At 32.1% G+C, this 68,552-nt stretch overlaps 4 protein-coding genes, 1 long non-coding RNA gene and 3 pseudogenes across 10 annotated transcripts; 3 read left to right on the top strand and 5 right to left on the bottom strand.

Annotated features, from left to right (window-relative positions):
• Nucleotides 1–1,147: 1,147 nt before the first annotated feature.
• LOC146926220 (uncharacterized) lies at nt 1,148–3,099 on the bottom strand. 2 transcript variants are annotated; one of them, XM_085758589.1, is made up of 4 exons: nt 2,926–3,099; nt 1,790–1,990; nt 1,645–1,703; nt 1,148–1,477 (listed from the first exon to the last, which is right to left on the bottom strand). In XM_085758589.1, exons 1-3 carry the CDS (start codon nt 3,034–3,036, stop codon nt 1,650–1,652), a joined length of 366 nt encoding a protein of 121 aa, XP_085614715.1. In that variant the 5' UTR covers nt 3,037–3,099; the 3' UTR covers nt 1,148–1,477; nt 1,645–1,649. The 2 variants fall into 2 exon arrangements, with proteins under 2 accessions (XP_085614715.1, XP_085614716.1); XM_085758590.1 differs by lacking the exon at nt 1,645–1,703.
• A 3,238-nt stretch (nt 3,100–6,337) lies between these two features.
• LOC146926219 (uncharacterized) lies at nt 6,338–8,265 on the bottom strand. The gene is made up of 2 exons (XM_085758588.1): nt 8,017–8,265; nt 6,338–6,736 (listed from the first exon to the last, which is right to left on the bottom strand). The coding sequence occupies exons 1-2, from the start codon at nt 8,125–8,127 to the stop codon at nt 6,503–6,505; spliced, it is 345 nt and encodes a 114-aa protein (XP_085614714.1). The 5' UTR covers nt 8,128–8,265; the 3' UTR covers nt 6,338–6,502.
• A 4,645-nt stretch (nt 8,266–12,910) lies between these two features.
• LOC146926217 (uncharacterized) lies at nt 12,911–22,132 on the top strand (annotated as a pseudogene). The gene is made up of 2 exons (XR_015008113.1): nt 12,911–13,259; nt 21,585–22,132. The product of XR_015008113.1 is annotated as an uncharacterized LOC146926217 (transcript).
• LOC146926218 (uncharacterized) lies at nt 19,711–21,159 on the bottom strand. Its single transcript, XM_085700358.1, has one exon. It carries the CDS (start codon nt 21,157–21,159, stop codon nt 20,230–20,232), a length of 930 nt encoding a protein of 309 aa, XP_085556484.1. The 3' UTR covers nt 19,711–20,229.
• Nucleotides 22,133–23,327: 1,195 nt separating the features above from the next.
• Nucleotides 23,328–25,417, bottom strand: LOC146926216 (uncharacterized). Of its 2 annotated transcripts, XR_015034050.1 has the most exons (4): nt 25,093–25,417; nt 24,572–24,615; nt 23,699–23,818; nt 23,328–23,531 (listed from the first exon to the last, which is right to left on the bottom strand). It is a non-coding gene; the product is annotated as an uncharacterized LOC146926216 (long non-coding RNA). The 2 variants fall into 2 exon arrangements; XR_015034049.1 differs by lacking the exon at nt 24,572–24,615.
• A 4,975-nt stretch (nt 25,418–30,392) lies between these two features.
• LOC146926215 (uncharacterized) lies at nt 30,393–36,219 on the bottom strand. Of its 2 annotated transcripts, XM_085758586.1 has the most exons (11): nt 35,464–35,501; nt 34,363–34,538; nt 33,508–33,692; nt 33,155–33,392; nt 32,815–33,065; nt 32,652–32,729; nt 31,956–32,121; nt 31,728–31,825; nt 31,477–31,553; nt 31,018–31,194; nt 30,393–30,618 (listed from the first exon to the last, which is right to left on the bottom strand). In XM_085758586.1, the coding sequence occupies exons 2-10, from the start codon at nt 34,535–34,537 to the stop codon at nt 31,023–31,025; spliced, it is 1,440 nt and encodes a 479-aa protein (XP_085614712.1). In that variant the 5' UTR covers nt 34,538; nt 35,464–35,501; the 3' UTR covers nt 30,393–30,618; nt 31,018–31,022. The 2 variants fall into 2 exon arrangements, with proteins under 2 accessions (XP_085614712.1, XP_085614713.1); XM_085758587.1 differs by having other exon boundaries at nt 34,363–36,219.
• Nucleotides 36,220–37,704: 1,485 nt separating this feature from the next.
• Nucleotides 37,705–38,572, top strand: LOC146926214 (dirigent protein 22 pseudogene; annotated as a pseudogene). The gene has a single exon (XR_015034048.1). The product of XR_015034048.1 is annotated as a dirigent protein 22 pseudogene (transcript).
• A 10,087-nt stretch (nt 38,573–48,659) lies between these two features.
• LOC146926213 (dirigent protein 22 pseudogene) lies at nt 48,660–49,553 on the top strand (annotated as a pseudogene).
• The last annotated feature ends 18,999 nt before the right edge of the window (nt 49,554–68,552 follow it).

The raw sequence follows: 68,552 nt of genomic DNA, 5'->3' as shown, positions 1-68,552 counted from the left end.
AAAAGTAATAAAATCTGGATGTAGAAATCAAATTTTGTGATAATTTTTTGCGGACGAACTTTTAGTAATGTTCTAAACATGTCTGCAAAAAATTGTTCAAAAATTTAAGAGTTTAAGCATAAATTAAACAAATTTGAGTTGAGTAGGGACTAATACTCAGTGCAGAAAAACAAAATTAGGGACTAAAAATGCTATTAAAATTAAGTAGGGACTAAACTTACAAGGTCGCTATTTTATAGGGACTAGAAACATAATTAACCCATTAAGTAAATGGTCCCTATAAATATGCAGAATTTTGTTTTTAGTCTCTACAAAATAAAATCACACTTTTTACTCCCTATAAAATTTTACATCAACGTTTTTAGTCCCTATAAAATTTTCCATCAGCATTTTTAGTCCCTATAAAAAATTTCCATCAGTATTTTTAGTCCCTAAAATGCTTAAGGAAAATGTCACAGGGACTGAAAAATTTACCTCTATAATTTGAAATTCTTTTTATTTTTGTCCTGCAACAACCCAGTAATTTGAATATCTTATCATGTGTGCGTTCGAACCCCAGAAGATCCATCAACGCGAATTTTGTTTTGATGACATGACAATTTTTTTTGCCTAAAGAAAAAACACTCGCAACTTTTTTTTGACTCAATTTTTTGTTTATATTATTAATTGAGGGGTGGAAAAAAAATTTGATATTTTTTCCTGTAGACCAAGTCCAAAAAAAGTGATTTAGAAATTACATTTTTTTTATGTCTTTTTACAGGTATGTTTAAGACATTAAAATAAGATCTCCCACGTAAAATTAGAATTTTACAAAATGTGACAGATTAATTGTGAATTTTTAAAATACAAAAAACTATAAAACCAAAACAACGAAAATCTCGACCTAAAATTAGAGAGGAATGATCGAAAAGTTTTGAGCTGATTCTTTTGTAGAAACCTCTATAAAAAAAAATAGATAGGAATGATCTACAAATTATTAGCATTTCGAGTGAGAGAATCAGGTACAAGGCCAGAACCATCCAAATGACATGACATTGAAAAACATTGCAAAACCACAATCGCAGTGCTACTGTGCACTACTCACAACTATGACAAAAACTAGACATTAATCTATCATAGAACAATTATTATTATTGCATAATACCAATAAGCAACAAGACAATGATTTCATTTAGGTATCAAGTTTAATTGATAATGCATCACCAATACAAATGTCCAGCTTAAATGGTGCCTGATAATATTAGTCCAAAAGAGCCATAAACCACACACAAACCTCACTTGTCCATACAATTGATCAAATTGATTTACTTGGCTCGCTTATGCTACCAAAAACCTCAAGTACTTATATTATGACATCAAATATAAAATAAAAGCAGAAGCGAAACCAAAACGAAGACTCCATCCAACGTTCAAAGGCACCATAATCAAACTGGCATAAAATTCAGAAAGTAGTTCCATTCCATCCAAAGTTGGAACCCTGCAAAACAATCAAAGCAGAAGTATCAGCAAAAGAAGCAGAAGCAACTATTTACTGTGCACAAAAGTAAACACTGGAAAAGGTGAGTTGATGTCAAGAAGATAAAATTACTAATTACATCTTAAAAGGGGCTAACTAACAGTTTTGAACAGTAAGGATTAATTTACATGATCTATTGCTGATGTAAAGCATGCAAACACTGTGCATATTCTTGACTCTGATGTGCCTAAACAAAAACGAGGAATGCAATAAGAAAAGAGTCCAGGGCAACGACCCTTCTTTTCAGGACAATTTAGAAACTTATACACTTGCCTTGGTGTCATAGAATTTCAAGAAGAATCGAGTTTTGGGAACAGACAACTTGGTTTCAAGAATTGCGGCGATTGCAGCACTAAGTTTCTTGTTCACATCAGGGTTAAGACCACCGATGGACACCAATTCTCCATAAGCTGCTGGCTGCTCAGTCCCACCAAAAGATATGGGTACTGATCCTTTGAGCACAATCATCACATACTGCAAACCAATAAAGGCCAGAAAATCATTGATTTAAAACACACTGAATATGTCAAAACTATAACATATTACGGAAAATCAAAGAATATAATAAAAGAGAAAATTAAACTACCAACACCAAAAAGCAATTAAACGTATGAATAACACCAAGTATAACATCAAATCTAAAGCATCCTTAAAATTCACTCAAGAAAGACACTAAACCACAAACACTAAAAAAAATAACTAACAGTGAAATTAAATGTAACATTCATTATAAAACACAGACCCAAAGACTGAGAGTTGGTGGAATTTTAGAGTAGTGCTAGCAACACTCTCTTTTCAACACTCTCCCAAACACCCACTTGTTTATTGGTTTAAATTAAGGTGGGTCTCACACTTTGGAAATGGGTTCCACTTAACGTAGTGGGGCATACATTAATTTTCTCCAATAAGAGTGAGTGTTAGAGAGTGTTGAAAAGAGAGTGTCCCTAGCATTCCTCGTAATTTTAAATATTCTGGTTATTTTTATCCCGCTGTACCATCTCTATTAGCATGTTAGACACCTCAACTTGTCGAATGTTTTAAAAATTTTGGACAACGTGCTAAAGACATGCCTTGTCTAAACCAGAAAGGAGCAACTACAGTACATAATGCACTGCCTTATGGGAAATCTCAGAAGTCATTGACTACACTTGTTCAGACAGTTAGACATAGGGAAATGTAGATTTGGAACTTGAAACAGTTATGACATTCCATTTCCAACAATCCATTTTGATGAACACAACAGACTAATTGCTTTCAAATTATACAATTTTCCGCAAACCATTCAAATAAATTAGGTTAAAACCATAGCAACCCCTTCAATATTCACAAATCATAGCAAAATTCAAAGTAATTGCAGTTATTTTTCGAGGTTGGAAACAAATCAGAGAGAAAGGGAGAGAGAGACGTACGGATTCGGGTTTACCGATGAGAGTAGCGACGGTGGAGGTGGCTTCAGAGAGGATGGAAGAGGTGTCGACACCTTCGAGGTTGACGTTGGTGGAGAGGTTGAGGCACGGCATCGTTTCGATATCTCTCTTCAAATCACTGACTGACTCGGTTGTAGCTACTTCTTTCTCTTACTCGCCACTGGTTGAAAATCCAAACCTCTTTTTATAACAACAACGAATCGTTTTCTATGTTATTTTTGCTTGGAAAATTATTTTTTAACAAAAATAAAAGATATTTTTTTTTTTTTTTTTTTTTGAAGAAAAAAATAAAAGATATTTATTCATTAGAATGGATAGATGAATAGAATATGGGAACAAAACCTTTCATAGTATCTTGGCTTAGTTAATGCTTTGGTCCCTTAACTTATTTTTGGATTTCAATTTGGTCCCCTAACTTTAAACTGTCTCAAATTGGTCCCCTAAATCTTACACCGTTTACTATTATGGTCATCTCCGTTAGTTTTTTTGTAAAAACTGTTAACATTTGCCACATGTCAGTTTTGATTGGTGATCAATGGTTGGATTTGAAAAGCACACATGGCATACTATAGACTCACAACATATGATAACTCCCTCTTCATCCTCTTCTTCACACCAACGCCACCATCTCCTTTTCTTCATCTTCTTCCATCATCCTCAAAAACAACTTCATCAATAAAATTTTAGAAAACACAGAAAATCAAAATCTCGTCATAAAAAAAAGGAACAACAACAGCAGCAAATTGAACAACAACACAGAAAATCCCATTGAAGAAAATAAAATAAAGAAGAACAACAGCAGCAGCGCAAATCTTAAACTTCTTTAACCAAATCCCTAAATCACTACATCACCACCATAAAAAAAACACTTAATCTCATCATAAAAAAAAGGAACAACAGCAGCAGCAAATTGAAGAAAATGAAGAAGAGTGACGTTTGGAACCCCTGTTCCTTTTTCCAAAATTCAAATCCAACAATCTCTCTTCCTTAATACCACATCATCAATCGAATATCCAGATCGTCTTTGAACCTTCATCGCCTTCAAACTCTATTGAATCACAATCTAAAGCTATAACAATAAAATTTCAAAGTGAATCGATGAATTGTGTTACTGTTCATCGCCTTTGTTCTCTCAGATTTTCAGATCCGTTCAATTACTCTTTTCAGGAATTTAGGGGGAAGTGAAAAGGATGAAAATTAGAAATTTGAAAAAATAATGAAGATTTGTTAATGTTACGATGAACATGGTTGTGATTGAGAAAGTTTTCCTATTGTGTTCCAAAATTGTGTTCCATGAAGTGGCTTTCACAGGTGAAGTTGAAATGACAAAGAGTATATTGAAGAAAGAAGAGGAAACAATGTCAGAGTAGTTTACGCCATTGTTACATATGAGAAACAAACTTGGAGAAACTCCTGTGTATAGAGCAGCTGCTCTTGGGAAGACAGATTTGATCAAGTGTTTTGTTGAAGAGTTAGGTGTGGATTTAAAGGATCATTTTCACAGGACTGGTGATAAGATGTCCATTCTTCACATTGCTATCATTGGCCAATTCTTTGGTTGTGATTGAACATTGTTAACGTTACGATGAACATGGTTGTTATTGAGAAAGTTTTCCTATTGTGTTCCAAAATTGTTTTGATACGCAAATACAATAAAGAATAAGTGTTTTCTAAAATTTTATTGATGAAGTTGTTTTTGAGGATGATGAAAAGATGATGAAAGAAGATGAAGAAAAGGAGATGGTGGCGTTGGTGTGAAGAAGAGGATGAAGAGGGAGTTATCATATGTTGTGAGTCCATGGTATGCCAAGTGTGCTTTTCAAATCCAACCATTGATCACCAATCAAAACTGACATGTGGCAAAGGTTAACAATTTTTACAAAAAAACTAACGGAGAGGACCATAATAGTAAACGGTGTAAGATTTAAGGGACCAATTTGAGACAGTTTAAAGTTAGGGGACCAAATTGAAATCCAAAAATAAGTTAAGGGACCAAAGCATTAATTAAGCCTATTTATTTATGCCTACAAATATTACTGTGTTCGAGTATATTCATACATCCACATTTACAAAGTTGACAACACTGGAGTCATTGATTGAATCAAATAAAAACCGCACTAAATTGAGAAATAAAAAATACACCACACAAAGATGAAAAATCAAAACAAACAACGACGAAATCACAAAAACAAACGAAAGAAAACTCAAAGTATATGGAAATCGTTTATGTAACTTAAAAAGAAGGAAAAACATTTCGGATGAGCGATTTTGAATCAAAATTGATCATAAATCATCCATGTTCGATAGATAATAAGAAGAAAGGTAGTGACAATTAGGGTTTCTGAATGAAAGAAGATAGAGAAAACATTTGTCCCTTAGAATATTTTTTAAAGGTTGGAGTATAAGTTATTTGAACAATCATTTTTGGGATCAAGACATTGCAACGTGAATGTCACATGACATTATCCAACCACAACGTGATATGTTTCTTTTTCTTTCTTCTCTCTTATTTGGCTTTTTTTTATTATTCTAAAATATGGTTGCCATGTGTCATATTGCGGTTGGGTAATATCAAGTGACATTCCCGTCACAATATCACAAGTGAAATAAATTTTTGAGACAGATCAAAGATATATAAAGATATATAATCACAATAAGAGTATGAAATAGTTGTCCTAAAAATTGGTTATGAGATTGCTTCAAAGAAACGAAAGCTTTCATATAAATGTGTCATTTTTAGAGGAGTTTGTGTCGTTCAGATTAGGGGAGAGGAAAAAGAAGGTTGTGGAATGAGTTCTAACATAAAAAAATGGTTTGATTGTTGGAAATTGTGGTGATACGAAGAGATCAAACTTTGGTGGTGCGAGAATGTGTGGATTGCGAATGATGAAGATATGAAGATGTTGGACAATGCTTCTTGATTTTTCTTGATTTTTTTATTTTAAATTAATTTTCACACAATTGTTTTTTAAAAATGTACATATTAGCTTAATTAGCTTAATGGGTCAAAACCAATGGAATGTTGGTCTTTTGCAAAAGGGGCAATAGTTGGGGTTTAAAAGTAGATTTTTGAAAGTGATATTGTTGGTGTTTAGTTCTAATGAAATGGTCCCTCAAATTGTTAGAATTTGACATCAAATTCGAAGAGAACAAAGTTTTAAAAGAATAAATCCTTTCTAACTTCGTCGGAGAAATGATATCTTTCGAAGAGGAGAAAACCAAAATGACAATCTTGTTATTTGCGTAACACCATAAAAGTTTTTCATTTTTTTAAGAAATTTTGTATTTTATCAGTGATGACAGCAAATAACCAAAGAGGACTGATTTTTAACAATATTTTGTATGATAGGCAAAATTCACAGAAGAATAATTATAGGACCAAATTAAAAACAAGTCAAAGTAAATGACAAAAAGGTCATTTTTATTTTATTCGGAAGCAAAAATCAAAGACATGAAACATATTATCGGTAGCAATACACTCCTTAAATGTCACTTATCAATTAGTAGTACTAGTATAGGACAATACTGTGACAAATCATGGACTAAATCAAAAGCATCACTACAGTTTGGAGCTATTTTCAATTTTGAGAACCATGATGTCAAAGACTTTGAGAAAAAATCTTGTTCTTGGTATAGAGAGGTTGGATTCCAATATTGTGCCAATGGTACTGATTAGATTCTTCTTCACTTCTGAATTAATGCCACCCATTGAAACTAGTTCACCATATGCAGCTGGTTCTTTGTTATTTTCAAACGATATTGGAACTGACCCCTTCAATAGAACCATCACAAACTGCAAAAATTACATTCACACATGTTGAAATTAATGCATTTCATGCCAACTCTAAGACTATCACATCGACATTCAAACACATTACACAACTTCTACCTCATAAATTTTTATACCATGCAATTTAGTTTTGGGTTATGTGGCATTGTTGTAGGATTCACCTTGAAATATCACTATGTATGTGATGATATAGCCTCTAATGATAAAAATTGATGGAAGAATTTTGACTGATGTGTTACAATTTCAAAATTGTATTTCTAAATTTGAAAATTCATAAATTATTTTAATTCATATTCACAGTTTTGAGTACCAATTTGGCTATTTACTTACTTCCACAAAATTCTTTGTGCGCAAAGTTAATAGGAAAATGTCATTGAATTTACCATGATAACTTCTATGTGCTGGACGGTACAACTTTCATAAAAATAAAAAAGAATTTCACTTGGAACAAAGTACAACATGGGTTTGTATGATGAAGATTTGAGTTTGTTTATGAATTTGATGAATTTTTTAAAGTTTTTTATGAGTTTTTTTTATTTTTTATTAATAAAAAAGAATAACAATGTTAACATTTTATAACATAAAAAATTAAATAAAAGACAAAAGTGTATATAAAATGAAGTTAAAGAACTAATCGTGTGATTTTCCCTAAAAATTGCATCAAAGAGCACTAAAATATTACAAACTGTCCTACTGACAGAAAAGCCTCCAACTAGTCTGCTGTCTTATTTGTACAACTTCTATGTATTAAACTTCCCATTGAAATTAGTTTATTTAACTTCCATTATATTTATACAATAAAAAAATATTTTGAAGAAAGATGTTGACTGAAGTTTTCTTAAAAATAGTCTAATACAAACAAAACCATTTGATTTTCAGAAATAAATAAAATAATTTTGTTATGTCAAATTTCACGTTAGTATTCGTTATTCGAGTGTGACAAGTTTTCTACAGAAAAGGCAGAGAGTAAAAGGGTGCAAACAGCAATAATGCTCAGTGACAAACCAAACAGAGAAGTGTACACTTCTGAACATTACATAGCAAACAAAAAGTAATTAATCAAACAATTTCATCCAATTATACCAGAAACCAATCAAACATTATGAATCAGTTAGGTTAGAAAAACAACATAATCTCATATCAAAAAATAAAGAAACACCATCATCAACAAAATCCAAAATTCATATTAATTTGTGTCAACCCTAAAAGGATTTTCACACAACCTTAAACCAAATTCCACAAGTTTTATTTGTAAAACACTCAAAATCAAAAGAGAGACATACCTTGTCTGGTTTTCCTATGATTGTGGAAACAGCAGTTCTAGCTTGATCAAAGATAGGATCGATGTTTTTTCCATCTAAATTAACGTTGGTAGAGATGTAAAGGCAAGGCATTTTTTCTTTCTTTCTTTCTAGGACTCTTCTTCTTGTTCTTATCACAATGCTTTATGAATAAATGTGACTATGTGAGTTAGCTAGCTTGGGAATATATACTACTAATGCAAATTCCATTTATTGCAATTTCAGCATGTGATGTGTGTAACTGTGTATGAATACAAAGCAAAGCTGGTTTTAATTGTTTCCACCACATGTTGGTAATGTATTGCCTGACTAGTACTCCTATTTTGAATACGAACATTTTTTTAAATAATTTTTTTATGGAGTATTAAATATATGCAAATTTTGATTAATTCTATTTTATTTAATCGTATCATTATAAAATCATTTTGGTCTTAGAAAAAGTACAAGAAACTTGTCAATTAATTTTAATTTTTAGTAACATCTTTTATTTTAATTTTTTTGTCTAAACATTTCTGTTTCTAAGGGAAAAAACTAGTTAAAGAAACTGATTCCGGATTAAAAAAAAAAAGACTATGATAATTTAGAATTCGGCGCAAAGGTACGCAAAATCTAAATAAGGATTGTTTCGGTTTCTTTTTCCGATAAGAGATAGAACTCTACTATAGTGACTCTTCCATATGCACAAACTCAAATAGGTTTTATTTGGGCATACAAAGATGATAAAAAAAAAATTGACAAGGAGATGATAAAATTTAGAAGAGAAAGCGTTTAATCACATACTTAATAGTATTTCTTTTTTAAATTTTATCTTTTATATGTATGTGTCCAAGTAAAATTTATTTAGGATTGTGACTATGTATGAGTTGGTGTTTTCATGGTTTAGGCTATTTGAGTCCGCTGTGAGACTAATTTTAAATTCACCAACAAAAACTTTGATTTTTTTTTTCAAATTTGTGCTAGAACTTGCAAATAGACGACTCCATAAATCGAACACATGTTCTCTTTATTTGTTTAATAAAGATATTTTCAAGAGTGCTATTATTTTCGAATCATAGAAAAGAAAAATATTTAGTTGACTTTGTCTATGACCGTGCTTGGACATGGACAACTCCATCCATCATAGAGTATTAAACTAATACTTTCTTTTTCATTTTCATGAAACTGAATCACATTGTTTTGTTGACTTTGTCCTATGGCGTTCTTCTATTCTGAAATTGAGGTATACGTTTGGTATTTTTTATTAATTAACTTCTGCCAGTGTTCCTCAAAACTAAGGGTTCATATATTTTTTAACATGTCAATTTTAATATTTTATTTATGGAACATGCAAATTTAATTTTTAATATACATAACATAAGAAAGATGGTGGAAGATAACTACAATCTATTTTTAATTTTAATACATGATTTCTTATGCACAAGTTATTACACTGTAACTTCAATATTTAGATTTAATTACTCTTGTATTTTATACTTAGCCATATGATTCTTAATGTTTTTTTTTAGACAAATGATGGCTAATGTGTCAATTTTGGATTCAATGAATATGTTCTTATACTCAAGGTGATGTACAAAATCCGGTATTTGTAGACATTTGAACCCACACCCCTTGTTTTGAATTTGAATTGTGTGCAGTTTGACAGAACCCACTCATCTACATATATACTATCGTTTAATCCGATTAGACCGTTTAAATTTCAATGTAGATTTCAATTATTATTTTAAATATAAAAATTGAAACCGTCTGGTCTTAATTGGATGGCTTAGATGTGACCGAATGTAGTTATGAAGTTTTTTTTTTTTTTGGTTACAAGTTACGAAGTTTTTACTACACAGCTCATATCTCCTTATTTTTTGGGACCTTTGTGTTAATCCCCAACATGCTTTATCACCTTGAGTTATGACTAGTAATATTTTGATGATAAAGATCCAGACTTTGAAAAAAGGATGCAGACTTTGATGTTAAAGAACCAGACTTTGAAAAAAGGATACATACTTTGACTAGATACATTTCTTTGTTATTATCATGTGCATTAAGTAATTGTTGAAAAAATCTGAGTAGTGCTTTTGGTTGACATTTTCATTATTCTGAATGTAAATTATTCAAATCGAACATGGCATATGCTTGTTCAAATCTAGCTATATGATTTGTTTATCATGATCACCCTCTTTCATTTTATAAGACACGGTTTTGGCTGGTGACAGAGAGATTACTATACTAAGTGATCTCGTTTGATTTTTAACAAATTGTTTATCTTTTTTTCTTCTCATAAAAAATAGTGACTATTAATTTATTTTATTCTACAAATACAAAATATACTGAGAGGTATAATAATATATCTAACCTAGTTCTATTGACCAGATCATTATTCCTGTAGAAAAAAAAGACCAGAACTTATCTCTGGTTTTCAAGATAAAAGAAATCACTTATTAGCAACAAAAAAAAGAATCACTTTTTTTTATAGTAAATAAAAGAAATCACTTACTTCAACTACTTTAAATTAATGTAACGAATAAATCTTTTCCTAAAAAAAAAATGTCACGAATAAATCTAAAAACTATTTATCAAATAACACTTGGTCTCTATGTTGATAGAGTCATTGCAGTACTCATATTTCACACTTATTCAACTTAAATGATAAAATTTTAGACAAGAGACTATTTGACTAAAAAAATAATAAAAATAACAATGCATGAGAGGCATCAAGTGAAATTAAACGGTGAAATCTTCTTTTCTTTTTTTTTCGAGTAGGTTAGTTGTTAGATTCATACACTTTAAGAATGAAAAATTGGAAAATATATTAACAGGGAAACTTTTAACATTAAAATAAACAAGTTTTCCATCTGCAGGAACTAGTGCAGCTAGATCAGGAACGCTATTTTGCAAGTGCATTCTTCATTCTAGCTAGTAATCAAACTTATATTTCTTCTTAATTACAGCATCAACAAACCTAATCCAAGTTTTTAATCAAGATCATTCTCTTTATTCAGCACGATTTTCGTTCATAAACACCATCAAGAGAATATTTTATTGTCTACTTTGGATGTTCTTTTGTGAAAACCTCCCGAACCCGATTTTGGATTCCATTTTCAAAACCGAACCAAACCACATGTAAATATATTTTAATACTTTTTTTTATAATAATTTGATATATTGCATCCTGAGTGCCATAGTGTGGTGAATCAAGTTTGTACTACTACCATTGTTGGTTGTCCTATGTTCATTCACAATTAGAAACTTAAGTTGTTGAAGGATAAATTAAAGACTTGGAACAAAGAAACTTTTGGTTATGTCCTACGAAGCACGGATACAGACACGACACTGACATGCCGACACCGCTAATAATTTGAGAAAATGACATAATTCAGTGTAATTACAAGTGTCAGTGTCATGTCGCTGGCGGACAGGACACGTGTCGGACACGACACGTGTCAGACATGACACGTGTCGGACACCTGAACACGCTTAATCCGAGGAGCGTCCGTACTTCATAGGTTATATCCATAATTAAGTCCGAGATTCTTATGTGATGTTGGATGAGATTCAGGAGAAGATTTGCCAGCTTGGTCATTTAGACATTTTTATGGAAAAAGAAAAATCTGCCAAATTGAATTTGGAAAATGTTGTTAAACTAGAAGAAATCTTCCAGGAAGAAAAATCTAGAGTGAAATGAAATTGTGATGGTGACAAAAATACTACTTATTTACACCTAATAAAAGGAATAAAGAATGCTTCTAACATTATCTCCTCTATCAGAATTGGTGACAACTTGATCTCTGACCCTGATGAAGTTGCTTGTTTTGTTGTGTAACATTTCACCTCTACTTTCAAAGATTTTTTAAAGAGGATTCATGCCTGCTATAATCACAAAGATCTTTTGCAAAGACTCTCTCTCAGATCATGCCTGCTATAACTTAAGTTCAACAAAGAGGATTCATTAAAGGATGACAAATCAATGATTGTGTAACGTGTTTGCTTAACTTCTAAAGCTATCAATGTAATGCATAATAAATATTTCGGAGGCAATCTTGTTGTGAAATTGGATATTGCCAATGCTTTGATACTTTTGACTAGAAGTTTGCAAGCTTATCTTTTCAACCTAATCTTTTGTAATTGGATCAACATTATTCTTGATTTTGCTAGGCTATCAATTTCTATTAATGGAAAGCAGCATGCATTCTTTTCTTGCAAAAGGGGCTTAGGCAAGGAGATCTTTTATCTACATTGCTATTTTGAATTGCAGGAAGTTATTAGTTAAAGTATTACAAAAATGGTCCGAGATGGAAAGCTTAACCTTATTCATGGCTTCCGGGTTAATCAGAGCCATGAATAAGGTTTCAATCCCTTTGACTGATAAAAAGGATAAACGATCTGGAAACTATCTCATGATGGAGATCTATCTTTCAAAGACTCCTAACTTTTTCACTGTCCAGTTGGTCATAACATTGGTTGGGCTATTCCAATATAAGACATTGCTATTCCACCCTTAAAAACTATGACTCGGTGGAGAATCTTGCACAACTATAGCTTCCTTATAATGATAACTTAATCAAAAGAGGATATCAACGTCCTTAAATGTGCAGTCTATGGCTCCAGTTCAAAATCCTCTTCTGATTTATTAGTAGAAAGATTCAAAATAGCAAAAACTATATAATTGACCGGTCAATATGTGCCCAAAATTAACAAAATATAACAATACTTCCGTTTCACTATATAAGGGTTTTTTCCTTCTAATTAGGCGTCAATTAGATTTTTCATGATTAAAATAGATAATAAACATTTAAAGAGATTCTTGTGTTGTGAATATCGTCCATTCCTTTTCCATATAAATATCCAACTACCAACAATCAGTAGATACCCCGGTCATTCTTTTCCTTCTTATTCTCCTTTCATCGTATCATTTTCTTGCATATGCAAAATGATTCTTCCTCTCTTTAAGTTTTCCAAACCTTACCTACCCATTCCCATGTTTTTTTCTTGGATGACACGTAATGTTTACATTCATATATCCATATAACACAATCCAAAATTTGATAGCCTGTTTAATTAACAAATTGAAAAAAATATATATGGAGAATTCAATAAGATTTGGGATGATGGTTGCTTTTGCTGTATCCGGAAGCATATGGTTTTATTGGCTCATCAAGTTCATAAACGTATATTATCTAATTTCATGAAGAAATTTGAGTTTGAAATATATCCACATGGCCAAAAAAAATTACACGGTATTATTTTCATTCTATTTGTTCACTTGAATTATGAATTTCTTGTTGGGGTATAACAGTGTTGAATGTGAAGTTGGTGAAGGTTTCTTTGTGATGAAGAAACAGAAAATAACAGAAACTGTTTTAGGGTTAGGGTTTGAGAGAGAAGAATAGAAAAAGATAATAGAATTGTGAAAAACTGACATTAATCATGAGGGTTACAATGTTTATATATACAAGAGTAACCTTGTGTTACTTGCTTATCAAGTAACTGTTTTATCTTGGTTTTCGGGTGTCAAACATTGATTAAGTTTGAACCTTTTAAACCGGTGATATCTTATTTTTTCTTGGGAAGGGAAAAAGTAAGCAAAACCCTTGAGAATCGAGGTCCGGGAGTTGTTTTCGCTACGGGAAGGTGTTAGGCACCCATAACGACTATAGTATCCTATAGGAACCGTCTTTAATTTCTATGCGCGCGCTTTACTTTTAAATGCTATTTGAAAAGTAATTATTAGGCCTAAAGGTATTCTAAGTGAAGAATTGGAGGGAGAAGAATGTGTTTGAATTTTTATTTTAGTTGAATTGAAGGAATTTTGTTCCTTGCCTACGTACCCGTTTAAGGGATCAAATCCACCGTAGTTCTCTTCCAGAAAAAATGTTTTTTTTTTGTTTTTGTTGGTTGATTTTAAGTTTGAAAATGGGATTTTGAAGAATGAGAGAGAGAGGCCTCAAGGGCATGAGATTGTAAAAAGTGAGGTAGAATTAGTTATTTTGCAAAAGGGTCTAAGTATGGTTAAGGTTCATTAAAATTTGATTAAGAAAATGAAAAAGGAAATTACAATGGGATTTTGATCCCAAGGTTTATTTTAAAAATGGTTTGAGTGAAGTTTGTTCATATTTTTTGGAAAATGATTTTTCTAAGTATAAAGCCTAAATATTCATCTAAACATACAATCCTAAACATACATCTAAACATGCATATTCTAGCTATATCTAAAGTGAGGTGTGTGCATGTGTCGGTGCTTGTGTCGGTGTACATTATTAGAGTCCATTGTCCTTTACATCATTGGCCTAGATACATTCTATGGTCTTGCAAGAATTAAAATTGCATAAGAAAAATATTACAAAGCCCTAACTTTACATTCTATTTGCTTGCCCATGAAATATAGAAAGAAAGAAAAAAGGGAAATGTGCAAAGTGAATATGCAAGATGCTATGAGATAGGAGACATGAAACAAAAGGAGTTAGTAGCACAAATGAAATAGAAACAACACACTAAAGGCATAGTAAAGTAAATGTAACTTGAAAATGAAGTAACAAGCAAAATTAACTAAAAATGATAAGAGAGACTTGACATTTTAACACAATTCTAAAGCAAGGTTAAAGGCCTAAATCCTCATGATATTAGAGAAGTTTTGAGTGACTTAGTTCAAGGAAACAAAAAAATATGAGGATTAAGGTCATTAACTATACCAAAGATCATGGAATTTTTCAAGTTCTTTATGCACTTTATTTCACAAGATACTTCACATTACTTCACAAACACAAGATTCACAAAGACTAACTCGAAAACAGCAAGTATACACCATACCTAAGAATCAAATTCACTCCAAAAATTTCAGACTCGAAGCCACATTTATGCACTAAAATCCAAGTTCACAATCACGTCACAAATCCACAAAAACTTAACAAAATGTGCACAAACCCACAAAACACAAACACATACGCCCTGTAGTAAATTTTAACATGTAATTGCATTCAAGAACAACTAGAAATAACAAGAAAAGTCTTAACAATTTTTTGGGAATTTTTTAGAGGGTTTTTGGTAAAGCAGTGGGTGTAAAAAGCACAAATGGCGTAGGAAAATAGCAAAAAACACAAGCAAAAAGAAAAATATGTACAAACAGAGGCCCAAGCCCACTGAGAAGCTTCAGGAGCCACTTGATTAATCATGTAACCAGGACAGAGGGGGAGCATGGTATCATGGTGGACTAGCATGCATGGAATCACAAGAGAATGCAGCTCTTAAAACATAAACACGCAAACAAACAAAAAAAACTCAAACACTCTTTCTTCTCCAATTTTCCGACGAGGATTCCGGCCAAGCCTCCAGTGCCGTCGCCAGAATCTTTCAACAAACACCTTCTCGGAAAAAACCTAACACATCCAACGCTCTCCTCTCCTCCTAGTCCTGATTTTCACACTAATTTTTCAGCAAAGTTTCAAAACTGAATTCTAATCCAAGATGCACAGATTCGAGATGATGAAAGAGGGAAAGGGAGGAAAAAGTACCGATCTGAAGCTTCTTCTTCTGTGTGCGTGTTTGATTTGTCCTGTTGAGAATTGTTGTTGTGAGCCTGTGTTCGAATTCTTCCCCTGCCGCGTCGCTCTTCTTCTGCGGTTTCGTCACGGTCGGAATTCGAATCGGACGCCGCTAGGATGTTGTGGTTCCCGCGTTCGAGCTCATACAATCGGAGTCCGTCGCCGTTGTTGCTGTTGCGTTTTTTCCTGCTGTTCCTCACGTTCAAGCTTCTTCCTCTTCTTTGATTTCGATTCTGGATTTGCTTTGCGATGTGCGGATTCTGCTTGGACCAGTTCAGCTACGTATGAACGTTGGAACGGGAAGAGATTGCTCGCGGATTGTGTGAATTAGCGAAACAAGAATCATGGAATTGATGAGCTTCTTGGTGGATTAGTGAAGGTGGATGATGGTGATGAATGTGAGGATGAAGGATTTGCGTGATTGGAGATGAATACGGTTTGAAGTTTTTTGATTATGAAGGTTATGGTGAATTTGGTGGTGAATGTTGATGATGATGGTGGTTAAGGAGGTTGTTGTGGTGGTGTTGTGGTTAAAGGTTAGAGGAGTTAGTTAGGGTTGTGATGGAGGTGGAGAGAGTTAGTTAAAGGTTGTTAGGGATGAAGGTGAGAGAAAAATGGGAGAGAAAAATAATTAAAATGATTTTTGGAATTTTGGGGATTTTTGTGTAAAAATCATTTGTTGAATGAGACTTTGACCTTGACTTGGACTTTTATAGGTGATGTGGTAAGCCTTGGACCAATTGGAGTGGGACATGTGGCACTAGACTTGTAACAAACTCTTGTGGACTAATAGCATTTGGACACGTGGCACTTGGACTTAACACAGCTAAAAAAGGATTAAAATGCAAATAACAAAAGTACGAGGACCAAAATGAAAATTAAACTAAAATTGAACTGAAAAAGTAAATTGAAAATTAACGTAAAGCGAGACGATTAAAAGCAACAAAGCAGATCAGAATTTTTATGTGAAATGACCAAAACGCCCCCCAGGGACTGAAACGACTCAAAATGACTCAGATGCAATTTTAAAATGGTTTTTTAACAAGGGATTAAAGCAAGAGTTTATACAAGCGAATTAAAAGACTCAGAGACAATTTTTAGAATTTAAACAGGACTTTAACACATGAAAAGATTAAAATGCCCCTAGGGGCTAAACCGACTCAAAATGACTTCAAACGCAATTTTTAAAATGGATTTTGACATGGAATTGAAATAGAAACTTACCCAGACTATTTGAAAGGACTCAAACAAATTTTTAAAAGACTGAAAGAAATTTTAACATGAGAAATGACTAAAATGCCCCTGTATATGAATTTTGTAGGTAACATTGAAATAAAATGCAGAGAAAGATGTAATTGATCAGAGACAAATCAAATGAAAGATAAGAAGAAATGAGTTGGTATTTTTAGGTCCAAAATTAGGGTGTAACAGTAACTAACAAACTGTAACTAAATCTAGCTAAACATAAGGAAATCTGTTATTACTTAATCACCAAGTAACAAAACCCTAACATGTGGGAAAGCATACAATAGTTTTGAATTACACACCAATACTCCTCCTTAATTCAAACTATCAAAGCAAAACACACCCAGCTCTCTTCTAAGCTTCAGAAACTGGGCTCTTTTCACAGGTTTGGTGAAGATGTCAGCAATTTGATTAAGTGTTGAGCAGTACTCAACATTGATCTTGCATCTGTTCACTTAGTCCCTCAAGTAGTGGAACCTGGTCTCTATGTGTTTGCTTTTACCATGTGCAATAGGGTTTTTAGCTAGATTTATTGCAGACTTGTTGTCAATCAGAAGCTTGATAGGTTGCTGAATGTTGATCATCAGATCCTCCAAAACATTCCTCAACCAGTTTGCTTGACAAGCTGCTGCAGAGCCTGCAACATATTCTGCCTCACAGCTAGAGAGAGCTACTATTGACTGCTTCTTTGAGGTCCATGATACAGGTGCTCCCTGCAACATGAATACAAAACCTGTAGTGCTCCTCCTATCTATCTTATCCCCACACCAGTCTGCATCAGAGTAGCCTGTCATGCTGAGCTGCTCAGTTTCATGTGCATTGGGGAATAAGATTCCATACTGCAAAGTACCATTTATGTATCTTAGAATCTTCTTAGCTGCTAAGAAATGAGTTTTACTAGGATTACTCATAAACCTACTGACAATTCCAACTGCATAGCTTATGTCTGGCCTGCTTTGACATAGGTATCTCAGTGAACCAATGAGACTTCTGAACATAGTTGGATCAACAGCTTCATCATCTTCTATTACTTCACTTCTAATGTTAGAATCTGTAGGAGTGATTGATGAATTGCAGTCTAACATATTGAATTTCTTCAATATCTCTGTAGCATACTTTGCTTGATGAAGTATCAATCCCTTTGAAGTTCTCAGAAACTCCATTCCCAGAAAGTAAGCAAGCTTTCCCAAATCTGTCATTTCAAACTCAGACTTCATGATAGATTTGAATTCTTCAATGTCTTTCATGTTGCTTCTAGTTACCAAAAGGTCATCCACATATAGACATATGATCAGTAACCTTGTTTCTGAGCTTCCTTTTACATAAACTCCATGTTCAACTATGCATTTCTTAAAGCCTTGATCAACAAAAAACTTATCAATTCTTTTGTTCCAGACTCTGGGTGCCTGATTCAAACCATATAAAGCCTTGTTTAGTTTGAACACCCTATCTTCTTTCCCTTTGATAATGAATCCTGGAGGTTGTGTAACATACACAGTCTCTTCTAATGTACCATTTAGAAAGGCTGATTTCACATCCAGGTGATATAGATGCCATGCTTTACTGGTTGCTACTGCTATCACCAACCTGATAGTTTCATGCCTAGCAACTGGTGAAAACACTTCAGTGTAATCAAGACCCTCCTTCTGTAGAAAACCTCTAGCTACAAGTCTGGCCTTGTGCTTTACCACTTTGCCTTCAGGGTCCAATTTCAGCTTGAAAACCCATTTAACATCTATTGCCTTATTTCCATCAGGCAGCTGGACCAAATCCCATGTCTGATTCTTCTCAATAGAATTCAGTTCATCCTGCATAGCTTTTTTCCAGTTTTCATCACTCAAAGCAGCTTTATAATCTACAGGTTCAATGTCTACAAACATTGCAAAGTGTACCAGTTCTCCATCTGGATTCACTTCATCATCACCAGTTACTTCACAATCCTATAGCCTTCTTGGGATTTGTCTGTTTCTCTGTGGTCTAGCTGTAGTGGTTGGCTCCTCATCAGGTACTTCTTCAATTACAACTTCTTCATCTGTAATGAGTTCATCAGGGTCCTTGTTACCTTCAATGACAACTTGCTTCTCAGATACACTGCATTTGTTTGAATTCCAATCCCAGAATTCATCCTCAAGCACTTTCATATCTCTACTTATCACAATTTTCTTAGAGTGTGGCTCAAGTAACCTGTATGCTCCAATGTTATAATATCCAACCAATATTATTGCTTCACTTTTATCCTCTAACTTCTTCCTTCTAGAGTCAGGAACATGCTTATAGCAGATTGAACCAAAAACCTTCAAGTGACTGATTGATGGTTTTCTTCCTGACCAAAGCTCTTCATGTACCTTATCCTTCATCTTCTTAGTAGGACACTTATTAAGAATATAAGCTGCAGTATTGACTGCTTCACCCCAGAATTCATGAGGAAGCTTCTTCTCCTTTAGCATACTTCTGGCCATATCAAGGAGACTTCTGTTTCTCCTTTCAGCAAGTCTATTATGTTGAGGAGTGTAGGGAGCTGTGACTTCATGAATGATGCCCTGATTTGAGCAATAGGATTCAAAATCTCTAGAGGTATACTCACCACCTCCATCAGTTCTTAGGATCTTCAGCTTCATACCACTCTGATTTTCAACTAACACCTTGAACTTCTTAAAAACTTCTAGAGTTTCACTCTTAAGTTTTATCAGATATAACCACAGTATCCTTGAATATTCATCCACAAATGTGATGAAATACCTATTTCCACTGTATGTAGGAGTTTCTATAGGTCCACATATATCTGAATGCACCACATTCAATACATGTTTTGCTCTCATTTTCAAATCAGACTTGAAAGCTGACCTAGAATGCTTTCCTACTAAACATATGTTGCATGACTTTTTAGGGATCTTCACACTTAGCTCCCCAATAACCATATTCTTAGTTTTCAGTAAACATAGACTCCTATAGTTCAAGTGTCCATACCTTCTATGCCAGAGTTCAGATTCTTCATCTTTCACTGAAGCTTTATAACAGATCTGCTCCTTATTCACTATGCTGGTTTTGAAGGTCCTGTTCTTTGTAAGCTTTGACTGCAGTATGAGCTTCTTCAATGGATTGTACAACTTTAAGGTTTCATCCTCCATAGTTACTGAATAACCTTTCTCTATGAGCTGACCTACACTCATAAGATTGCACTTCATTCCAGGAACATAGAGTACCTCTTCTATCACTGCTCTTTTTCCATCACTTCCTTGTATGATCACATTTCCCATACCTTCAGCTTTCATACTTCTGCAATCTGCCAATCTCACACTGGTTTTCTTGCTATCATCAAATTCACCCAGCCATTCCTTCTTACCAGTCATGTGATTTGAGCACCCAGTATCAAGATACCAAGTATCTGATACTGCTTCTGACTCTTTGTCACTTGTAGTAGCCATTAACATGACTGTATCAGCATCAGAATGTGAATCTTCTTGGGCCACATTAGCTTCTTGCTCTTTGTTCTTTCCCTTTCTATCTTTGTTGAACCAGCATTCAGAAGCATAATGCCCATATTTTTCACAACAATAACATTGTACCTTTCTTTTATATTTCTTCCCCTGATTCTTTGAGGAAGATTCAGCTCCATTCTTAGAAGATTCAGGTTTATCACCTTGTTTCTGATTGTTCTTTCCCTTTCTCTTCTTCCACAAATCTTTCTTGGATTCTTGCTGCTTGAATCTTGCAAGCAGTGCCTGTTCCTCATCTTTCTCCACCTACCAGTTATCTTCATCTCATGAGCTTCTAATGCTCCTTGAAGTTCTTCAATCTTCACTTCATTCAAATCCTTGGTTTCCTCATACGTTATCACCAAGTGATCAAATTGAGATGGGAGAGTCCTCAGAATCTTCTCCATAACTGATCTATCAGAAAGGGTTTCACCACAAAGCTTCATCTGATTTATGATTGTTAGAACAGATTGGAAATAATCCTCAATCTTTTCTTCATCCTTCATTTGAAGCAACTCATACTGTCTTCTCAAAGCCTGTAACTTTATCTTCTTCACTTTATCATCTCCACTGAAATACTTCACCAATGTATCCCATGCCTCCTTTGAACTTTCTGCATCAGCAATTTTCTCAAACACCTTGTTGTCAACGCATTGATGAATGTAGAACAGAGCCTTGCAATCTTTCTTCTTGGCTTCTCTGTGTGTGTTCCTCTGAACATCAGTGGGATTTTCTGGAAGTGGCTCGAAACCATTTCTAACAATTTCAAGAACATCTTGAAACCCAAAAATCACTTTCATCTGCTTAACCCATCTATCCCAATTCTTCTTTCCATCAAGAACTGGCAAATGCGCAGCGATGTTTCCATTGGAATCCATGGTTGATCTTCTTCTTGGATCGAACTATGCTCTGGATACCAATTGTTGGGGTATAACAGTGTTGAATGTGAAGCTGGTGAAGGTTTCTTTGTGATGAAGAAACAGAAAATAACAGAAACTGTTTTAGGGTTAGGGTTTGAGAGAGAAGAATAGAAAAAGATAATAGAATTGTGAAAAACTGACATTAATCATGAGGGTTACAATGTTTATATATACAAGAGTAACCTTGTGTTACTTGCTTATCAAGTAACTAACAAACTGTAACTAAATCTAGCTAAACATAAGGAAATCTGTTATTACTTAATCACCAAGTAACAAAACCCTAACATGTGGGAAAGCATACAATAGTTTTGAATTACACACCAATATTTCTTACATGGCTGATAAACATTATATGACATAGTTTTTTAATTTATTTTTGCAAGACAATAATAAACATCAAGCAAAGAAAAAGGTGCGATTTTCAAAGCAAGTGATGGAACCTCTAATGGAGGAGAACAAGAGTAACAATATTAATAATCATAGAAATGTGACAAAGGCGCAAAGGATGAAGGCTGAACAAGTTTTGGTCAGGAGGAATGCTGAGAAATGTGGATGTGGGACCAAATTAGAGGAAACTATGCCTCCTAATAGGGCCGTTTTATATAAGGGTATTATGAAATATCAGAATAAGACTCCTCGTGGGAAATTTCGTTTTTGATTTTTTATTTTTTTAAGAAATAGAGACTATGGTTCATGTGAATATGTTTTCAGGATTTGCTGTATATTGCAAATAAAGTAGTAAAACTTTTTTTTTTTGACAAAATAAAGTAGTAAAACTTATTTTTGGTTGAAGTTGATTTCAGAACTTTCATGTCGACCTTAAAATTTCAGGAACCTCTCACAGGTTTAACCATTTTGGCAAAAGGAGGCTGGTTTTTGCACTTTCCATTTTTTTCTACATATTTTAATATTTTGAACATTGCCACGACAATGGAAGTATATTAGGGTAAATGCATGAATATTAGACCGATAAATTTAGCGTGTTTGTCCCTAAAAAACGTTTATTGCGTGTTTTAGTTTTGTAGCGACGAAAAATTATTTTGAATATTTATTTTAGCTAAAAAAATGTTGAATGTAAAGTGGCTTATCAATTATCAATTAACATTGACATGACATCGATCGTTGAAGGTAAAAGTGGAAAGTTAAAACCAATTTTACCATAAAAATGTAATACTTTCATACTCATGAAGTATAATGTGAAAAACAACAATGTGTAATCAAGATTTCGATGAATAAATAATACACATGAGTATTTTTTTTATATAATTTATACAAAATATATGAATTCTAATTCTAAAATTTAAATGTATATTTCAATAAACTAGCTCATAAGCCTTAAAAGAAACACACTAAGAGTTCGAACAAAACGTCAAATAGTGCATATTTAGGGCGACTAGTGGTGACCCATATTTATGGAATTTCTATAGGCTGTAAATTGTTACAAAATAAAAAATATCCAACAATTATTATTTATTATTTATTAATATGTTTATTGAAATGGTCAACCGTAAAATAGTACACTCTTATCTCCTTTAATATAAGAAAAAAGTATGTTGTGGAAAATCTATTTATGCCCTTATCCCTTTTATTGACAAAGGTCTCAAATATAGGGGTAAATATGGTCTTTTTCCTTACATGTGCTGGAAGATAATGTGGAAAACCCACTTCTGCCCTAATCCCTTCTTCTGCCCATGCTATAATTCTGCCACGCCATCAATTTAAGAAGGGTAAACTGTGTCTAAAAAGCTTACCCATGCTATAGTTTCATTGCTTTTAAACTGGTCCCATTTTTCAATGTCACTATGCAAATGTGCCTGCACTATCACAATTCAAATTTCGAAACTCCCCCCTAAATTTTAAAACACCAACCTTTTGAAATCATATATTCAAAATCACTTTCAACAATTTTTTCATTCTCACTTTTCTGTCTCCAAAAACAAGTGAGAGAAGAGAAATAATGAGAAAGATCAAGTTCTATATTTTTCCTTCTTTTCAAACTTTATAATCTCCATCTTCTACTCTTCAATTTTATTTTGTAGGTTTTCAAACTTTCTAATCTTCATCTTCTCCTCTTTAATTTTATTTTGCAGAAAACGTGAAAGTTCTTTACTCATCAAAACAAGTAGTTGAAGTGCTGCAAAAACATGATATTCAAAGTGTCTACAAGTTCAGATCTACAAGTTCATTTGATGTTTAAAGTGTCTAAAATTTCCTTTTTTCTTTATCTAACATATACCTTTTCATTATTTGTATTTATATTCAACTACAATTTTTTGGTCTAGAACTGTTATTGCAGGAAAGTTGAATGAAGTTTTTGTCTCTTCATCAATCTACAAACAAAGAAAAGAGACACAAGTAAGTAAACGATGAGAATTACTAAAATACTAATTGGTTTAATACATAAATCCTCATCAAAATAAGATTATTGTTCTTTAAATTAAGAAGATGATGAAGAAGAAACATAGATCAAAAAACATTTTCAATAAGAAAATCTTACACTTTTCCTATTAAGTGTTTTTGTTCACTTTTTCCTTTTGTATGTTTTAGTAAGCTCCATTTCTGTTCTTCCACCTCTTTTTTTCAGATGATTTAAAAGTTGCTCTCCTACTGTGATGTTCTGCAAAACAAAAATAACACACGTTTTAATTTTTTTACCAAACCAACAAAAAATGTTTTCAAAATCTGGGTATACATACTTTTTTGAGAGGGAAAAAATATTAAACAGAATAATAAATATCAAAATTTAAGATGAATTATTAATTTTTTCTTAATGTTTTTTAAAAAAATGAGTTTTTTTTATAGATATTTTTAAAAATGAGTTAAAATCTAATTTTCATTTAAACCATAGAAACAAAATATTCACTACTATTTACACATGAAATTCAAAAAGTAGATTATTAATAGGAAAAGTAGAAGTAAATAGTTTCTTTATCACATGGTTTCAGATTTTTGTTGTTATGACATGGTACATCACATGAGAGTAGTTGAGAACTCTGATGTGTCATGACAAAATTTTCTCTTTATCATTTTTCATATATTAAATAAATAAAAAGAGGTGTGATTTATGACCCCAAAATATTGACTGGTGATAATTTAGTCATGACTAATGTGAGTTGTCATTTCTGACCAACAAAATTGAGTGGTGATAATAATATTTTTGGTATAATGTGTGGAAGGAACTTTGTATTTGATTTCAACTAAACTTCAGACAAAAAACACATGGTAGGTAAGAAAAGAAAGAAAAAAAAAGGAAGGAGGAGAAAGTACAATAGCATTAACGGAAACTCAAATTTATATCTACCCTGTCATTCTGTCTCTCAATTTGCTTCTATGTTTAAAAAAAAAAAGAACAGGAAGGAGGAGAAAGTACAATAGCATTTGTGTTGATATAAATCTCAGGATCAACCATAGTACCTGTAAGGAAGGGTAACTAACTATTAAAACAATATAAGCAACATAGGAAACTCAAATTATCTCAGTGAATCAATAATCTTCAGATCTGGACTAGACAAGGGTTAAGTTCCCAAAGAAACACTAGAAAGACACATGAATCTACAATATAACATACAAAATAACATACAAATATTGATCCTGTTTTTTTTTTCTCCTTTTCAAAACAGCATCTTTTATTAGTTTAGTTTAGATTTAAGTTTGTAGATTTAAGTCAAAAGTTCGGTGCTTAAATAAAGCCAAAAACTGTCAAAGACACCATACAATAGATGAAAAATTCACACTTAAAATAAAAATACTATATAAAAAAAACACAAAAAAAGCATAAGATGATGTTCTGTTCAAGATACTGTTAAAAATAATAAAATATCCAAGAAAGTTTAGATCCAAAATCAAAACTTCAATTATTTTTTATTTTTGATGCTGTTAAAGAGAGCTTACATGCTGAAGGTTTCAGACCTGCTCCTAAACTCCATGCATGAGATCGAATTGGTCGAAAATTGTGCTATTGGCAGCGCAGCTACAGTGTCGATGTTATTGTTTTTAAAAATGGAACACATGAGAAGAAAATAAAAGATGATATGGTGAGAATGGTAGTGTTGTAATGGAGATTGGAGGCCTGATGGTGGTGGGGCGCTGCCACAACCCATAGAAGGAGGAGAGAGGTGGCTAGGGTTTGCTTGAGGAAGAGAGAGCTTTCTGATGAGGGAGGAGGAAGAGAGAGAAAGGTAAAATTAAATATGTTTGTGTGTGTGTGGTGTGGGTTAAGGAATAAAAGAAAAGAAAAGAAAAGATAAAATTAATATAAAATTTGTGGGTGAGGAGTCATCTGCAGCAACGATTTTTTTTTAATTAATGACATATATAAGTGTTTGTGTTTTAATATAATAAGTATATACTGTAACCAAAAAAATAAATATATAAGTATATATTAATCAATGTTTTTTTTAAGGAATATATATATAAACCAAATGTTAATTAGGTTTCCGTTTCCTCTCAAAAAAAATTGGTGTATATAAACCAATTATGTTTTATCCTAAACAATTTTTAATCCTAAACAAACCGTGTATATATTATAAACCAATTATGTTTATACTAAACAAACCGTTTGTTTTAGATTTTAAAAAAAAATGTATTTTTCTTTGTATTTCTAAAAATGGATTTTTTTTTAAAATTTACTCAAAAATAGTAAAAGTTATTTCAAACTCATTTGATATGAATTAAAAAAGAGATTTTGACGTTCACTAACTTAAATATTCATTGTTCGAAATTTTACATAGTAAAAATCACATATTTTCTCAAAATCACATCTTTCAAAATTTTAGTATAAAAAAAATTATAACTAAATGATGAAATACTTAGAATGACATTTTTAGTTAAGTTATTCAAACGAATTTTTCATTTGGATATTTCCTTCAAAATTTCTTTGTTAAATTTTTTTAACAAAAACATATTACAATACAAAAATCTATTTTTAAAAAAAACTATAACAAACAGACCCAAAATAGACCGCATACATTAATTGTTTCCTCCCTAAATGTTTAATATTTTGCATGATGAATATATGCTGATTAAAATGTAGACTTACTGCTATTTTTTGGGTAAATTCAACTACTACCAACCAAAATAATGTAGAATCTCAAGATATTTGTCCACTACCATGACCAAAGCCTGTAAAGTTTAGATTCCTTTATGAAATACACTATCCAAGGATAATTGATATAAACCAATAAACATTATCAATAGGACGTTTTGTCAAAAAAAAAATTACCATTAGGACATCATGTATACTCTCTAGGTGACATTTACCATGGGAAGGGCTAATCCCTTCCCACCATGGGAAAGTTCCTTTTCTATGTACACTTGGCAGTCTAACAAGTTGGAAGAACTTATTGTTGGTCACTTCCCTTGAACAAACAAAAAATAATACAATATTATATTAAACTTGGTTGCATTAAAAAAAAAGAATAGTTTTTTTAATAAAAAATAAAAGACTTAATAAAAAATAAAAGAATAGTTGCATTAAAAAAAATTGTTACGTTATGCTTTTTTTGTTTTGTAGATGTTACGTTATGTTTTTTTAAAAGATTTACATTCAATTTTTTTTTGGTACATTACATTCAATTTTTTTATAGATAAGTTTTATTTTTTGTTACATAGATAGAAGAGTTACGTCCAGATTTTTTTTATGTTTAACTTTAATAAGTTTAAAAAACTGAAATAAAATAATATTAAAATAAGATTTTAGAAAATAAAAGTTATTTAAACAATAATAACTAAAAGACATATTAAATTCCTTAAAAAAAGACATATTAAATTAATAAAATTTATTATAAATTAAAAAAAAGTTCTTTTATATCATTTTATAATAATTAATAATTATACTAAAATAAAATGAAAATAAATACTGAAATCTAAAATAAAATATATACTAAATAATATATAAAAAGATATATTGAATTAATAAAGGCCGAAAGTTGTGTAGAAAACTCAATAAATAAAATAACATTTCCCCTAGACTATGTGGGGTCCGAATTTTTGGTAATTGTCAAAAAACAAAAAGTTAAGAAAAGGTTGAAGGTAAACAATCTCAACCATTCAATTCTTTTAATAATATATCAATGGTCAAAATATGCCTTTCCCATGGTGAGAAAGGATTAGACCTTCCCATGGTAAATGCCACCTACTCTCTATACCATTCATATAATTAAAAGGTATGACCATTATTTTCATTTTTGAGTTTCACCATTTTTTTTTTACTATCTGCAATTAACTAAATTAATAATATAAAAAATTAGATTATTGCACATCAATTCACGATTTTGTTACAACATAATTAACTTCCATATTTAAACAAATTAATTTCTTATCGCAACGCTATAAGTAAAATCTTACAAATTATTTAAACTGAAAATCATGTGTCTTTGATGGACAAAATACAAGCCCAATACAGAAGCACATTTCTCGAGGTTCATACCCATATTTATGTTAATTTAGAAAGATACTACCTCCGTTCCTTTTTAAGTGTCACTTTTTAATATTTTACACAAACCAAGACACTCAATAAATGTTACTTTTTCTTATACAATAATCTATACTTTTACTATAATAACCTTAATCATTTCTTATCTTATTTCATATATTTCTCTCTCCACAATAAATAACTAAGGGTAACGTTGGTAAAACAACATTTATTGTTGCATTGAACTTTGAAAGTGACAGTTAAATAGGAACAAAAAATTTCCCCAAAAGTGACACTTAAAAAGGAACGGAGGGAGTAGCATATATTATAGTTTTAAGTGTATAAATCATCACTATCAAAACTATCATTATCAAAATTAATTACTCCCTCCGTCCCGGAATATCTGACCCATTTTTTAAAAAAAAGTGTCCCAAAATAACTGAGTCATTTCAATTTTTAATACAACTTTCATCATTTCCAATACAATATAACTCTAATTAATACTACTTTCATCATTCCCAATACAATATATTCCACTTTCCCCTTTATTTATACATTTTTCTTAATCTGTGTGAAAAACCAAACTGGCTCAGATAAAACGGGACGGAGGTAGTATAATAAAGTACAATATATCAAAGTTTTTTTTTAAGATGAGACAAATTGTAATCGATACAAAGCTAAATATATGTATTACATACATAAGAAGTTGTTTATGATAAAAAGTTAAAAATAATTATTAAACAGGGGTCAAGTAGCTGTTGGTGCAAAATTTAAAATAGTTATTAATTTAATATACACAGGACAAGTTGTCGCTGATACAAAGTTCAAAATATTTCTTATGCACAGGACAAATTATTTATGATAATAATTTAAGAATAATTATTAAACAAAGACAAGTTGGCATTGATATAAATTATAAAATAATTATTAATTGTTATACATGGGAGAAATTCACCATAATAAATAAAAAATTTGAAATAACTATTACACATGAAGTACAACTTATTCCCAATAAAAATTTGAAAATATACTTTTAATTTATTATCATAAACCGAAAGAATATTAGTTGCCAGAAATCCAATTTTTTTAGTAAACACGAAAGAAATTGTCGTTGATACAAAGTTTAAAATAATATTCTACATCAAACAAATTTTATTTGATAAAAATTGAAAAATAATTATAAAAATTGTATTTTAAAATAGTTAATATGCATGGGAAGAGTCATCGTTAGTAAAAAATACAACAATAATTATTTTACATTGTACAATTTATGCTAATTAAAATTTAAAACAAATATTTTATACGGGAGAATTTGTTCAAATAAACAAGATAAGTTGTCACTGACTAAACTAACGTTGATACACGGGACAAGTTGTCATTTATCAAAATTATTCATGATAAAAAGTTTATCCTATTTATAATATCACCTAATTTCAATTTTACAATTATATAGTATCTTCATCAACTAAAATGAACTGGATAAGTGGGCATTATCTAAAAAATTTCTAAATAATGTAAATACACGAGAGAAGTGGGGATTGACTCAAATGCACGGGATAAGTTGTCACTGATTAAATTAACTTCGATACATGATACAAGTTGTTATTTATAAAATAAAAAATGTTCTTGCGAAAACGTCTATAGTATTTAGAACATCACATCACTTTAATTCTATAATTATATTATACCCTCATCTATAATTAAGTTATAATTATATTCTCACCCCTATTTTTGACAACAACAATTATATTAAAAGTTTTTTTTTAAAAAAATTATATACAATATTCTCAAATACAGTACAATTTTTATATATCATTATCATATTTTATTTTTGTAACTGTTAAAATCATTAATATCAAAACTATCATTATCAAAATAAATTATACATAAATCCCATATATTAAAATTTGTACTGTCTAAACCAGCCACCACTACCGGTACCCGTGCGTCAGCACAGGTATTTTACTGATCAAAATACTTAAACAAAATTTATTATGATTACAAATAAAATAACAGAACATTAATATGGGTTAGGCATGTATCAGAGAATTTTTACATTAATTCTTAAAAACAATACATTTAATAAATAATTAATGTAATGTTGGTAATTAACACATGGATTAAATTTTAAATAATATTATACATCAAACAAATTTTATTTGATAAAAATTGAAAAATAATTATAAAAATTGTATTTTAAAATAGTTAATATGCATGGGAAGAGTCGTCGTTAGTAAAAAATACAACAATAATTATTTTACATTGTACAATTTATGCTAATTAAAATTTAAAACAAATATTATATACGGGAAATAAACGAGATAAGTTGTCACTGACTAAACTAACGTTGATACACGGGACAAGTTGTCATTTATCAAAATTATTCATGATAAAAAGTTTATCCTATTTATAATATCACCTAATTTCAATTTTACAATTATATAGTATCTTCGTCAACTAAAATGAACTGCATAAGTGGGCATTATCTAAAATATTTCTAAATAATGTAAATACACGAGAGAAGTGGGGATTGACTCAAATGCACGGGATAAGTTGTCACTGATTAAATTAACTTCGATACATGATACAAGTTGTTATTTATAAAATAAAAAATGTTCTTGCGAAAACGTCTATAGTATTTAGAACATCATATCACTTTAATTCTATAATTATATTATACCCTCATCTATGTAATGTTGGTAATTAACACATGGATTAAATTTTAAATTCTAAAATTATAACTGTACCCGTGCGTTAGCACGGGTTTTTTTACTAGTTGTACTAAAAAAACAACACACTCTTAAAATCATAGTAGAATAGTACAAGAAACATAACTTCATATAATTTTGTGCCTATTGATTATATGATAGTAACTATATTTAATATGAAATTGGCATAGTAGCTATTACAACTATAGTCTAAATCACGATTGTTGTATTTTTATAAAGTTCACCATTGTTGTTTATCTCCATTTTTATCACAAACACATTCGCTGCCTCATAAAACTGCAAAAATAGTACAATATTAGATTATGTTAATTGAATAACGAAACTAATGTGCAGTTTCCCTTCATTGGTTAATTTATGCATACACTTACAAGTTTAGTGATAGTAGTAGTTCAACCCAATGAAATGTAAAAGGAAACTAGCTACTTTACTATATTTCGATACAATAGATTTTTAAAAATTTGATTTAAAAGAATTGAGTTTAAATTGACAATTAGACTCATTTGATGAGATGTAAATATCAAGTTAATTAGTCATTTGTTTCTATGTGGGACATTAACAAGGTTGTGTAAGTTTCTTACGTTTTTTTTTCTTTTACTTTCCTTGTAACTTAACTTTCTTTCTATTATATATATATATATATATATATATATATATATATTTAAAAAGTATACTTACCGCAGCTAAAATGTTTTCAAAAACTTTGACTCCCTTGGTCCCATGGACTCCTTGAAATCAATAGCACTAAAGAAATCCGTAAGGTAAGTCATTAGTTCCATCTTTGGCTCAAGACATGGATCAAATAGTTTCATATATGAAACCATTGTGTTTTCATCAAAGCCACCAATGGTATACCTACAAAATGAATAGATAAGTTTTGTTGTATAATATTAATATAATATTATTTTTTATTCAACTCTAGTTTAACACAATTCTTTGTCTTTCTAAATTAGTTTTGAAATATGATATATTCATATTCAAATTTTGCATATTAATGGTTTTAAAAGTTTACCCCATACTATTCTTCTTTAAGAAAAATATTCTCTGCATATTTGAATCTTATTTTAGATAGGTTTTTTTTTTTGAAACATTATACTTCCAACCAAAAATTGCAAAAGTTAAGGCATGAAGTCTTACTTCAAATGGTCAAATCCATTGCATCTACCATTCGTATGAAGGGAACCACTTTGTTCCATTGTAGCAATTTCAAATCTCTGAAAATATAAATGACGATAAGTTCACAATTTTATTTATGCTTTCCAAAGACATGAAGCAAATTGACATTTTAGTTATTTTGTATTGTGAAGAAATAAATGCTTTTTGTACTAGTCAAAAATGTTTGTTGGGTAGGATTAGATGATATAAAATCATAAGCTAATATACTTTACCTTGTCTAAATTTGAATGTACAGAGATCCACATTTTATGGTCTAAATCAACCATATCAACATTTTCAAAGTAGTCAATTTCATTGGAAGTACTATCAACTGCACACACAAAATTGTTTAGCCCAGATTGTTATTTTTTCAATCCAATTGAAAAAAAAACTGAGATATCACACATGTCATACCAAACACAACCATTTCCACCACAAAAAAATAAAAAAATAAACATCACCTTTCATTTGTACTTGTGATGTGTAAAAGCCAAGAGAGCTCATAGGTTGAAAATATTTGATTGCATCCTCATACTCAAATGACTGAATAGTTGTCTTCTCAATATTTATACATTCAAACATTGTACAATTATCTTTGACATGATGAATTTCCAATGATGGTTTCATCTGGCATAATATAAATGTTATAAAGAGAATATGACTTATGATAAATATAAAACATAAAATAGTAAAGTTGAAGGTATATCAAATATTCAGGATGCCTCCAAAAAATGGTAATGACCATTTTATCACTTGAATAGTGGTGCATTTGTTTTTTGAATTTGATAACTATAGTCTTTAATGATATTAATTTGGTTACTGTTAAGTTTTAACTAAGTTAATATTTGTTTGATTTATCTTTTTTCTTTGAAAGCATGTTTTATTCAAATTCCAGTATAAAAATTTCAATGCAATACAAAAGATAATTTTCCCTAATAGTAAATAAACACATGCAATGTGACATTAATGATTTAAAATAATAGAAATAATCTATAAATCAATTAAATTTTATAAATTATGTAATTTCCCATATAGTCATATTATGCCAATATGTATGAAGAGCATGTATGCATGACAACATTAGCATTTAAAGATAGTAAAACATAGTTGAAGGATGTGATTAACTTTTTTTAGTATCCACAACATATAAATTGTACCAGTTTTTGTTCCAGGTGACCATTCTTCTGGGAGTGTGTTTTCTGAAAAGCTTTTAGTTCTTCATCTTGTTGCACCGACTGAAAAAATGAATTAATGTTAGTTGAATATAAATAAGATTACTTTGTGCTGTTTAAAATATTTTTATTCATCAACTTCAACAACCTGTATTATGGTGTATAAATTCTTGAATGAAGCACTAGAATTATCTCCGTTTTGGTCTAAATCTGGTGGTGCCTCTATATAAACCGTTATCTTGTTCTCATCAGGAACGCCATTTATATTGTCTAGAAATGAGAGGTCTTGGTTTTTCTTGCCAAGAGCCAATTCCAATAGTTTCTTATGTATACGGTTTTTCTCACCCTCATTTACCTTTGTCTTAATTGGATGGGTATGCACTTGTTGAGTGTCTTGATCTAAAAAAACAAGTAATATCAATTTATTTTTATTCCCATTTGAATGAGTAAAAACACTATTTATGACTCATGTATTTTAAATGCTTCACCTTTCTTCATAGTTTCATATGATGGACGAGGTCGAACTGATCTCCATTTCTTATTATATCGCGGTACATATGTATCAGGAGCTATTGGTGTAGACGCGAGTAAATACACTAGCTTGCTTGTTTGACTACGGTCTAGTTCAAACCAAAAATGGTTATTATCATAATAGTTCTCCGCAATTACTGGTCCAAATTTAGCTTCAGACAACGGACGACACTGAAGTCCGACACAAACTTTTACCTTAAAAATTCAATAACAGCAAAGTATTTATTTTAATAAGCCTTACATGAATCATCTTCACCATCATATAAAATATAGTTTGTTTTGTAGCTAGACAACAATTAACATATGTTACCTGTGCAGGAAATTGTGTTTCGTCGGAGTAATCATCATTAATCCATGCATAAGGGTCTATATACATTTTCCCCGTACTAGATGCCTCAAAAATCCCATGAAGCTTTCTATCAGTATAATTGAATAGAAACAAAGGCAACCCACAATCAATTTTCTTCACATAAGAAAAGTGTTGAGATGGTAATCCTATTAAAACAAATAAAACCCATATTAGTTACTAATAAGTGATCCAATAATTCCACAATCAATGAGGAGAAATCAATGTATAATGCCTAAAATTGATAGCTTCAATTGTAAAACAATCACTTTGAAGTGAGTAATTGTTGTATAAATACAACATCGATTTTCTTTTGCAAAATACAATTTTTAGTTACCGTTAGAGTCATATTAAACGTGCATTTAGTTATGCAGTGATAAACATTAATTTTGATTTAATTGGTTAATTTATAATCCTTCCAAATACTATGGTATTTTATTGAATAATTTATGTATCTGATTTTTAATATAGTCAAAATATATTAGTTATTCAAAGAAAGCCAAAAAAGAATATTTACTTATAATAGTTACTAGAGAAATTACATGGATGGTTTTGATTAAAAAAATTCTTTTGTATGTGTGTACATGTCAGTAAATTTGAGAATTAACTCTTTGTTACTACAAAAGCTAAAATAATTAGAATCGAGTTTGAGATTTGAGTCAATTCACAAGTTGGAAGCAAAACATAATAATTTATAGTTAAATCATGTTAGACTAACTCAGACGCAATTTTGATAGGTACAAACATAGAATCGAAAATAAGATAATAATTTGTTTATTAAATATACTACCATAAAAGCAATAAAATGCAGAGACTAACCAAATAGTTGTTTTGATAGACATTCTTTCATTGTACTCCTTGTGCATCCAAATATGACCCCACCAAGTTGATTCTTATTCAAATTTCTACCACATAAAGTCTTTCTCACTAGTTTTTGTGAGATAGGTTGAGTCCTTTTGACATTAAAAATGTGTGTTTTCCTTTCTGTCCTCATCCTAGCACAAGAGGAGAAACTTATTTCATTAAAGCATTTATGACAAAAAGGAGAGCACAAAGAAAAGTATAGGATTTTAAAGAGTTCAATCGAATAAAAGCTAAAATCAACATATTTTAATATTTTGAACATTGTCATGACAATTGAAGTATATTGAAGTAAATGCTTGAATATTAGACCCCCGACAAATTTACTGTGTTTGTACCAAAAAATTAGTGCGTGTTTGGTTCTGCATATTGACGAAAAATAATTTTGAATAAATTGATTTTAGTTAAAAAATGTTTTGAATGTAAGGTTACTTATGTTTATTTTTAGATACATTCACTTAAAAATGATTTGAACGAACAATAAACTTTTGTGTAAAAAAATTAAGTTTATATTCAAAAACTATATATCATAATATCAATTTGATAAGCAAAATCAACTACAATCGACCATTCAAACTAATAAAAACCAATTTTGCTTCTCCTATTGGTTAACCTAACCCACAATATCAATTTACATTGACATGACATCGATCCTTGAAGTTTAGCAAGCTTAACACCAATTGAAAAAACAGAACACCAATAAACTTAAAACAAATAAGTTTTAAGAAACAAAACATTAAAATCCTATATTCCTAATAAGTAACTCCTTGTTTAGAAAGCACAAGAGAATATGTTACAACATTATCAACCACAAATTCAAATCGTGTAACAATTATTTATTTATTTTGACGAAAATTCAAACCATGTAACATTGTACTCATTCAAAAAAAAAAAAGAAAACTTAAACAAAAAAAGAAAAGAAACAAAAGAAAAAAGCAGAGTAAAAAAGTATACGCAAACTCCCTAATCTCTAAGTTTGCTAGCATACAAAAAAGCAAGAGAAACAAGAGTTTGCTAGCATACAAAAAAGCAAGAGAAACAAGACAAAAAGAAAAATACTTGTAGAGAGTTTTATTGTAAAAATAATGTTAGCAAAGGAAACCCAACACAAAGTAGTAAATGTAAGGAAATATTTATATAGCACAAATTGCTCATGCTTTTTCTAAACATATGAAGCATCTCATGAATAGTACATTTTCTTACACAACCTCATCATTTGTTCATGTGATCAGATTTTGTGAGTTTAATAAGAAAATTTAAAAATACTGGGAAGACACAGAAGTCATGTAATGTCCCATTAGTTTTGCTCATTCATACGATTATTAACATTTTATCAATAAAAATAATATAGTTTGCATGCTATATATGTTAGACATGGATTTGTCATTTCTATGTTAAATGTCATATGGTTATAACGCAAAGTATTTATCCTGAGTTATACATGACCTTTTTATTTATATTAAAAAAACAAAATATAATACAATTATCAATTAAATATGAATGACTTTGGTTTAAATATAAGCAAAATGTACATATATAACCAAACGGTTAGTTTAAGTGTTTAAATAGTTTCAGTTAAGAATCAATTGTTTAAGATAATTTGTGTTCAAATTTTGGCTGAAATGATTTCCTTTCTCTGAAAAGGGGAGAATTAAGAAGAAGAAAAAAAACTCTTAAAAAGGAAATGGGGAGTAGGTTTGTGTACTAAAAAAACAGAACCATTCACTTTAAAATTTGATATAAATCTCATAATATATGGATCCAACCATCATTGATTCCAATGAAGAGGAAACGAACTAAGAAAATACTGGATTTATTTAATCTCTAAAATGAGTAATTGATTATATAATTAACTAACTACTTGATTAGACATTATTATAATAGGATAATATTATGAAATATTGATCTTCTGGATGTATGCAGCGGCAAATTGGACCTTCAAAGTTTGTATTACATTGCTTTGTTTATATTTTTAATAATTAAATGTCTTTTTCCTTAGAAAATGTATTACTTCTCAAACATCAGCAATTTTGTACTGTTTGTGACTTTTATTTAGTCATTGGCAGCTAGTTTCAAACACTCCAACATGTTATCACACTTTGAGCTTTCAAACCAAATTGTAAATTTGACTTGTAACTAATTAAATCTCTATTAGTTGGATTGGTGTGATGTTTTACCTATATGGTTTAATTTTTTTTCGTTATTAAATTGCCTTATTTTATTTCTACTAAAAAATAATAATAATTCTACCGAAAAATTGCCTTATTTTATTTTCCATGGGGTCGACATCATTAATAATTGAACTTACATCATTTAAGTAATCCACAATTTTAAATTAGTTAGACTATATATTATTATACTATCCAAGGTGCTATTTATAATTAGGTCATTTTTTATTATTTGAAGGAATTAGGTCATTTTTTCTTATTTTGTTGACTTAAGGCTTTTTAATATAAATGTGATTTTTAAATTTATCAATATTACATTAATCCGAGTAGAAATGAATTCATATCTTTAAAGTAATATCTCATATTCTAATTTTATGGATGAAAAATGTCGTTGAGAAGGTAGACTCTACTAAATTGGTCAACCAAATCATAGGTGCTGATTAATTATCGACAAAGTCATGAATACTTTAGTTAGAGATGTTTCGTATCAATAGTATAGTTAGAAAATGTGATTTCTCAACTTTTGATTCGTAAAACTAAAAACATGTAAAAACAGATAGTGTAGTTCAGCCATTGGTACTAATCTAGTAAAAGGAAATCAAAATTTCCGGCACAGCATCTTCATCCTAATAAAGAATATTCAAACATATAAAAGGCCAAACTAGTCCTCACAATGACCTCATATAAATTGGTCTCTAGTTGAAATTTCCATCCATGTGACCAGAAGACTTCATCTTTGAATAAAAAATATTTTAATATCTACAACCCATCACTCATGTGGATTTTAATAATGCTTGGTATTATGCTAAAATTGAACACCTAGTCTTGAGAGATTTCAATAATTCCTATGAGATAATGATCATGAATTTCACTCTTATCATTGTATTATTATGCAAAGAACAATTCTATTTAATCAGGCTGGATCCAAACCTAGTCGCATAAATATATATAAAAAAAGATACTCGTTCAACAAAAATATATTAGTCAAATTTTCAAGTCACTTGCAAAGACTGAACTTCTTTTAAAAATGGAATAAAAACTTTGATATTTTTCATTGTGTTTGGAATTAACTATATCATGTGTTAGGTCAAGGTTGCATGTTTCTATATATATCTCTAGTAAAAGATGCACTCACCACACCTACTCAAGGTTGCATGTTTCTATATATATCTCTATATACATCCTAAGTTTCCTAACTTCCCCTCACTATTCTCTTGTACTATTTCCACTTTTGTTGGATTAAAAGAGAAAATTTGCCTTAACAAACCATATAGCTATGAATACTTCCCAAAAACTTTTTTTCTTCCTTCTACTCTCTTTCTACACCCTCACAATTGTCACTGGACAAGATGAGACCGGTTTTGTAAGCTCAATAAATCCCAAGTTGCTTACAAAGAAAGTAGCTGCTAGCCACTTTAGGTTCTACTGGCAAGACATAGTGGGAGGAGCAAACGCAACCTCCATTCCAATCATTCAACCACTTCCCAAATTTAACAACTCTTTTAGTGCTTTTGGTTTGGTGAGGATAATCGACAACCCTTTAACCTTGACACCAAACTTGACCTCAAAATTGTTAGGTAGGGCTCAAGGGTTTTATGCCGCTACATCGCAAACCGAGCTTGATTTTCTTATGGTTATGAACTTTGCCTTGTTTGAAGGAAAGTATAATGGGAGTACCATTACTATCTCTGGAAGGAACGTCGCAAACGATAAGGTTAGAGAGTTACCAGTGATCGGTGGTAGCGGGGTTTTCCGATTTGCTAAGGGATATGCTGAAGCTAGAACAATCTCTTTTGATTTCATAACCGGGGATACCGTGGTTGAATACAATGTTTATGTTTCTCATCATAAATGATGATGTTTTGTATTGTCAATAACTTGGGATGATGCTCAAGCTTTGCATGATTTTCCGGGGTGTAGTTGAGTTCATGATTTAAACCCTTTTTATTCGTGTAACTGTGTTTGGTTTCAAGATTTGAATAAAAATTTACTGTTGGAAATGTTTTACTTACACATAAATTAGTCCTTGTCACGCTTTGTTTTGGCAAAGAGAGGACAAAAGAAGAGAGTGAGGTTGCTTATGTCAATGAAATACAAATACTATAAAAGATTATTAATTGTTATAAAAGATTATTAATTGTTATGTACCGACGGTATAAATAGTTTTTGCACATGCATCCAAAGCCAATTATATCATTATATTGTCTATCTGTTTTTTTAAGGAATGCTATTTGTCTTATTATATTTGTTGGCCAAATACTATTTTTGGTCTTTTAGTTTGACAGAATTCCCAAGTTAGTCCTTTAAGTTTCGAAAGTTTCAATTAGGTCATTTTAGTTTGACAGAATTCCCAAGTTAATACTTTAAGTTTCAAAAGTTTCAAATATGTCATTTTAATTGATAAACTATTTCACCGTTACCCCTGTTGTCAGTCTCCTTTTAACTGATGTTGATGTAGCCGTTAAGTTGTTGACTTGGATCAAAATTTTGCCTTTTAAAAGCTCGAGGGTGTCAAACTAAAATGACATAATTGAAACTTTCGAAATTTAAAAGACTAACTTAAGAATTCTGTCAAACTAAAAGAACCAAACATAATATTTGACCTATATTTGTTTCTAAACTTAATGTATAGTGTCATAGTGAGATGTAATAATTGAACGTATATGCAAAAAGAAAATTGTTACACTTGCAATATATGATATCAATTAACCTCTTAACTATATCTACACTACACGAGATTTTATAATCATATATTATTTAGTGTGTGTTTGGTTTCCCGTTTGCAACGTACAAAAACACAATTTGCACGTTTTCTATTCGTTTTTGTTGTGATTTTCAGAAGTTTCAAATAATAGTTTCTACGTTAAAATGGTTTTTTCAGTGATTTCCATCAAACTCGATTTACAAACACAGTACCAAACAGGCATTTAGTAAGCAGTGGGCATCATCATTTTATCAATCTAACTAGACCATCAAGACACAATATGTGTAGTAGAGAGAAATAAAGGTTAGGTGTCAAAATCACTATACGACGCTTTGGTGTTGGTGGGTTTTATTTTGGATGCTTTGTGTGCCAGGGTTGTTTGGCGCTTCTTTTGTTTTTATTGCTCTTGATCTTCATATTTCCTTTGACTAGTTGACTGGTAAAAATACATAGGTGATTCTTAACTTTAACTTCACATACTAATTTCTCCAAAGTTGACTCTTTTTTAAGAATGCAATTTAAGTTGACTCTGGTGTCTTATCGTCTATTAAAATTGCCACAATTTACTAGGTTCTTATTTTGCGAAAAACATGATGGATGTGGACTTTTCAATCAGCCATATAGAAAGGGTAATTCATGTTCGAGACTCCTATTCAAATTAGCCGACTTATCCACAACTCAATTAATTTAATGAAAAATATGTACTCCCTCCGTTCCTTAATGTAACCTCTCCTTTGCTTTTTTCACATTTCTTAAGAAAAGTTGTCAGTGTAATTAATGTGTCTGTTTTGTGTATTAATATTACCAAATTGTCATTTGTTTGTATGTGTAATAAATTTGATTATTCATATTTCAAGACAAATTAGTAGTATTAATTAGGGGTATGTTTAGGAAAAAAGTAATAAATGCATATAGTAATTTGAAAAGGAGTTTACATATAGGGACAAAAATAAAATCAAATGGGTGTTTAGATATAGAGACGGAGAGAGTATGGTGGATAGCTGAGTTGATGAGTTAAGTTGAATTTGATCTAGGAAAACTAACATTTCATCCTCTTCTCTAGTAGTAATAGTTTTTGAATTTCTAAATTGTTGTATTTGGATTTTCAAATACCATTTTGAAAAAGAATTTTTATCTATCAAAATTGTTAATAGATTGAGTCCCATCTTTCTCTTTAAGACGTTTTGCGACCCTGTCTAATATTGTGCAAAACAGACAATCAATTACGCTGCTTTTAGGATAAAACAAGTCCAACCACAGAAAATGACTCAATCAAACTAGTAAGAAACTGAATGATTTGATTTTCAGATCTTTAAAGCTTAGCAAGGCGTATAGAATCACATCTACAAGGATGCATACAATTACAATTTGGAATTGGTCTGTGTGAATTCACATCATCCCATAAAGTACGAAGCTCAATGAGTAATCTAACATAGTTTTGGTACCTTGCTTGAGATTGTTGATAATAGATCTCTAATAAGAAATGTGAACTCGATCCACCTTAGCAAAACATTCTTTCAAATCTTCCCAAGCAGATAAAGCAGTATCATGGAAAACAATAGTTTGCGTAATGGATTCAGTAACCAAATTGAGAATCTAGGAATGAAGAAGGTGGTTACAACGTTCCCAAGCTTGACGGTTAAGGTCATCAATGGCAGGTATGGGATTGGAACCATCAATGAAACCGAGATTGTTCTTCGCTCCTAATGCTTGTTGCATGGAATGTTGCCAAGCAAGGTAGTTTGATCCATTGAGGTTTGGAGTGATATCCAAAGAGCTAGTACCTTCACTCGGATGCACATAGTATGCAGAATCCGAATCAGAATTTGAAGGAGGAGGAGAAGGATTACGAGGAGCCATGGAAAACAAAGTTTAAAGGAGAAGAAGAAGATAGAAATTAAAGAAATTCGAACAAATTGAGCAAAAAATGAGGCACAATTTGAAGAAAATGAAGGAAAAAGGAGAAACGAAGGTTGAAGATGCTAAATCTTCAACAAGAAAACAAAGAAAAGCTTCAATGTGAAGCTTCAAGAAGAAGCATCAATGACGGAAACGGTTACAACTGACTCGTAACAAACTTTTCTCTCCTTGGGTGAAAAGTCACTGATACTATATTATGAAGGAACAAATGAATGAATCAATTCTCATTAAGTGTGATCAAAATGATAGTACAACTTATACAGGTGAAGTGAAGTACTAGAGGAACTATACTACACTAGATGTATACTAACAAATACTCTGATACAGGTAGTTGGAGGTAACTAACAGATAACTTCTGTAACAAGTTATCTCTATAACTAAGGCTTATTATCTCTAATGTCTTCATTATGCAATACTTTGCTTGATTTTCACGTGGTGGTTGAGCTCATGATTTAAGCCCTTTTTATTTGTGTAACTGTGTTTGGTTTCATGATTTAAATAAAAATGTACTGTTGAAAAATATTTTACTTACACATTATATATTAGTCCTTCTAACGCTTTGTTTTGGCAAAGAAAGGACAAGAGAAGAGAGGGAGGTTGCTTATGTCAATAAAATACAAATATTATAAGAGACTTGCGTTCATATTGTCTGTCAATTTTTTATGCACTAGCGTGTGTAAATTATAAACAATGTTTTGTTTTTTATATGAAATTTTGATTTTAATTAAACAATCTCTTTTGTTTCTGACTTTTTTTTTTGAAGGATTTTGTTTGTGACTTTTAAACAATAACAAACTATTTTTATCTTTAATCCATAATATAACAAATTAAATATAATAAAAATTCTTATATTTTCCAATAAAACCAACAATATACCATTCTTAGAAGCAAACTTGTTAAGGGTATAACGAGAATAACAAAAAAATTCAACTAAAAAAAATCATTTATTCCCTTTATATATTGTTATAGATTAATTGTTATGTACCGACAATATAAATCGGTTTTGCACATGTATCCAATTATAATGAGAAATGATATTTTGACAACTGTGCTGCATTTGTTTCTAAAGTTATGTACATAGTGAGATGGAATTGGACGTGTGTGGGTCCGCATTTTTTTCTGTTTGCGGCTGCACTTTGGTGGGATTGGCGCCACTGAAACAATATATGCTTTAGTAACAAAATTTGGTCCTTACATCATCTCTCTTTCAACATTACGACCATGGTTAAAAATTTCAAAGTTTGCTTCAAACCAATCTCTAATGGCGCATTGGAAAGTAGATTCATAAAGTAGAGTAATAACAATCTCTTTAGTATCATCCTTAATGTTCACGGAAGATATGTCTATGCACTCCTATTAGAGATGACTTCGGTGGTATTCTAAGAAATAATGTTGGTTTTTACCTATCAGGTTTTTCAAGTTATATTCACAATTCTTCGAATATTCTCCAAACTGAATTATTTGTCATTTACCAGTGCCTCTTGTTAGCTAAGTTGTGAACATTGATGAACTCATTTACTACTCTGATTCCTTACATGGTATAAATCTCATAAAAGGTCCATCCATGAAATACCATGTTAACTTCATGTTGTTTTCATTCAAGACATAAAATATTTGATAGAGCAAAACAACATCACTATTTGTCACACCCTTCGAAAAGGAACCAAGTGTGCGGATGTTATGACCAAGCTTGAAGCTTTATCGAATGTAGACCTCCTCATCCATCCTTCTCCTCCGGATGATATGCTGAGTCTTCCCAAAATTGACGCAACAGGAACACTTTTTTTTTTTTTCCCTCTAGAGATCAGTTCTTTGTTTTTCTCTTTTTTTTTGTAACCAATATTTTTTAAGGTGTATGTGTATAAAATTGTTACACAGACAATAAATGATATCAGTTAAACTCTTAATCATATTTACACCACATGAGGCTTTGAAATCACTAATTATAGATTACTTTGTTAAAAATACTTTTTAAATATAACGATTAGATTGATAAAATTTTAAAAGATTTCATTATAGCAATTAGCAAGACTCATTCAAAACCACTACATGTATAGTAGAGAGAAACAAAGGTAGGTGTAAAAATAACATTGTTATTGAAAATAATCTATATATGAGAGTGGGACAATAACTCATTCATATGGTCAATTTGTCGTATTGTTGACCTGTATATATCTTGTACTTATATATTTTCAGTATAATATCATAATACACACCCGATTAAAAAAATATTGTGTCATGACTTAGTCGACTACTATGAAAAAATTATTGGTCGAATTGACATTATTAATTTTTTTTATATAGGAATTGACATTAGTAATTTAAAGTGATAGAAAATTGAATTTCTGTATAAGTTTACGAAGATTTTGCCATTTCGTCTATATATAAAAAAAAAAATAATCTAAATTTGGGATAAGATTGCTATATTCCTCATCATGTTAAATAAGTTGAGCTTTTACCTAAACATAACATGTGTTTGACTGTGTGTCAGATATGGTTTCGGGCTCATATTGTAGAGCAATTAATTAGAATGAGTGAATAAGCATTTTCGTCTTTAAATTTATCAAGATCAATCAATTTCGTCTTTTAATATGTTGAAATAGCATGTTAGTATCTGAATTTAACAAACATTCATCAAATTCATCCCTTTGTCCAATCTCTCCGTTAGGAAGGCTGATGTGTCAACCTTCATGTTGTGTTGTGATATCCATATGTCCTCCACGTGTACAAAGGCCGTTTTGCATGAAACGTTTCAAGTTTCACTTTTCACTTTCAATTTTTCATTTTTCCTCTTTTACCCATCCTGCCATCCTCACATTTCATTCAGAAACATCAAACCGGTCCCGACTCTTCTCATTCCCGCTAAAACTATCATCATCTTCATCTCTCCAAAAGCTATGATTCTAGCACCATCGATCATTGTTTGAAGAGCCGTTTTGAAGGAAGATTTCTTAGTCTATGAAGGTTAACCTTTTCCTATTCGTTTTTCCATTCACGACCGTTCATTATCTCCATTGTTTGTGACCCTTTTTTTCATTTTCGTTTTCATTTTTATCCATTCGTTTTTATCCTGAAATTTTGTTTGATGTTTGATTTGTTGGTCACATAGTCACACGTTTAGTAGGGTTTGAGTTCATTTTAGGGTTTTTAGTTTATAACTTAAAAAATTGTTTTTTTTCTTTTCATTTTGGTTACTAAAATTGACGAACATGAGAAAAGTCGTGAAGGAATTAGTGGTTGATTGACACAATTACTAAAAAGGGTACATTTTTTATGGTAGTGAATTCTGATTCGCATTGTGTTGTTGATGGACAGGTATGCCACATAGTTTTGTTCTGCTGTTATAAAATATAAGGATGGATTTGCTAGTAAGTGTGATAATTTAAGGACTGATTTGATTGAAAATTTTATTGTCGGGTGTAAATACAAGGAGGTATGGCATGAGAGGACCAATTATTTTAACTGAGAGGTCTAAGCAAACACAAGTGAGAGGTCCTGCTCTAACACATACAACTACTCGCGGACTTATTAGAGTACCATATCCTGGTTATGAGCCATCTGATTCTACTCAACCCCAATTCATGGAGTTTATCCCAACTAGGAATTCCAAAGAAGTAACGAATCCTGTTTAAATCATGGCTTATTTATTCTACAAGTCCTTTTGGATATGTAAATATTTAGGAACTTCCTGTTTATGACTTATTTATGCCCTAGTTAGGTTGCTTTTGGCTATGTAATATTTAAAAGGGTTAAATATGTTTTTGGTCCCTATAAAATTGCGACCTTCTAAGTTTAGTCCTTACTTAATTTTAATAGCTTTTTTAATCCCTACAAAAAAAAAATTTACTTATAATTTTAGTCCCTGCTAAAATAAATTTTGTTTAATTATCCTTAAACTCTTAAATTTTTTAACGATTCTTTTTATACAAGTTTAGAACACTATGAAAGGTTCATTTACAAAAATCTATAATTTTTTAACATGAAATAAATTAAATATGAATTTTTTAAAACGACAAAAATTTAAGATATAAGTAACAAAAATATGGACGTAGAAATCAAATTTTTGCGATATTTTTTTCGGAGGACCTTTTACTAACGTTCTTAACACGCCTGTAAAAAATTGTTGAAAAACTTAAGAGTTTAAGCATAAATTAAACAAATTTGGATTGAGTAAGGACTAATATTGAGTGCAGAAATTTTTTGTAGGGATTAAAAATGCTATTAAAATTAAGTAAGGACTAAACTTACAAGGTCGCAATTTTGTAGGGACCAAAAACATAATTAACCCTATTTTAAAAACATCCTTCTATGACTTATGACTTATTAATGCCCCATAGTTGGGTTGCTTTTGGATATGTAATATTTCTGCACTCGTAGTGCAATGACTAAATTATGAAACAAATATTATGCACTCCAATTGTGTCTCTTTGTTTTTTAATTTGTTCTGAACATATATGCACCTAGGATCAATTTGATATCTGTTTATATAATTCAATGCCTTATTTGATAGTTTTTCATATAATGTAGGGATCAATTTGATGTTTTCAAAATAATTCAGGGACTGATTTGCTTATATTATTATCATAGAAAGATTACATTCATCTTCAACCTCTTTTCATTGAGGGTGTTACACACGCCTAGTACAATAGAGTAACATGTTAAAAAAATTCAAACAAGCAAATTATGCCTATCAAATACCATTCTAAGCTCATTTCCTACACAATAAACTTTGTCCATCAACCTTGCCCTCCAATCCCCTTCATTACCACTTTCCTTAGCCTTAACCATAAATTGAACATTCTCAATCAATCTTGCCTTTCTTCTCTGACCAACACCAATTTCATTGTTTTTAAAGTATTCTAGTTCTTCAGCTTCATCAACCCAGACTAAAAATTCATAATTATCATCATCATCCTGTACAAAGGAAAATCAAAATCAATCAACAATAACAATGCATAACATTAAACAACATTATCTATGATTGTAAGGAATTTCTTTCTAGTTTCCCAAATGTTACTGTTAAGTTTATTAGAAGAAGCAAAAATGTTGCTGCTCATGAGCTAGTCTCTATAGCTAGAAATCTAGGTGCCAGATCATGGGTGGGCTGCGTCCCTGACCCCTGTGGCGAAGGTTGTTTGTACTGAATCTTCCTTTTATCGTTGAATAAATATTTATTTCCGTCAAAAAAAAAAAGAACTTTGACAAAGGACAAACATAGAAATGTCTTCCAATTTTTTGAGAGTATTGGATTTTAATTTCTCACAACACAAATTTTAGGACACCAACATTCAATCATTCAGATTCAAGTCCATTTCCTGAAGGTTGCCCTAACTCTGACCTTGAGGACAAGGTCCTCTTGGAAGCGTGGAGCAATGTTAAGGGTCCAAGATAAAGGATTAGGCATGATGCTATGCAACAGAGTGTTGGATCAAGAGCTAATTAGAGCATGCATGCATGTGAGGAAAATGCCAAAGTGGCTCAAGGATTTCAAATACGCTAGTTGAGGGAGTAGTCACATGGATTCACCAAATCAGTTAGGATATTTCATATGAAAATAAGGAAATCCATCAGCAGAATAATTATCTTCACCTTAGTCTTTATTTGCCATTTGTCAATAAAGTCCCTTCTAAAAGGATGAAATTATCTCTTTATAAGAAAATACTTCTAACGATTGGTTAATGATAAACAAAAAATTGTTCAGTTTGTTATCTTCTAAATTCCTCCTCTTACTCTTCCGGAGCCATCCCAAAACTCGAATTGAATCTATCTAACATCTAAACTCTTAACAAAATTTCATTGATCCAGTTATTTGGTTAATTGAACTTATATCTTTCAAGTAACATGCGTTTGTAATTATTATTATTTTTTTACCAAAGCAAACGTAACTGATATCATTAATTAAAAAAGATTCAATATAAGGAGGACAAATCTCAAAAACATGGCGACTAGGCCAAGAACATGCCGCCCTAGCAATCGAATGAGCAACCATGTTCGCTTGATGCGTGACAAACTTCACCTCAAAGTTGGAAAATAAGGCTAGCATAGACTTAATAGAAGAGACTATAACACTAAACTCTGATATCCACTACTTCGGTTTGAAATTCGATCCACAAGAGTACGAGAATCCGTCTCAAATACTACCTTATCCCAACCTTTTGCAATCGCGACTTGAATTGCTTCCTGCAACGCAATAGCCTCACCTTCAAGGACTGATATATGAGCAGACTTCCGCGTCGAATGGCCAACAACAAACACCCCTTCTGCATTCCTAAAGCAACAACCTGTAGTCGAAATCCCTTCGGAAATATGAAACGCAATATCAACATTACACTTCAACCATCCATGATTGGGCTTTTCCCATCAAATCTGCATGGACAAGGGGGGAGTTGCACTCCTCTCCATGCGTTTGTAAATTAGGTTCTCCACTTTTTATGGAAAAATTAATGAGGTTTGTTATTTAAACAATATTTTTTGAGACAATTTACGATATAATCAAAGACATAAAAAAATGTAGATATTAAGACGAAAACTAAAACAATAGAGTTAATAAAAACATAATGTAAATATGAAAGAAAAACAATTGTCTTAAAAATGGTCACAAAACAAAATAATTATACAAATATTATTTCTCAAAATTAATTAAACCATGCTCGTGTATTATTATATTCTGGTTGTTAGAAGTTTTTATCAATCAAAATTAATTGTACTTCAATCTGATCTTAAAGAATATTCAAACACAATGAACGACTGGTCATCACAATGACATTAGATATATATAAAATATGCAGGCTTTCTTGTGGAAATTTTCTAACCATGTGACCAAGAACAAGTCAATTTGGAAATAAAAATTTCTCTCACAAAAAAATATATCTCTCACTAAAATTACTAACTTTAGTTTTCATTTTATCAGCGTTATATACAAAAATGACAATTTAATTAGGATTCAATTTTTTTTTTTGAATGATTAGGATTCAAATCTAGTATCTTAAAATATTAAATCTTTTTTTGAAGAAATAAAATATTAAATCTTATATTTATCCTTGTATGCAATTAACAAAATTATATATTAGCAGAAAGAAAAATACAACTTGGTCTTAGAAAAACAAAATTCAGCGATTTGCTTAATCCGTGAAAAAAAAAAACCGATTCTCTTAGGAAAAAATCAAATCTTGTTAAATAAGAAATAAATTTAAACAATTAGTAGAAGGTTCGCCAAAAAAAAATTAAACAATTAGACTCAACAAAATATAGATTAGTCTCCCTAAAAATAAATAAATACTTAGTCCCTCTAAAAAAAAAGTAAATATAAATTAGTCAAAGTTTGATCAAGTCACTTGTAAATAAAATACTGAATTTCTAGAGAATTGGAATAAAAAAATATTGATATCTTTGTCATATAGTAACTACAATTAACTATATTCAAGGTTGCATATGGTTCTATATATATGTCATACAAAAGATGAACACACCACAACTACTCATTTAATTACATCTCCTAACTTCTTATAAACATTTTCTAACTTTCCACTTTTGTTGGAGTAAAAGAGAAAAATTAATATGGCTATAGGTGCTTTCAAAATCTTCTTCTTCCTTCTCCTCTCTTGTTACACCCTCACAATCGTCACAGCACAAGATGAGACCGGTTTCGTGGGCTCAATAGATCCTAACTTGTTCAGAAGAAGACAAAATGTTAGCCACTTTAGATTCTATTGGCATGACGTAGTCAGCGGAGACAACGCCACCGCGATAGAAATTGTTCCACCTCTTCCGAAGTTTAACACAACTAACTTCGGTGAGGTTAAAGTCATAGACAACGCTTTGACCTCAGGACCTCAATTGAGCTCAAAATTGGTTGGAAGGGCTCAAGGGATATATGCCTATACTGCACAAACTGAGCTTAATTTCCTTATGATAATGAATTTTGCATTATTTGAAGGGAAATATAATGGAAGCACAATTACTATCTTGGGAAGAAATGATGCTTATGAAAAGGTTAGAGAAATGCCTGTGATTGGTGGAAGTGGACTTTTTAGATTTGCTAAGGGATATGCTGAACTTACTACTTACTTTTTGAATACCACTACAGGAGATGCTACAACTGAGTACAATATTTATGTTTCTCATTATGTTTAATTGATGATATATACTAATTGTATTGTAAGAGATACATATTTTTTTTTTCTTTTTGTGAGTGAGTGTGTTGATGTTTCTTAGTTTCCTATCATGGAGCATCACTCACTTGTGATGATGTTCATCTTTGCTTGTGGGGGTTAAGCTCTTGAACTTAACCCTTGTTTATTTGTGTGTATTTGTGATTGATACCATTATTTGAATAAAAATTGATACTATTAGAAAAATATTTTGTTTACACCTAAAATAGTATGTTTCTTCCATTCTTTTCGTTTTGGAAAAAACAGGGAAAGAGAAGATAGTGAGGATGTGTTGTTTGTATAAAATATAAGTATAAATGTTATAAATAAAAGTTGTTATATTGTGTTTTCCAATGCAAAATTGCTATATTTAGGTTGCTTAACATGTGCCCTAAGAGCACAAGTTAACATGACCCTTTATTTTTTTTAGAGAAAGAGAAGATAGTGAGGATGTGTTTTTGTATAAAATATAAGTATAAATGTTATAAATCTCTTAATTGAAGAATTTTTATTTTTTTTTTACATGAGAAAAGAAAAAGAAAATAAAAAAGGGGATTACATCTTTAGAAAGGACACTATGGAACACCCCGTTTTTCCCAACTTAAAAATTTCATCATAAATCAGAGTAATTTAATCACAAACGGAATGTCACATACTTCTTTAAATCATAAAATGGATAATAATAATAATTATCTTTCAAATTCAACTTCAAAATCTAAAATCATGCAGCGGAAAATAGTTCAGCATACTAAAGTCTTGGCACGCAGGCCTCATCAAAATCTCATGAGTCTTAGTTCAATATTTATTCAAAAAGGTTCATAAAAGACACGTAAGGAATAGAAGTAAAAGCAAGCCCCCATCCCGTTACGTATCAGAGCACCTAGACACGAGTGAGGAGTCCACTCACGAACACTTCTAGTCTTTATTACCCGCAAGTTACCCATACGAAGGGCAACATTTTCAAGCAGAAGGGGTGAGATTTCACAGTCAATAAATTAAGCATATAATTCATTAAAATGCATTTAGCAACATAAAACATTATTAACATATCAAACATTTATCACTTAGCATATTATCACTTCATAATCAAATACCATCATCATATATCATCATCATTAAATATCATGTTCAACTTAACACTTGACTCGACAACACGACTCAACTTGGCCATGCAACTCTTATCAACTTAACAACTTAACAACTTAAATCATCGTGAAACCTCTTGATGTGCAAATGCATGTGGTACCATTCAACAACGTAAATGAGCGTAATTAGGCTCTTCAACATGTGAGCATAAAGCTGCCGGGCTTAAAGCCCCCAACGTAGTTTGAGCACAAAGGCTGCCGGGCCTAAAGCCCCCAACTTTAATGAGCACAAAGGCTGCCGGGCCTAAAACCCCCAACTTTAATAAGTATACAATGAACTCAATCTCTCCTACAACTTAGACAACAACGTGAACATCTCTTATGACTCCATAAATATGGACAACTTCTTACAACTTACAACTTAGACCAACATATAGAACCTCATGACATTAATAACCAACATTTAGGACAACATCTTGGATAGACTCATACAGCTTAATTCAGTAAGTAACATCAACATGGCAGCACAGAAACAACATCACAATATAACAGTATCAATGATAATCAACAACATCTTAAACGTCTTATATAATCCACATATAACTCTTATAATAATATCACATCATGGCAAAAGAAACTACTACTATAACCCTTAATTACAATCCCTCTCATTAAGGTTATTGATTTGGGGTCTTACTATACATCTTAGGAACCCTTTAGAGGCATAAAAATAGGTCAAAAATAGTCTAAGTCAACACTTCATCGTGGCACGTTGAGGTACCATCGTGGCACGTTTGGACAGCCTAAAAATGGTTTCGTTTCTGAAAAAATCGTGGCACGTTGGGCTTCCATCGTGGCACGTTCATAGTTCGACAGACAACATCAAATTTTCTACCTTTCATGTTTTCATGCGTAAAACTTAAACCGTTAATCCGTTTTTGATGCCGTTTTCGCCTACCCGCTCCTGACACTAAGCTCTATCATATTCTACAGAAAAATTCAGATTTAAAACACTCAAAAAAAATCGTTTTCCAAAACCTCACTTAGTCACTTATTTGCAAAAACGCTTAACATCAATATTTCACACGACAATCCCGAATTCATCTACCCAAATCCAAAATACTGATTAGAACATTGGTATAGGATTAATCTATGAACTGTAAAACATCTATACATAGTTTTAACAAAATTTTATACTATCAATAATCTATAACAACCTCAAAACCCTAATTCCTCAATTCTCACAAAAACTCAACCTAATCATGTTTAATTCATTCTTCAGAATCACACCCGTAATTATATTGAAAGTTAGTCTCACCCTTACCTGGTAATTGCAGAAATCGCAGCCCTCTCTCTCTTGTTCTCCTCTTCTGACTTTTTCTCCCTTTTTCTCCAAAAACGTACGTACTGTTTTTCTAACTTATGTCTGTCTATTTATCTCTTCATATTACTCTTCTCACTACTAAATTTTACTCATCTCACAACACAGCCCCATTTTTAATATTTTTATTTTATTTCTCATATCTTATTTTATTTAATAATAAAATAAGTCATACCAACATAACAACTTCACAACAACATATACCCCACATAATTTATTTATAAATCATATAAACTACTCAACTTCATGAATCATAAAATTCACACATATCAATCATGAAAATCACTTAAATCATAAATCATATAAATATATATAAATATATTTCTAAATAATCAAATAATTAACACGGACGTTACACACTATGTCAAAAAAAAACAATATTTACAAAGGACACCTCAAGAGCATCAGTTAGCAAAGTCGATGACAAACTAGATGGAGGCTCTTGAAGCACAATTAATGGATCTACTTTAATAGGTCCCAACTTTGTTAGCACATTTGCATAAATAGTCCCTTCGCAAAAGGTGTGAGGAATAGATATTGTCAAATCATTTGCATGGAATAATAATCTGTAACTCATTATCATAATGATGAAACTGAGACGTTTCCTCTATGACAAGTTAAACCACGCACAAGGAATTTGAAAAACACATCATTTTCCTAAATCCTAATATGTATATGGTACTTCCAAAAATGTTGAAAGTGGGCATTTACCATTTTTAATAAAATAAATGATTTTGTAAAAATGAAAGAGAAAAGCCTTAGTATTTTATGAAGGTGAGAAAAACACAAGAAGTGGGGTTGAATTGTGTTAGCTTTTTCTTCGTTTTTTCCTAAGCTGAAAACACTGATCAGAAGCAAATAGAGTTCTGCTTCTTAGGTGATGTTCAGGACTAACTTGCAGCGGATAAAAACAGAGAGAGAGAGAGAGAGAGAGAGAGAGAGAGAGAGAGAGAGAGAGATAAGAAAGACACAAAGCAATTATACAGGTTCCTTCCACAAACCGGAACTAGTCTTGTCCCCCTTGCACTTCCAAGGAGAGTTCACTATAATGTAATATTTGATTACAACTGCTCACTGCTAAACCTAGCAAGAGACTTCAAATGCTCAAGCACAACTGCAAGAGACTTCTAATCAAACAGAATTACAAAGAAAAATGTTTGAGGTTGAACACTTGATATACAATCAGTGGTGTTCACAATACAAATCAGATACAGACTCTTAAGACTATAGAATTTCTAAGATATGAACTTTGAATGCAAAACAATTTCAGCAGAGTTTTGGCACTTGTAAATTGTTGATGAGTCCTTGTGTCAATCTCTAAGTCTTCACTCCTGTATATAGAGGTGTGAAAGAGACGTTGTGAATTGCCAGCACATCAAAAAGACTCGTTTGAAGCTTTGATCAATCACCAATGATCTTTTGCCTGATATGGTTGTTGTCCTATGAAGGATCAATTTCAAATCCATTCCCATTGTGAAGGAGCATCGTTGCAGGCAGAGCTGTTTTTCTTGTCTTGTAGCAGAGACAAAACAGAGTAGTGGAGGTAGTGGTTGAACACTTCATACAATTGTACTTTGTCAACGTTCTTTAAAGAACAAGCATCCAATGCCTTCAAATCCTTTCAAAATGACCGTTGTTTTACACTTCCAGTCTTCTGCAATGCTTAGACGAGTTAAAATCCATTGAACAACCCTTGAAGCTTTAAGTCTTGCATCTCCTGATGAACTTGCTTCTGATGAGATGCTTCTGATGAACTTGCTTCTGATGGCATCACCACTTCAGGAGCACTTTGTCTTCAGGAGCACTTTAACTTCAGGAACACTTCTCTTCAGATGCTTTAAGCTTCCTTTTTGTTGATTCCTTAGCTCCCTTTTGTTCATCCAGAACCTATCTAAGATGTCAAATTTTGTCTACGGTCCTGTACACTTGAACAAATATTAGCTTATCCAATTGACAATTTTTAATACCTTGTTATCATCAAAACTCTCAAAGGTTTATTGTTAAACACATTTTGTTCCAACATTTTATTAAAAATAGTAGGTGTCCAATTTGAATTTTTTTAAAGGTTCATATTAGTTTTACCTTTAATTGAATAATAATACAAGACATAATTTTAATATGGGTTAATAGTGCTTTACCCCTTGTAATATAGGTCATTTCTGGTTTTACACCCTGTAAAATATTTTTTTTTTATTTACCCCCTGTAAAATATTTTTGTTTTGATTTAACCCCCTAATAGGTCATTCAAAAACCAATTTTTTATTTTTTTCTTCAGAAATTCTGGTTTTTGAATGACCTATTAGGAGGGTAAATCAAAACAAAAATATTTTACAAGGGGTAAATCAAAAAAAATATTTTACAGGGTGTAAAACCGAAAATGACCTATATTACAAGGGGGTAAAACACCATTAACCCTTTTAATATTTTTGAAGAACAGTAATATATATAATCACCCTTCTCACTTTCAGAGTGTGAAACCATACACAAGCTTTTCTACATAAAAATTCTACCGAAGAGCTGTGAAAGATTAACCAGTCACTTTGGTCCATGACTCTGCACTTCGCTATCATAAAGGTCTCTGACTCAGGATTAAATACAAAGTAGTCTCTGAATGTACACTTCTATTATCACATTAGTCACTGACGTTAAATAATTCTATTAACTGATGATGTGGCAAAAGTTTTATATTGATAAGGAGTATGAGGTGTCACATGGACTAAAGTGAAAGTAGAAAATTGTCACAGTGGTCCTTGAACCAAAACTCAATATACGTGCATTGAAAATCAATATCCACAAACTCGTCCCAATGAAGTGTTGCTCTTCGTCAAGAACTGTGTTATCTTCCTCGATTAAAGAACCAGTAGTCTAAAATAAATTAACTTTATTGAAATTAAATAGATAAAACCACAAATTGATTTTTTGATAGTTCAACATTATTTGTATCATCATCGTGGTCCTCCTCCCATAGAGCTGTCAAAACGGGCTAACCCATATAGGATTGCCCGTAAACCCGATTAATTGTAGGGGCTTGGGCCTTAAATAATGGGTCCGAATTTTTATAGGGCTTTGAGCCCGGTCCTAAAAAACCAGGTACCCGTTTGGGGTAGCTCGCACGGGTCACGGGTAGCCCGTTAGTTCACATAAAAAAAATCCTATATATTATATATATTTTTTGTATAATTCTTTACTTGGTTGATTATTAAAGTAAAAAAAAGTGAAAATTCAATGAATTAGCACACAAATGTAAAATTAATATAAAATTATATTTACTCGTTTCGTTACTTATAATTTTAAAGATCGAATATATAAATATCTATAACCATAACAAACGTAATTTATTTAAAATTGTTTTCCTCACCGTTTTGGTTTGCGACGCTTGTCGAAAATGTTTACAATTTTTTGTTGTGCTAGACATTATTTAAACATATTAAAAATATTATTTATAAGAAATTTTATACGAGCATTTTATAGTGATTTTTTATTTAAAAAAAAAGTACTCCCTCCAATCTTATTTATAAGAGAAAGTTGGGTCAATAAATATTGATGTATCTGGTTCAAAATTTAGTCCAGATACATCAAGTTTTGTTGACTTAACGTTCTCTCATAAATAGTACCGAAAGGAGTATATGTGTGTGTATTTTTTTTTAATTGCTCTTTTATACCCTTGCTTAGTTTAAGCAATTTCGGTGCTTTATATCTTCCTTTTGTGAGATATTGTAGTTACCCTTCAAATCTTCTTCTAAATTTACATTGAGATGACATCATTACACTCATCTTTGATGAAATTAAACCTTCTCATTTCCCTCATTCTCTCCTTCATCCTTCACCAAATTGTACCTATATCTATCTCTCTTGATCTTCTCTCTCGATCTTATTCTCTCTCTCTCTCTCTCTCTCTCTCTAGGGTTTCTCTTTAAAATTTAGAGAGAGATAGATACAACTTAATGAAGGAGAGAGAAAGAGTGAATGAAAACACTTGCTAGGGGTTTAACTCGCTCTGTGTACGAGCTATTTTTAATCTATTTTTCTAATTTTAAAAAAGTTATGACTGCTATGAGATTTTAATGTTATATAGAGAGAGTTCATTAAACATACATAATAATAGGGAGATGATCAACCAAACAGAAGAAACCAAAAGGAGATTGAACAATGGAACAAAAGAATTCAATAAAGTGAGAAGCAATCAAACAAAATCAATTGAAACCAAATCAAACAATTCATAAACAACAAAGAGAAGAACACTCAAAGAAGAAACAATCAAAAAGAGTAATGAACATACAAAACTAAATCAAACTGATGAATCAATAAGAACCGGACCAAACAAACCAAACAAAAATATATTTTTTGGTTTGGTTTGGTTTGTTTGGTCCGGTTATTATTGAGTTTGCAGTACTCCATTAACTTGTATGTCAATTCTTGATCTAAACCTCTGTGACCGTGAGGAGATCATTGAGATTCTCAACACCAATTTTAACACCACTTTGAGGTTTGCAAAAGGGTAAACCATTATTGCTAAAGGCACTTTGACGTCAATTGAAGTAAGAGATAGTGGAAAGTTCATCTCTAATACTCCCTCCTGTTTTATCTTGGTTTTCGGGTGTCAAACATTGATTACGTTTGAACCTTTCTAACCGGTGATATCTCATTTTTTCTTGGGAAGGGAAAAAGTAAGCAAAACCCTTGAGAATCGAGGTCCGGGAGTTGTTTTCGCTACGGGAAGGTGTTAGGCACCCATAACGACTATAGTAACCTATAGGAACCGTCTTTAATTTCTACGCGCGCGCTTTATTTTTAAATGCTATTTTGAAGTGTTATTTACACCTAAAGTTTGCTAAATGAAGAATTGGAGGGAGAAGAATGTTTTTGGATTTTTATTTTATTTGAATTGAAGGAATTTTGTTCCTTGCCTACGTACCCGATTAAGGGATCAAATCCACCGTAGTTCTCTCTCAAAAAATATTTTTGTTTTTGTTGGTTGATTTTAAGTTTGAAAGTGGAGTTTGAAGAATAGAAAGAGGCCTCAAGGGCATGAGATTAGGAAATTGTGAGGTTGAATTAGTCATTTGCAAAAACAAGTCAAAGTATGATTAACTTTTATTGAAATTTGATTAAGAAAATGAAAAGGAAAATCAATGGGGTTTTGACCCCAAGGTTTATTATGAAAAATGCTTGAGTGAAGTTGTTCACATTTGTTTGGAAAATTGGATTTTTCTAAGCATAAGTCCTAGGCATTCATCTAAACATACAATCCTAAACATACATCCAAACATGCATATTCTAACTATATAGTGATGTGTGTGCATGTGTCGGTGCTTGTGTCAGTGTACATCATTAGAGTCCATTGTCCTTTACATCATATCCTAGATACATTCTATGGCCTCTTTGCCAAGAAAATTAAAAGTGCATGAAGGAAAAATATTACAAAACTCCTAAGTGTTTACATCCTAACTTTGGTACAAATTAAATTGCAAGAAAGAAATAGAGATGAATACGGGATGAAATGGAGATGCTCATGAAATGATGAAACATGAAATGAGAGGAGTTAGTAGCACATGACAATATCAAAGAAAATAAAGCAAGAGAAACACTAGAACATAAAGGATAGAAAATGAGTGCAAACATGGCTAAAATTTGTTCATAGAATGCAAGAACCATATGACCTATAATTCTCACATTCCAAAGCATTTTCAAAGGTTTAGACTCAAGTCTTGGAATGGGAATTAAGGCAACATGATTTACTTGGCATTTTAAAACAAACTTTTAAGCATATTTACATTATTTACACAATGACTTGTAAGCTAAGTAACCTACCAAGATTCACAATTATGCAACAATATTAAACACAAACAGTAGCTAAAACCTTATGAAATCAAGTGGTATAGGTCACCAATATTCATCAAGCAATTTGGATTAAAATCAATCAAATTTTCATTTATTTATTTTTTTTAGCACAAAATATCACAAAATAGTAGGAAAATTAGCCACATTATGTTCACCAATCTTTAATATGCAAAATTGTCACAAAAACACTACAAAGTTATCAAGAAATGTGTATGCAAATTTTTAGGATTTTTAAAGCATTTTTAAGACACAAAAACATATAAAATTTCACAATTTTTAACCAAAATAGTAAACAATTGTCAAGAAAAATATCACACACTTTTTAACCAAGATTCAATATATGAAAATATCACAAAAATATCAAGAAAATAGTTAAGAACACATAGGAATTTTTTTAGGAATTTTTTAAAGGATTTTTAGGCTAAAAGTGCAAGAAAATCACTAATTCTAAAAAAAATAGAAAAGAAAATGCTTCAAATATTTTCCTCAGGCTTTAGCACAAAAAAAAAAGTCACACAAATGTTAAGGAAAATATCAAGAACACATAAGAAAAATTCTAGGATTTTTTATGAGAAGATTGAGCACACAGAGGTGTGAATATCAAAAAAACAAGAACATGCAGGAATGGGGGGGGTGGATATAGCAAAACCAGCAGACAGGTAAGGAACTGGGCCTAAGGACGGGTCAGGGTGGAACCATGGGTTGAACCGGTTCAGTGGCCTATATAAGGCCTTGAACCGGTTCAAGGTTCACTTTCCCATTCCCTTTCTCTCACTAAACAAAGACTTAGAGAGAGAGAGTCTGCAAATGACTCTCTCTTCTCCGACGAGACACTCCACTTCCGTCGTGGTGGCCCATGGTGGCGCCGCCGCGTCGGAGCTTCAACCTTCTCCGATCTAAAAAACAAGCACATCTTCTTAAAGCTCTTTCCCTCCTCTTTATGATTCTGAAAACGTTTTCTTGAAAACGAGCTTAGATCGAAGCAGATCTAGGATTGTATCGTTCGGTTCTATATTTTCAACTTTCATGAAACGAAACCCTAACCTACTCTATTTTCTTCCCTGATTATGGAATTGAACTCGTATTTGAAAAAACAAACGGTGAATCTTCATGATTTTTCGAATTAGGGTTTCGTTTCGAATTTTTCTTTGAATTTCTTCGAAGTTCTCACTTCGATTCACCGTTTATTTTCAATCTTGAGTCTTCGATGATGATTTAATAGTGCAGACGAGAAGATTCTTTGAATATACCTGGATTTAATGGAGGTTCGAACGAAATCCTTGAGAAAACCTTCGATTCTTCTTCTTCTCCCTCTCTTTGAATGTGATCGTGTGAATCCACTGGATTTGCACTTGAATTGCAGTCCTCACAGTTCGATGATGATGATTCTTCGAAGAATCTCTGAGAACTAGCACGAAATCCACTTCGATGTTGCTCAATTGATGATTCTGGAAATTTCTTAGGGTTTGCGCGTGATTTTGCTAATTTCTTTGTGAAATTGAAGTGATTTTGATGAATGTAATGGTTTCGTGATGTTGAATTTGGCAAAAAAAACTGAAGGATTTGGTGATGAATTTGTTGTTTGGAGGTGTAACTGAATCGGTTAGGGTTTGAAGATTCGTTGAATCTTCAAGCTGTTCTTGAACTTTCTGGGTTTGATCTGTTTTGGTGAAGTGAGAGAAACTGAAATGTGTTTGTGATGATTTTTGGATGAGTTGGCGTCAAGTCAATGGTTCTGCAATGATTGAGGCCTTTTATAGGCTGACACCTGTGCCTGAGACCCAGTAATGAGCTGACACGTGTTATGGAATGATGATCTGGACAAAATTTGGACAAAAGGACCAATCTGCAAATTCTTAAAACTAAAGGGCCAATCTGCAAATTTAAAGAAATTATTCTGCAAATTTAAAAAACTTAAAAAACAAGAATTTTCGAAATAAAGGACTAAAAAATATTTGAGACTAGGATAGGGACCAAAATGCAAAATTTTTGGAAATTTGGGACTTAGAATGAAAAAGGTAATAAAATTGAATTAAAAACGTAATTTGAAATAAACGTAAAGTGAAACGACTAAAATTTGACAAAACGGACTAAAATGAACCCATGGCCTAAATGAGGTACTTCAAAGTAACCTCTCTCTGCCGAAATTTTGTGTGTAATGACCAAAATGCCCCTGGGGCTAAAACGACTGAAAATGACTCAAATACAAATTTAAAAATGGATTTTTAACAGGGATTGAATCAAAGACTCATACAAGCAAAATTAAAAGACTCAGAGACAATTTTTAGGATTTGAACAGAGTTTTGAAACTTGAAATGACCAAAATGCCCCTAGGGGCAAAACTGGCATAAGAATGACTTCAAATGCAATTTTTAAAATGGATTTTGACATAGAATGAAACAGAGACTCATTCAAACCAAATGAAAAGACTCAAACAAATTTTTAAAAGACTGAAAGAAATTTTAACATGGGAAATGACTAAAATGCCCCTAGGGGCTAAACTGACTAAAAAAATGACTCAACTGATATTTTTTGAAATGGATTTTGACATAGAATGAAACAGAGACTCATTCAAACCAAATGAAAAGACTCAAACAAATTTTTAAAAGACTGAAAGAAATTTTAACATGGGAAATGACTAAAATGCCCCTATGGGCTAAACTGACTAAAAAAATGACTCAACTGATATTTTTTGAAATGAATTTTGACATGAGATTGAAACAAGGACTTATACAAACCAATTTAAAAGACTCAAACAATTTTCAAAGATTAAAATGAGTTGAATGCAGGAAATGACTAAAATACCCTTTTATGTGAATTTTGCAAATAACATTGAAATAAAATGCAGGGAAAGATGCAATTGATCAGAGACAGTTCAAATGACTTATAATGCAAGAAAAAAAGAATTGAATAAGTATTTTTAGGTCCAAAATTAGGGTATAACACCTCCGGTCACATTTATAAGCAAAAAACAACTTTTTAGTTACATTTAATAATTAATGTATGTAACTCATAATTGTGACCGGATACATTAATTATTTAATGTACTTAAAAAGTAATTTTTTGCTTATAAATGTGACCGGAGGGAGTAATAATTATTTTTATTTCAACAAACTCAACTCTGTCATACCTATTTCTAGGCAAATATTAACTTGTTTCTTCAAGGGCACATGTTAAGGAACTCATTATAGAAATACACGTATCAAAAGTCGTGCAATCAACTTTTTAAAAGTTAAATTATCACGTTTTTCAATGCAAAGTTGCTCATTTTAGGTTCTTTAACATTTGCTCTTATGACACAAGTTAACATGACCCCTATTTCTATTATAAAAATCATGAATTTTAAGTTTTTCCCAAATATAATACATTACATTAATTAGTTCCAAAGAATGTGAGACGATGGAAAGCCAGATAATGGAAAGCATTTTGAAAAATGAGTCATCTACCGTCTGGTTGCATGTTAAAGAGGAAGGAAAGTTTTGTTTACGTGCCATGACTAAAATAAAGAGGAGGAGGTAGCTGTCAAAACAGGTTATCCGGCCCGTTTAGGGCGGGTCCTAAAGGGCTTCGGACTTTATCAGGTTAGGCTAAAAAGCTCGGTTGAAATACTGATTTAAAAAATACTACTTGAGTCCGGCCTACACGAGCCGTGGGTTAAACGGGTTGGTCGGTATTAAAAATTATACACACATGTATGTATTTCGTTAATTTTTTTCAATTGACAATTAACCTACGGTATTGTACTTGATCATAAAGAATATTTAAACAGATTTTTTTAAGGCTTAATTGCATGTTTGATCCCTTATGTTTATTTTAGTTTTTAAGTTGGTCCCTTATGTTTTAAAAGTTTCAAGTTAGTCCTTTACGTTTTAAAAGTTTCAAGTTGGTCAAAAACGTTACTCACGTTGGAATAAGTTAGTCCCTCCAGTCACTTAACGTTTAAAGATTCGGGCTGACAAATGACAATATGGATGATGGAACTTAATTTATTTAGAAAATCAGTTTTAAAACTTTTTTTTTTAATTTTTTTGTTTTATTAAACTCAATATCATGTTGCGGAAGGGACTAACTTATTCCAACGTGAGCAACGTTTTGGACCAACTTGAAACTTTTAAAACGTAAGGGACAAACTTGAAACTTTTAAAATATAAGGGACCAACTTAAAAAACTAAAATAAACATAAGGGATCAAGTATGCAATTAAGCCTTTTTTTTAACAACTAGTCATAGTGACATTAGGAACGACTAGTCATCACAGTGACATTATGAATAGATCTCTTGAAATTTCTAGCCACAGGACTAGAACAAAGTCATCTTAGAAATAAAAATGATTTTATCTATAAACATCTCCTGTAGAATTTAAAATGCTAGTTTTGTATTTTTTCAAAAATTTATTTATGCCCCTCGGCGTTGTGAGATTTCAATAAATCATATGAAATATAACTTAAATTTCATTTGATCATTGTATTATGCAAAAAAGTTATCATTTAATTAAGACTCAACCTTTTTTCTAGCATCTTAGATATTAAATTTTAATTTTATCATTGAATATTATGCAATAAAATTACAATTAATTAGTATTCAGACCTTTTTCTAAGGGGAAATTAGTATTCAAACCTTCTCGATTAAGTAAATAATAAAAGTAATCAAATTTCCTTAATAAAAAATAGATTAAAACAATTACACTCAATGCAAAATACAGATCTTCAAGTTGTTCTTGAACTTTCTGGGTTTGATCTGTTTTGGTGAAGTGAGAGAAACTGAAATGTGTTTGTGATGATTTTTGGATGAGTTGGCGTCAAGTCAATGGTTCTGCAATGATTGAGGCCTTTTATAGGCTGACACCTGTGCCTGAGACCCAGTAATGAGCTGACACGTGTTATGGAATGATGATCTGGACAAAATTTGGACAAAAGGACCAATCTGCAAATTCTTAAAACTAAAGGGCCAATCTGCAAATTTAAAGAAATTATTCTGCAAATTTAAAAAACTTAAAAAACAAGAATTTTCGAAATAAAGGACTAAAAAATATTTGAGACTAGGATAGGGACCAAAATGCAAAATTTTTGGAAATTTGGGACTTAGAATGAAAAAGGTAATAAAATTGAATTAAAAACGTAATTTGAAATAAACGTAAAGTGAAACGACTAAAATTTGACAAAACGGACTAAAATGAACCCATGGCCTAAATGAGGTACTTCAAAGTAACCTCTCTCTGCCGAAATTTTGTGTGTAATGACCAAAATGCCCCTGGGGCTAAAACGACTGAAAATGACTCAAATACAAATTTAAAAATGGATTTTTAACAGGGATTGAATCAAAGACTCATACAAGCAAAATTAAAAGACTCAGAGACAATTTTTAGGATTTGAACAGAGTTTTGAAACTTGAAATGACCAAAATGCCCCTAGGGGCAAAACTGGCATAAGAATGACTTCAAATGCAATTTTTAAAATGGATTTTGACATAGAATGAAACAGAGACTCATTCAAACCAAATGAAAAGACTCAAACAAATTTTTAAAAGACTGAAAGAAATTTTAACATGGGAAATGACTAAAATGCCCCTAGGGGCTAAACTGACTAAAAAAATGACTCAACTGATATTTTTTGAAATGGATTTTGACATAGAATGAAACAGAGACTCATTCAAACCAAATGAAAAGACTCAAACAAATTTTTAAAAGACTGAAAGAAATTTTAACATGGGAAATGACTAAAATGCCCCTATGGGCTAAACTGACTAAAAAAATGACTCAACTGATAGTTTTTGAAATGAATTTTGACATGAGATTGAAACAAGGACTTATACAAACCAATTTGAAAGACTCAAACAATTTTCAAAGATTAAAATGAGTTGAATGCAGGAAATGACTAAAATACCCTTTTATGTGAATTTTGCAAATAACATTGAAATAAAATGCAGGGAAAGATGCAATTGATCAGAGACAGTTCAAATGACTTATAATGCAAGAAAAAAAGAATTGAATAAGTATTTTTAGGTCCAAAATTAGGGTATAACAGCTGCCCCTATTTAAGTTTCTTTGTCCGGAGAGTCAAGAGACGAAGTCTTAGAGTTGACGGGACGAAGATACTTAAATATTAACATTTGCACTGCTTTTGGACATAAAAATACGTTTTCAGAGTTGAAAAACATGAATGTTATGCAATATGTTGATTATGGATGCAAGACAAACAACTGGAGTCTATGGAACCTATCATGTCACTGGGGATTCAGATAGACACTGTCAGGGTAGACAAACCAGGGATAGAAAGTAAGGTACAAGCTGCTCTTTGGGTCGAACTAGTCACTTGACCAAGGAATACAAAACAAGAGATAGGTGCAAGCTGTTCTTGGGATTGAACTTGACACTTGACCGGAAACATAGACATATAGGCAGATACAAGCTGTTCTTTGGATCGAACTCGACACTTGATTGAAGATACAAACAGATAGGCAGATACAAACTGTTCTTTGGATTGAACTGGCCGTTTGGCTGGAGACATAGACAAAAGGGTTGATACAAGCTGTTTCTTTGGATCGAACTTGCTTGTTGGATTATCACCACGTCATGTGGGAGAGTGCAGACTGTTCTCTTAGATCGAACTTGTCGTTTGACCGATAACAAAGCATAAGCTGGGTACAAACTGTTCTTCAGATTGAACTTGCTGTCTGACCGATAACAAAGCATAAGCTGGGTACAAACTGTTCTTTTAGATCGAACTTGTAGTTTGTCCGGGAGCATAGGCATATAAGCTGGTACAAGTGGTTCTTTTTTTGGATCGAACCTGGCACTTGACCAGTAACAAGATACATTGGAAGTCTGGTTTAACAAGATACCTATTGAGGGTAAATTGTCATTGACTTGACTTGGAAATAGACATGACCATTTTTGTTGGCCCAAAAGCAAATTGAGAGTGAATTGACATCGATTTGAATTGAAAGTTGACATTGAAAGAGAGATTGTAGGTTGAGAATTAAGATTGAGCATAGACATAGACATAGACATTGGATTGAGAGTTGAAATTGACATTGAAATTGGATTGAAATTGGATTGAAAATTGACATTGACATTGGATATTGTCATTAGAATTGGAATTGACATTGACATTGACATTGACATTGATATTGACATTGGATATTGACATTGACATTGGCATTGGAGATTGTCATTGAGATTGGAATTGAAATTGGAATTGAAATTGGAGATTGGAAATTGCTTCGAATTGAAATTGAAATTGAGATTGCTTCGAATTTGACAGTTGACATTGAAATTGAGATTGCTTTGAATTTGACAGTTGACATGATTGGATTTGACAGTGGAATTGGAATTGAAATTGAAATTGAATTTGACAGTTGACAGTTGGATATGCAACACGTATGTATGGTATAGCAAGATTATTGGATGTATGAGCACATAAAATGCATGATTATGCATGTATGAATGCTTGGAATGCATGATTGATTGGCAGTTGGACAGAGAAGCTTCACAAAGGCAGACGAAACATTGGAAGATTGGGCACGTAGTGGCTCGTGCTGCAACATATTCACAGGGGAAAACCTCTTTGGAAAAGACCGTCGTTGAGAGACGTATCGAAACCATGGCTGAGGGCAATAAAACTTGTAAAGGATAGACCCTTGGAGGGTTCTTGGATACAGGTCGCCATTGCTAGGCGTGTCAGTGCTGGGTAAACATTGGATGTTCGCATCTGTGGTCAATGCTTTTTCAATACTTCATTCTTTCATTTTTCATTTTCAAACCCCATTTTTGCCTGAACCGCCCTTTCGGGTTTTCGATTCACCGGGGAATAAATATTCTTTTCATTGCCCCATTTTTGCCTGAATTGCCTTCATAGGTTGTCAATCAGCGGGGTGCTCATTTTTGCCTAAGCCGCCCTTTCGGGTTTTCAACTTAGCGAGCTTTTCATTTTCATTTTTTCATTTTTTCATTTTCATTCTGTTTTTCATTCTTGCCATTGACCACAGATCATCCCGGGGAGTAACCTGCTTGTGACATGTATTGGAATTGACATTGACATTCATTCATTCATGCATGTTTCATTGAAATGTACCCTGTTGCTCAGGTTTGCTTTCAAAATAGACAAAAAAAATTTAGCTTTCAAAAGATGTTTGTTTCAGACATTGACATTATCAAATAGAAAGAAATCGTTTTGTATATAGCATTGAAAGTAGAAAGGAAAAATAGAGTTTCAAACAAAAGCACAGGCTCAAATTGATGTGGAAGAGTGAAAGTCAGCCAAAGGCATGACTTCACGGATTTACAAAGCTTGGAAAATGGTAATTTTATTGGTTGGTGATACATTGAATACGATGACAGCTATATTTCATAGAAATTTTGAATTCACAAGTACAGAAGCCTCTGATGAAGACGACCGTTGACAGTTGCAGATGCCCCAAGGGGTGATGGTGATTTGCCGGATATAGTTACTTGTCTTTTATTGTCAACCTCATTTTTGCATGAACCGCCCTTTCGGGTTTTCGGCTCATCGAGGCGCTCATTCTTGCCTGAGTTGCGTACAATCTCAGCGAGCTTTTTCATATTCATTTTTTTTGTCCCTAACTTTTGCCTGGATCGCCCTTTCGGGTTTTCGATCCACCGGGAAGCGCATTTTTGCCTAGGCCGCCCTTTCGGGTTTTCGACCTACCACGCTGTTCTTTTCTTTCTAGACAAAGTATTTCTTGACTATATCGGCATTGACAGGATTTGGGAGTTCGACACCATCCATGTGTGTAAGAATCAAAGCACCACCCGAGAAAGCCTTCTTGACAACATAAGGACCTTCGTAGTTAGGTGTCCACTTGCCCCTTGGGTCGGGTTGCTGGCTTATCCTTCTTTTCAATACAAGTTCGCCTTCCTTGAATTCTCGCGGTCGGACTTTCTTGTCAAAAGCATTCTTCATTCGCGCTTGATACAACTGTCCATGAGTCATAGCATTCATACGTTTCTCTTCAATCAGATTCAATTGATCATAACGACTTAGACACCATTCAGCCTCAGTTAACTTTGCTTCCATGATCACTCGAAGAGATGGAATCTCCACTTCCAGAGGGAGAACTGCTTCCATACCATACACAAGAGAAAAAGGAGTTGCCCCGGTTGAACTGCGCACCGTAGTACGGTAACCATGCAAGGCAAAGGGTAACATTTCGTGCCAGTCTTTGTAAGTAGTGACCATCTTCTGAACAATCTTCTTGATGTTCTAGTTAGCGGCCTCGACTGCACCATTCATCTGAGGTCTATAAGGAGAAGAGTTGTGATGTTCAATCTTGAATTCTTCACATAAAGCTTGCATCATGCTGTTGTTCAGATTGGAACCATTGTCAGTGATGATCTTGTTGGGAACACCATATCGACAGATGATGTTATTCTTGATAAACTTGACAACCACTTGCTTGGTCACATTGGCATAGGAGGCAGCTTCAACCCACTTGGTGAAGTAGTCAATTGCCACTAGAATGAAACGATGTCCGTTGGAAGCTTTTGGTTCAATTCTTCCGATCATGTCAATGCCCCACATAGAGAAAGGCCATGGGGAAGATATAACGTTGAGGGCATGTGGAGGCACATGAATCTTGTCAGCATAGATTTGACACTTGTGGCATCTTTTAGCATGTTTGTGGCAATCACGTTCCATAGTTATCCAGTAATAGCCGGCTCTTAGCAGTTTCCTTGACATGGTGTGGCCCGAAGCATGGGTCCCGAAAGTACCATCATGTACATCATGCATCAACTTCTCAGCTTCTTGTTTGTCAACACATTTCAACAAGACCATGTCATAGTTCCTCTTGTATAGAATTTCTCCGTCCAGAAGGAACCTGCTAGCCCATCGTCTCAAGGTCTTTTTATCTCTGTTGGAAGCACCAGGTGGATATTCACGATTCTGCAAGAATTGTTTGATGTTATAATACCAAGGCTTTTTGTCACTCACATCTTCATCAGCCTGATCTGGCACATTTTCAATGGTAAACACATGAGCGGGTCTATCAAGACGCTGCACTTTGATTACGGGCACATCATTCCAGTGATTGACACGAAACATGGAAGACAGAGTAGCAAGAGCGTCAGCCATCTGATTTTCATCCCGAGGGATATGGTGCAGCTCAACCTTTGTAAAGTATGTCAACAGACGTCTTGCATAGTCACGGTATGGGATCAGCTTCTCATGATGAGTCTCCCATTCACCCTTTATCTGATTAATAACAAGTGCAGAATCTCCATAGATGTCAAGGTGTTTAATTCTCAGATCAAGGGCTTCTTCAATGCCCAAGATGCATGCTTCATATTCAGCTATGTTGTTTGTGCATTCAAAAGTTATTCGAGCGGTGAAAGGAATGTGGTGCCCCTGTGGAGTTACAATGATGGCCCCAATTCCTTTACCGTAAGCATTAACAGCACCATCAAACACCAATCCCCATTTGCTATTGGGATCCGGCCCTTCATTGATCAGGGGTTCTTCACAGTCTTTTGCTTTCAGATACATGATCTCTTCATCAGGGAAATCAAACTTAATTGGCTGGTAATCATCAAGAGGTTGACAAGCAAGATGCTCAGCAAGGACACTTCCTTTGATTGCTTTCTGAGCTTTGTACACAATATCATATTCAGACAACAACATTTGCCAACGTGCAATCTTTCCAGTAACAGCAGGCTTTTCAAAGATGTACTTGATTGGATCCATTCGGGATACCAACCAAGTTGTATGATTCACCATGTAATGACGCAGGCGTTTGGCAGCCCAAGCTAAAGCACAACAAGTCTTTTCAAGCATTGTATACCGAGTCTCACAGTCGGTGAACTTCTTGCTCAGATAGTAGATAGCATGCTCTTTCTTACCAGTCTCGTCTTGTTGACCGAGAACACAACCCACTGAATCATCTA

The sequence above is a fragment of the Medicago sativa genome, chromosome 4 (genome assembly GCF_051527215.1).
Source record: "Medicago sativa cultivar Bolivia chromosome 4, Bolivia_mono, whole genome shotgun sequence".
NCBI lineage: Eukaryota > Viridiplantae > Streptophyta > Magnoliopsida > Fabales > Fabaceae > Medicago > Medicago sativa.
Note: the sequence above shows the minus strand (reverse complement) of the source record. Positions and strands in the feature narration are given on the sequence as shown.

Bases quoted from the DNA above. Each gene is read 5' to 3' on its own strand.
- LOC146926220 (XM_085758589.1), bottom strand. From the start codon at position 3,036: ATGCCGTGCCTCAACCTCTCCACCAACGTCAACCTCGAAGGTGTCGAC. The intron at 1,991-2,925 runs GTACGTCTCTCT...ATTGGTTTGCAG, and splicing joins TCATCGGTAAACCCGAATCC to TATGTGATGATTGTGCTCAA. The intron at 1,704-1,789 runs GCAAGTGTATAA...GTTTTTGTTTAG, and splicing joins TGAAATTCTATGACACCAAG to GCACATCAGAGTCAAGAATA.
- LOC146926219 (XM_085758588.1), bottom strand. From the start codon at position 8,127: ATGCCTTGCCTTTACATCTCTACCAACGTTAATTTAGATGGAAAAAAC. The intron at 6,737-8,016 runs GTATGTCTCTCT...TAATTTTTGCAG, and splicing joins TCATAGGAAAACCAGACAAG to TTTGTGATGGTTCTATTGAA.
- LOC146926218 (XM_085700358.1), bottom strand. From the start codon at position 21,159: ATGGATTCCAATGGAAACATCGCTGCGCATTTGCCAGTTCTTGATGGA.
- LOC146926215 (XM_085758587.1), bottom strand. From the start codon at position 34,675: ATGACAATGTTCAAAATATTAAAATATGTTGATTTTAGCTTTTATTCG. The intron at 32,122-32,651 runs GTACAATTTATA...ATATTATGCCAG, and splicing joins GTCACCTGGAACAAAAACTG to ATGAAACCATCATTGGAAAT. The intron at 31,195-31,476 runs GTAAGACTTCAT...TTCATTTTGTAG, and splicing joins AATGGATTTGACCATTTGAA to GTATACCATTGGTGGCTTTG.